The sequence below is a fragment of the Ascaphus truei genome, unplaced genomic scaffold (assembly GCF_040206685.1).
Source record: "Ascaphus truei isolate aAscTru1 unplaced genomic scaffold, aAscTru1.hap1 HAP1_SCAFFOLD_1317, whole genome shotgun sequence".
NCBI lineage: Eukaryota > Metazoa > Chordata > Amphibia > Anura > Ascaphidae > Ascaphus > Ascaphus truei.
Window position 1 is genome coordinate 2,297 of NW_027454193.1, and position 72,089 is coordinate 74,385.

Sequence of the window (72,089 nt, forward strand, 5' to 3'; positions counted from 1 at the left end):
ATACTACGGCGGTGTGACACCAGCCAGACGCAGCGTAAGGATCCCCCCCCCCCCATACTACGGCGGTGTGACACCAGCCAGACGCAGCGTAAGGATCCCCCCCCCCCCCATACTACTGCGGTGTGACACCAGCCAGACGCAGTGTAAGGATCTCCCCCCCCCCCATACTACGGCGGTGTGACACCAGCCAGACGCAGCGTAAGGATCCCCCCCCCCATACTACGGCGGTGTGACACCAGCCAGACGCAGCGTAAGGATCCCCCCCCCCCCCCATACTACGGCGGTGTGACACCAGCAGGCGCAGCGTAAGGATCCCCCCCCCATACTACGGCGGTGTGACACCAGCCAGGCGCAGCGTAAGGATCCCCCCCCCCCATACTACGGCGGTGTGACACCAGCCAGACGCAGCGTAAGGATCCCCCCCCCCCCCCATACTACGGCGGTGTGACACCAGCCAGACGCAGCGTAAGGATCCCCCCCCCCATACTACGGCGGTGTGACACCAGCCAGACGCAGCGTAAGGATCCCCCCCCCCATACTACGGCGGTGTGACACCAGGCCAGACGCAGCGTGAGGATCCCCCCACCCCCCATACTACGGCAGTGTGACACCAGCCCAGACGCAGTGTAAGGATCCCCCCCCCCCCATACTACGGCGGTGTGACACCAGCCAGACGCAGCGTAAGGATCCCCCCCCCCCCATACTACGGCGGTGTGACACCAGCCAGATGCAGCGTAAGGAATCCCCCCCCCCCCATACTACGGCGGTGTGACACCAGCCAGACGCAGCGTAAGGATCTCCCCCCCCCCCATACTACGGCGGTGTGACACCAGCCAGACGCAGCGTAAGGATCTCCCCCCCCCCCCCCCCATACTACGGCGGTGTGACACCAGCCAGGCGCAGCGTAAGGATCTCCCCCCCCCATACTACGGCGGTGTGACACCAGCCAGACGCAGCGTAAGGATCCCCCCCCCCCCCCATACTACGGCGGTGTGACACCAGCCAGGCGCAGCGTAAGGATCTCCCCCCCCCCCATACTACTGCGGTGTGACACCAGCCAGACGCAGCGTAAGGATCCCCCCCCCCCCCATACTACGGCGGTGTGACACCAGCCAGACGCAGCGTAAGGATCTCCCCCCCCATACTACGGCGGTGTGACACCAGCCAGACGCAGCGTAAGGATCCCCCCCCCCCCATACTACGGCGGTGTGACACCAGCCAGGCGCAGCGTAAGGATCCCCCCCCCCATACTACGGCGGTGTGACACCAGCCAGACGCAGCGTAAGGATCTCCCCCCCCCCCAATACTACGGCGGTGTGACACCAGCCAGGCGCAGCGTAAGGATCTCCCCCCCCCTCATACTACGGCAGTGTGACACAGCCAGACGCAGCGTAAGGATCTCCCCCCCCCCCATACTACGGCGGTGTGACACCAGCCAGACGCAGCGTAAGGATCCCCCCCCCCAATACTACGGCGGTGTGACACCAGCCAGGCGCAGCGTAAGGATCTCCCCCCCCCTCATACTACGGCGGTGTGACACCAGCCAGACGCAGCGTAAGGATCTCCCCCCCCCCCCCCATACTACGGCGGTGTGACACCAGCCAGACGCAGCGTAAGGATCTCCCCCCCCCATACTACGGCGGTGTGACACCAGCCAGACGCAGCGTAAGGATCTCCCCCCCATACTACGGCGGTGTGACACCAGCCAGACGCAGTGTAAGGATCCCCCCCCCATACTACGGCGGTGTGACACCAGCCAGGCGCAGCGTAAGGATCCCCCCCCCATACTACGGCGGTGTGACACCAGCCAGACGCAGTGTAAGGATCCCCCCCCCATACTACGGCGGTGTGACACCAGCCAGACGCAGCGTAAGGATCTCCCCCCCATACTACGGCGGTGTGACACCAGCCAGACGCAGTGTAAGGATCCCCCCCCCCATACTACGGCGGTGTGACACCAGCCAGACGCAGCGTAAGGATCTCCCCCCCCCCCCCATACTACGGCAGTGTGACACCAGCAGGCGCAGCGTAAGGATCTCCCCCCCCCCCATACTACGGCGGTGTGACACCAGCCAGACGCAGCGTAAGGATCTCCCCCCCCCATACTACGGCGGTGTGACACCAGCCAGACGCAGCGTAAGGATCCCCCCCCCCCCCATACTACGGCGGTGTGACACCAGCCAGACGCAGTGTAAGGATCCCCCCCCCCCATACTACGGCGGTGTGACACCAGCCAGACGCAGCGTAAGGATCCCCCCCCCCCATACTACGGCGGTGTGACACAGCCAGACGCAGCGTAAGGATCCCCCCCCCCATACTACGGCGGTGTGACACCAGCCAGGCGCAGTGTAAGATCTCCCCCCCCCCCATACTACGGCGGTGTGACACCAGCCAGGCGCAGCGTAAGGATCCCCCCCCCATACTACGGCGGTGTGACACCAGCCAGGCGCAGCGTAAGGATCCCCCCCCCCCATACTACGGCGGTGTGACACCAGCCAGACGTAGCGTAAGGATCCCCCCCCCCCATACTACGGCGGTGTGACACCAGCCAGGCGCAGCGTAAGGATCTCCCCCCCCCCCCCCCAATACTACGGCGGTGTGACACCAGCCAGACGCAGCGTAAGGATCCCCCCCCCCCCCCATATTACGGCGGTGTGACACCAGCCAGGCGCAGCGTAAGGATCCCCCCCCCCCCCCATATTACGGCGGTGTGACACCAGCCAGGCGCAGCGTAAGGATCTCCCCCCCCCCATACTACGGCGGTGTGACACCAGCCAGACGCAGCGTAAGGATCCCCCCCCCCCCCCATATTACGGCGGTGTGACACCAGCCAGACGCAGCGTAAGGATCTCCCCCCCCATACTACGGCGGTGTGACACCAGCCAGGCGCAGCGTAAGGATCTCCCCCCCCCCATACTACGGAGGTGCGACACCAGCCAGACGCAGCGTAAGGATCTCCCCCCCCCCATACTACGGCGGTGTGACACCAGCCAGACGCAGCGTAAGGATCCCCCCCCATACTACGGCGGTGTGACACCAGCCAGGCGCAGCGTAAGTATCTCCCCCCCCCCCATACTACGGCGGTGTGACACCAGCCAGACGCAGCGTAAGGATCTCCCCCCCCCCATACTACGGCGGTGTGACACCAGCCAGACGCAGCGTAAGGATCCCCCCCCCCATACTACGGCGGTGTGACACCAGCCAGGCGCAGCGTAAGGATCTCCCCCCCCCCCCATACTACGGCGGTGTGACACCAGCCAGACGCAGCGTAAGGATCCCCCCCCCCCATACTACGGCGCTGTGACACCAGCCAGACGCAGCGTAAGGATCTCCCCCCCCCCCCCCATACTACTGCGGTGTGACACCAGCCAGGCGCAGCGTAAGGATCTCCCCCCCCCCCCCCCCAATACTACGGCGGTGTGACACCAGCCAGGCGCAGCGTAAGGATCTCCCCCCCCCCCCATACTACGGCGGTGTGACACCAGCCAGGCGCAGCGTAAGGATCCCCCCCCCATACTACGGCGGTGTGACACCAGCCAGGCGCAGCGTAAGGATCTCCCCCCCCCCCCCATACTACTGCGGTGTGACACCAGCCAGGCGCAGCGTAAGGATCCCCCCCCCCATACTACGGCGGTGTGACACCAGCCAGACGCAGCGTAAGGATCCCCCCCCCATACTACGGCGGTGTGACACCAGCCAGACGCAGCGTAAGGATCCCCCCCCCCATACTACGGCGGTGTGACACCAGCCAGACGCAGCGTAAGGATCTCCCCCCCCCCCCCCATACTACTGCGGTGTGACACCAGCCAGACGCAGCGTAAGGATCCCCCCCCCCATACTACGGCGGTGTGACACCAGCCAGGCGCAGCGTAAGGATCCCCCCCCACATACTACGGCGGTGTGACACCAGCCAGCGCAGCGTAAGGATCCCCCCCCCCCCATACTACGGCGGTGTGACACCAGCCAGACGCAGCGTAAGGATCCCCCCCCCCCATACTACGGCGGTGTGACACCAGCCAGACGCAGCGTAAGGATCCCCCCCCCCCCATACTACTGCGGTGTGACACCAGCCAGACGCAGTGTAAGGATCCCCCCCCCATACTACGGCGGTGTGACACCAGCCAGGCGCAGCGTAAGGATCCCCCCCCATACTACGGCGGTGTGACACCAGCCAGGCGCAGCGTAAGGATCCCCCCCCCCCCCCCTACTACGGCGGTGTGACACCAGCCAGACGCAGCGTAAGGATCTCCCCCCCCCCATACTACTGCGGTGTGACACCAGCCAGGCGCAGCGTAAGGTTCTCCCCCCCCCATACTACGGCGGTGTGACACCAGCCAGACGCAGTGTAAGGATCCCCCCCCCCATACTACGGCGGTGTGACACCAGCCAGGCGCAGCGTAAGGATCCCCCCCCCCCCCATACTACGGCGGTGTGACACCAGCCAGACGCAGCGTAAGGATCTCCCCCCCCCCCATACTACGGCGGTGTGACACCAGCCAGACGCAGCGTAAGGATCCCCCCCCCCCCATACTACGGCGGTGTGACACCAGCCAGACGCAGCGTAAGGATCCCCCCCATACTACGGCGGTGTGACACCAGCCAGACGCAGCGTAAGGATCCCCCCCATACTACGGCAGTGTGACACCAGCTAGGCGCAGCGTAAGGATCCCCCCCCCCCCCATACTACGGCAGTGTGACACCAGCCAGACGCAGTGTAAGGATCCCCCCCCCCCCCATACTACGGCAGTGTGACACCAGCCAGACGCAGTGTAAGGATCCCCCCCCCCCATACTACGGCGGTGTGACACCAGCCAGACGCAGTGTAAGGATCCCCCCCCCCATACTACGGCGGTGTGACACCAGCCAGACGCAGCGTAAGGATCTCTCCCCCCCCATACTACGGCGGTGTGACACCAGCCAGGCGCAGCGTAAGGATCCCCCCCCCCTCATACTACGGCAGTGTGACACCAGCCAGACGCAGCGTAAGGATCCCCCCCCCCCCATACTACGGCGGTGTGACACCAGCCAGACGCAGCGTAAGGATCTCCCCCCCATACTACAGAGGTGCGACACCAGCCAGACGCAGCGTAAGGATCTCCCCCCCCCATACTACGGCGGTGTGACACCAGCCAGACGCAGCGTAAGGATCTCCCCCCCCCCCCATACTACTGCGGTGTGACACCAGCCAGACGCAGCGTAAGGATCCCCCCCCACATACTACGGCGGTGTGACACCAGCCAGGCGCAGCGTAAGGATCTCCCCCCCCCATACTACGGCGGTGTGACACCAGCCAGGCGCAGCGTAAGGATCCCCCCCCCCCATACTACGGCGGTGTGACACCAGCCAGGCGCAGCGTAAGGATCCCCCCCCCCCCATACTACGGCGGTGTGACACCAGCCAGACGCAGCGTAAGGATCCCCCCCCCCCCATACTACGGCGGTGTGACACCAGCCAGACGCAGCGTAAGGATCCCCCCCCCCCCATACTACTGCGGTGTGACACCAGCCAGGCGCAGCGTAAGGATCCCCCCCCCCCATACTACGGCGGTGTGACACCAGCCAGACGCAAGTGTAAGGATCCCCCCCCTCCATACTACGGCGGTGTGACACCAGCCAGATGCAGCGTAAGGATCCCCCCCCCCATACTACGGCGGTGTGACACCAGCCAGGCGCAGCGTAAGGATCCCCCCCCATACTACGGCGGTGTGACACCAGCCAGGCGCAGCGTAAGGATCCCCCCCCCCCCATACTACGGCGGTGTGACACCAGCCAGACGCAGCGTAAGGATCTCCCCCCCCCCCATACTACGGCGGTGTGACACCAGCCAGACGCAGCGTAAGGATCCCCCCCCCCCCATACTACGGCGGTGTGACACCAGCCAGACGCAGCGTAAGGATCCCCCCCCCCCATACTACTGCGGTGTGACACCAGCCAGACGCAGTGTAAGGATCCCCCCCTCCATACTACGGCGGTGTGACACCAGCCAGGCGCAGCGTAAGGATCCCCCCCCCATACTACGGCGGTGTGACACCAGCCAGGCGCAGCGTAAGGATCCCCCCCCCCCCCATACTACGGGCGGTGTGACACCAGCCAGGCGCAGCGTAAGGATCCCCCCCCCCCCCCATACTACGGCGGTGTGACACCAGCCAGACGCAGCGTAAGGATCCCCCCCATACTACGGCGGTGTGACACCAGCCAGGCGCAGCGTAAGGATCCCCCCCCCCCCATACTACGGCAGTGTGACACCAGCCAGACGCAGTGTAAGGATCCCCCCCCCCCCCATACTACGGCGGTGTGACACCAGCCAGACGCAGTGTAAGGATCTCCCCCCCCCCCATACTACGGCGGTGTGACACCAGCCAGGCGCAGCGTAAGGATCCCCCCCCCCCCATACTACGGCGGTGTGACACCAGCCAGACGCAGTGTAAGGATCTCCCCCCCCCCATACTATTTGCAGGTGGCACGGCGCCGCCTGCGTACAGTACACGGAGTAACGGGGCTGGCAGACGGTTTCATTTCCAACGTTGGTAAAGAAATAAAGCTGCGACATTATCTTTCACTGCCTCAAAGCTGTGTGCTCCCCATGTGTAGGTGGGCACATTAAGCCTGTATCCCTACACCCACCAGGAAGCAAAGAGCTTCCTTCATAGAAGCAGCAGCACTACAACCTCTAGGACTTGTACCGCGGGGATCTCACTTCCCCATCGGATTCACGGGCACTCGTTATTTTACCTCTGTATTGCACAATTCTTATTCTGGATTGTATACGCATTTGTTGATAGTCATTTCTTATCTGTATCTTCACTATATCGGTTATATTTATGCCATATATTGCCTTCTCTTATTGTACTGGAACATATTTGTGAGTTCCTGTAACAGGGGACTTATCCCTGTTCAGTAATGTGCCTTTAATCTAGCAGTGTGGTAGTTAATTACTAACCACCACCTGCCTGATTAGATTGTTTACAAAAAGCCTGCCTTTGAGACAGGAAGTGACTCCTTAGCTCTGACTGAGAGCTGACCAGTCTTGAGCTCTGCACGCAGAGCTGATTTCAAGACACAGGGAAAACTACTACACCTGAAGCTGAACCAGGAAGTGAGAAGATTTTCCCTCCAAGAAACAGATAAGACTTTTATTCTTAAGAGACTGCTTATATCTGCTTATTTTCATGCAATGTGTTTTGGGGCTGTGAGACATGCTTAACTAATGGAGATGTGAACTAATTGCATAGGATTTCACTAGAAATACTCCAAGTGAATGGAAGCTTTGTTTCCCCCCCCCCCCCTGTGTTTGGATAATTTCCTGATGAAAAGGAACAGGCACAATAAAGCCTATTATAATTTCACATTATAAAGCCTCCTAATTGTGTACCTCTGTGAACGTCCGTCTACAGTTTGCTCATTATGCAAATATAATATGGCCTACGTGAAATACCTCACTAGGACACACATACGGACACACACACACGGACGGACACACACGGACACACGCGCACACGGACACACACACGGACGGACGGACGGACGGACACACACGGACGGACGGACACACACGGACGGACGGACGGACACACACACGGACGGACGGACGGACACACACACGGACATGGACCCCCATCTGTTTTCATAGCCCTTGTTGTATATTCTCTATATCAGGTACCATATACATATATAGATGGAGATACAGAACAAATACAATATCATTACAACGGTATATACGCACAAACACACACCATCAGAGATATATATACACACACACAGTATACGTGCCGTCAAGTATGCCATCAACCTCAGTGCTGCAGGTTCCGAGCACCGTCCAATAGGATTAACCCATCTGTTACCTGATGATCTCACAGGGCAGCTTCCGGCTCCAGGTAAACACACTGTCTGCCGCTCCTCGGGGGCCGGGCTCCGGCTTCAGCAGAGACACGCCCCCGACAGGCTCCGCCCCCTGGTGATCCTTACTGTACGGAGAATAGAACAGGGTTCATGATCCAGCCCTAGAGGTGCTAGGCTCTGTATACTTCCCATGAGCCAGCCCTAGAGGTGCCAAGCTCTGTATATCCCCCTGTGCAAGCCCTATACATGCCAGGCTCTGTACATCCCACCCTATGCCAGCCCTAGAGTGCCAGGCTCTGTATATCCCCTGTGCCAGCTCTATACGTGCCAGCCTCTGTATATCCCCCTGTGCAAGCCCTATACATGCCAGGCTCTGTACATCCCACCCTATGCCAGCCCTAGAGGTGCCAGGCTCTGTATACCCCCGTGCCAGAAGTAGAGGTGCCAGGCTCTGTGTACCTGCTGGTTTCATCCCATCGGAAATCAACTGGCCAACTGCGAAAGTCAAAGTTATAACTGGAGAGTTTCTTCTGTGGGACAGAGAGAGACAATATCGTACAGCGGCAGTGCCAGGATCCCTCTCTCACACATTACTACACCATGTATACACAGCACAGGTACAGCGCGGGCAGTGCCAGCCTCCCCCTCACACACTACTACACCATGACATGTACACACAGCACAGGTACAGTGCGGGCAGCGGCAGCCCCCCCCTCACACACACTACTACACCATGTATACACAGCACAGGTACAGCGCGGGCAGCGGCAGTGCCAGCCTCCCCCTCACACACACTACTACACCATGTATACACAGCACAGGTACAGCACAGGCAGCGGCAGTGCCAGCCTCCCTCTCACACACACTACTACACCATGTATACACAGCACAGGGACAGCGCAGGCAGCGGCAGTGCCAGCCTCCCCCTCACACACACTACTACACCATGTATACACAGCACAGGTACAGCGCGGGCAGCGGCAGTGCCAGCCTTCCCCTCACACACACTACTACACCATGTATACACAGCACATGTACAGCACGGGCAGCGTCAGTGCCAGCCTCCCCCTCACACACACTACTACACCATGTATACACAGCACAGGTACAGCGCAGGCAGCGGCAGTGCCAGCCTTCCCCTCACACACACTGCTACACCATGTATACACAGCGGCAGTGCCAGGATCCCTCTCTCACACTACTACACCATGTATACACAGCGGCAGTGCCAGCCTCCCCTCACACACTACTACACCATGTATACACAGCGGCAGTGCCAGGCTCCCCTCACAAACACACACTACTACACCATGACATGTATACACAGCAGCAATGCCAGCCTCTCTTACCTTGTTTTCTGCATTGTTCTCTTTCTTGGCTCTCTCTAAAATGCTAATAAATTGAATATACTGAGGGTTGCTCCATCTGCCCAACCCTGTAGAGAGAGAGATAATTTGTGTCACTCTGCGGGGGAAGGGACAGACTCATAGCTCCCTTCTGTCTGTGTCAGTGTGTCACCCTGCAGGGGAGGGACAGACTCATAGCTCCCTTCTGTCTGTGTCACTGTGTCACCCTGTGGGGGAGGGACAGACTCATAGCTCCCTTCTGTCTGTGTCACTGTGTCACCCTGCGGGGGGAGGGACAGGCTCATTGCTACCTTCTGTCTGTGTCACTGTGTCACCCTGCGGGGGGGAGGGACAGACTCATAGCTCCCTTCTGTCTGTGTCACTGTGTCACCCTGCGGGGGGAGGGACAGTCACATAGCTCCCTTCTTTTTGTGTCACTGTGTCACCCTGCGGGGGGAGGGACAGACTCATAGCTCCCTTCTGTCTGTGTCACCCTGCGGGGGGAGGGACAGACTCATCGCTCCCTTCTGTCTGTATTACGATGACGCTGGTTTAGCATGTAGTTTTCCTCACCTCTGAGACATGCTACACCCGCTAGCAGAAAGATCAGCGTCACCCCGTACTGTCCTAAAGGTACCAGCCTGGACATGTTCAGGTATCCTACAAAAACACAAAGAGCAGGGTCACTAGCGCACGCCTAAACCCCACAACACGCCTAGATATGCCCACCCTACAAGATACAGATGAGCTTGCATGTATATATCTGTAATGAGACAAGCTCGGGGGGAGAAGAAGAGAGACAGGCAGAGTAAAGCAGAGTATAAAAGTTGCAGTGTGAACACTCTACTGAAGGATTTGAGGCCTAGTTAAAATTTCACCGGCAGTCATTTTTTATTTTATTTTTTAAAACCTCCATTTTGCCGCATGAGGACCGTACCGGCATCTAGATCTCTCTCCTCACTTCATAGGAGCCCACGTGCTCTCCTCTCTGCAGCTGGAGGTTTTAAAATCGTGAGCCATGCTCAGACGGCGTTATAAGTGGATTTGCGTTGTAGCGGATCGCGCTATAACGGGGTTGAGCTGTATTATTATATTGTTTTAAATAACTAGATCTACAGAGCGAAACATTGTAGTCCAGCAACAGTCCCACAAATAAAACCCTTTCATGTTTCCGGTAAGAACGGTGTGTTCAATGCATCAAGAAAGGTCTGAATGCCCCCAAATTAATCCTAATATATCAGGAGTGGCCAACTCCAATCCTCAGGGGTCACCAACAGGACAGATGTTCAGGATATCACTGCTTCAGCACGGGTGGCTCAATCATTGACCGAGCCACCAGTGCTGAATCACAGGGATATTCTGACAACGTGGCCCGTTGGTGGCCCTTGAGTTGGGCACCCCTGGATTAAATGATCCCGTATAACAGACGTCATGGTTTCCCGCGGTGCCGCCGTGGTCCGTGTTCTGCGTCTCCCGGCTGTCCCCTCCTGTGATGTCATTTAGGAACACTGGTGACAGCCGGGGGTGTTATCCCAGAGACAGGTTATTTAAAAGTGACGTACAGTATCTCCAGTGTCAGATGAAGATCCACTGCCAGATACTGTAACGTCATTACATTGTATAAATAGTGTTATATACACACACACTGAGCTTAAAGTTATATATTAATATCTGTAGTAACTGCAACTTCTGGTGCTGTCTCATCACGCAGTCGCAACTTCCTGTACCCTACGTGAAATCGCATGGAAAATTCCTGTACCCTAAGTGAAATTGCATGGAAAATTCCTGTACCCTACGTGAAATCGCATGGAAAATTCCTGTACCCTAAGTGAAATTGCATAGAAACTTCCTGTACCCTACGTGAAATCACATGGAAACTTCCTGTACCCTACGTGAAATCGCATGGAAACTTTCTGTACCCTACGTGAAATCACATGGAAACTTCCTGCACCCTACGTGAAATCACATAGAAACTTTCTGTACCCTACGTGAAATCACATGGAAACTTCCTGCATCCTACGTGAAATCACATGGAAACTTCCTGCATCCTACGTGAAATCACATAGAAACTTCCTGTACCCTACGTGAAATCGCATGGAAACTTCCTGTACCCTACGTGAAATTGCATAGAAACTTCCTGTATCCTACGTGAAATCACATGGAAACTTCCTGTACCCTACGTGAAATCGCATGGAAACTTCCTGTACCCTACGTGAAATCGCATGGAAACTTCCTGTACCCTACGTGAAATCGCATGGAAACTTCCTGTACCCTACGTGAAATCGCATGGAAACTTCCTGTACCCTACGTGAAATCGCATGGAAACTTCCTGTACCCTACGTGAAATCGCTTTGGAAACTTCCTGTATTACACTTTTATAAAGCCGAGTGCCAGAGGAGCCGCAGCACTGACCCCTCCAACCACGTGTCTCCTTCTCCGAAGCAATCATGGGATCTTTCCGTCACCGATGGGGGAACGGGAGGAACGGAGACATCCTCCTTCTGTTCCATTTCCAATCGCAGGATCTCTCCGTCACCGATGGGGGAACGGGAGGAAAGGAGTCGTCCTTCTGTTCCATTTCCAATCGCAGGATCTCTCCGTCACCGATGGGAGAACGGGAGGAAAGGAGTCGTCCTTCTGTTCCATTTCCAATCGCAGGATCTCTCCGTCACCGAAGGGAGAACGGGAGGAAAGGAGTCGTCCTTCTGTTCCACTTCCAATCACAGGATCTCTCCGTCACCGATGGGGGAACGGGAGGAAAGGAGTCGTCCTTCTGTTCCATTTCCAATCGCAGGATCTCTCAGTCACCGAAGGGAGAACGGGAGGAAAGGAGTCGTCCTTCTGTTCCATTTCCAATCGCAGGATCTCTCTGTCACCGATGGGAGAACGGGAGGAAAGGTGTCGTCCTTCTGTTCCACTTCCAATCGCAGGATCTCTCCGTCACCGATGGGAGAACGGGAGGAAAGGAGTCGTCCTTCTGTTCCATTTCCAATCGCAGGATCTCTCCGTCACCGATGGGAGAACGGGAGGAAAGGAGTCGTCCTTCTGTTCCACTTCCAATCGCAGGATCTCTCCGTCACCGATGGGAGAACGGGAGGAAAGGAGTCGTCCTTCTGTTCCATTTCCAATCGCAGGATCTCTCCGTCACCGATGGGAGAACGGGAGGAAAGGAGTCGTCCTTCTGTTCCATTTCCAATCGCAGGATCTCTCCGTCACCGATGGGAGAACGGGAGGAAAGGAGTCGTCCTTCTGTTCCACTTCCAATCGCAGGATCTCTCCGTCACCGATGGGAGAACGGGAGGAAAGGAGTCGTCCTTCTGTTCCATTTCCAATCGCAGGATCTCTCCGTCACCGATGGGAGAACGGGAGGAAAGGTGTCGTCCTTCTGTTCCATTTCCAATCGCAGGATCTCTCCGTCACCGATGGGAGAACGGGAGGAAAGGTGTCGTCCTTCTGTTCCATTTCCAATCGCAGGATCTCTCCGTCACCGATGGGAGAACGGGAGGAAAGGAGTCGTCCTTCTGTTCCACTTCCAATCGCAGGATCTCTCCATCACCGATGGGAGAACGGGAGGAAAGGAGTCGTCCTCCTGTTCCATTTCCAATCGCAGGATCTCTCCGTCACCGATGGGAGAACGGGAGGAAAGGAGTCGTCCTTCTGTTCCATTTCCAATCGCAGGATCTCTCTGTCACCGATGGGAGAACGGGAGGAAAGGTGTCGTCCTTCTGTTCCACTTCCAATCGCAGGATCTCTCCGTCACCGATGGGAGAACGGGAGGAAAGGTGTCGTCCTTCTGTTCCATTTCCAATCGCAGGATCTCTCCGTCACCGATGGGAGAACGGGAGGAAAGGAGTCGTCCTTCTGTTCCATTTCCAATCGCAGGATCTCTCCGTCACCGATGGGAGAACGGGAGGAAAGGAGTCGTCCTTCTGTTCCATTTCCAATCGCAGGATCTCTCTGTCACCGATGGGAGAACGGGAGGAAAGGAGTCGTCCTTCTGTTCCACTTCCAATCGCAGGATCTCTCCGTCACCGATGGGAGAACGGGAGTAAAGGAGTCGTCCTTCTGTTCCACTTCCAATCACAGGATCTCTCCGTCACCGATGGGAGAACGGGAGGAAAGGAGTCGTCCTTCTGTTCCATTTCCAATCGCAGGATCTCTCTGTCACCGATGGGAGAACGGGAGGAAAGGAGTCGTCCTTCTGTTCCACTTCCAATCACAGGATCTCTCCATCACCGATGGGAGAACGGGAGTAAAGGAGTCGTCCTTCTGTTCCACTTCCAATCACAGGATCTGTCCGTCACCGATGGGGGAACGGGAGGAAAGGAGTCGTCCTTCTGTTCCATTTCCAATCGCAGGATCTCTCCGTCACCGATGGGAGAACGGGAGGAAAGGAGTCGTCCTTCTGTTCCACTTCCAATCACAGGATCTGTCCGTCACCGATGGGGGAACGGGAGGAAAGGAGTCGTCCTTCTGTTCCACTTCCAATCGCAGGATCTCTCTGTCACCGAAGGGGGAACGGGAGGAAAGGAGTCGTCCTTCTGTTCCACTTCCAATCACAGGATCTGTCCGTCACCGATGGGAGAACGGGAGGAAAGGAGTCGTCCTTCTGTTCCACTTCCAATCACAGGATCTGTCCGTCACCGATGGGGGAACGGGAGGAAAGGAGTCGTCCTTCTGTTCCACTTCCAATCACAGGATCTGTCCGTCACCGATGGGAGAACGGGAGTAAAGGAGTCGTCCTTCTGTTCCACTTCCAATCACAGGATCTGTCCGTCACCGATGGGGGAACGGGAGGAAAGGAGTCGTCCTTCTGTTCCATTTCCAATCGCAGGATCTCTCCGTCACCGATGGGGGAACGGGAGTAAAGGAGTCGTCCTTCTGTTCCATTTCCAATCACAGGATCTCTCAGTCACCGATGGGGGAACGGGAGTAAAGGAGTCGTCCTTCTGTTCCACTTCCAATCGCAGGATCTCTCCGTCACCGATGGGAGAACGGGAGGAAAGGAGTCGTCCTTCTGTTCCACTTCCAATCGCAGGATCTCTCCGTCACCGAAGGGGGAACGGGAGGAAAGGAGTCGTCCTTCTGTTCCATTTCCAATCGCAGGATCTCTCAGTCACCGAAGGGAGAACGGGAGGAAAGGAGTCGTCCTTCTGTTCCATTTCCAATCGCAGGATCTCTCTGTCACCGATGGGAGAACGGGAGGAAAGGTGTCGTCCTTCTGTTCCACTTCCAATCGCAGGATCTCTCCGTCACCGATGGGAGAACGGGAGGAAAGGAGTCGTCCTTCTGTTCCATTTCCAATCGCAGGATCTCTCCGTCACCGATGGGAGAACGGGAGGAAAGGAGTCGTCCTTCTGTTCCACTTCCAATCGCAGGATCTCTCCGTCACCGATGGGAGAACGGGAGGAAAGGAGTCGTCCTTCTGTTCCATTTCCAATCGCAGGATCTCTCCGTCACCGATGGGAGAACGGGAGGAAAGGAGTCGTCCTTCTGTTCCATTTCCAATCGCAGGATCTCTCCGTCACCGATGGGAGAACGGGAGGAAAGGAGTCGTCCTTCTGTTCCACTTCCAATCGCAGGATCTCTCCGTCACCGATGGGAGAACGGGAGGAAAGGAGTCGTCCTTCTGTTCCATTTCCAATCGCAGGATCTCTCCGTCACCGATGGGAGAACGGGAGGAAAGGTGTCGTCCTTCTGTTCCATTTCCAATCGCAGGATCTCTCCGTCACCGATGGGAGAACGGGAGGAAAGGTGTCGTCCTTCTGTTCCATTTCCAATCGCAGGATCTCTCCGTCACCGATGGGAGAACGGGAGGAAAGGAGTCGTCCTTCTGTTCCACTTCCAATCGCAGGATCTCTCCATCACCGATGGGAGAACGGGAGGAAAGGAGTCGTCCTCCTGTTCCATTTCCAATCGCAGGATCTCTCCGTCACCGATGGGAGAACGGGAGGAAAGGAGTCGTCCTTCTGTTCCATTTCCAATCGCAGGATCTCTCTGTCACCGATGGGAGAACGGGAGGAAAGGTGTCGTCCTTCTGTTCCACTTCCAATCGCAGGATCTCTCCGTCACCGATGGGAGAACGGGAGGAAAGGTGTCGTCCTTCTGTTCCATTTCCAATCGCAGGATCTCTCCGTCACCGATGGGAGAACGGGAGGAAAGGAGTCGTCCTTCTGTTCCATTTCCAATCGCAGGATCTCTCCGTCACCGATGGGAGAACGGGAGGAAAGGAGTCGTCCTTCTGTTCCATTTCCAATCGCAGGATCTCTCTGTCACCGATGGGAGAACGGGAGGAAAGGAGTCGTCCTTCTGTTCCACTTCCAATCGCAGGATCTCTCCGTCACCGATGGGAGAACGGGAGTAAAGGAGTCGTCCTTCTGTTCCACTTCCAATCACAGGATCTCTCCGTCACCGATGGGAGAACGGGAGGAAAGGAGTCGTCCTTCTGTTCCATTTCCAATCGCAGGATCTCTCTGTCACCGATGGGAGAACGGGAGGAAAGGAGTCGTCCTTCTGTTCCACTTCCAATCACAGGATCTCTCCATCACCGATGGGAGAACGGGAGTAAAGGAGTCGTCCTTCTGTTCCACTTCCAATCACAGGATCTGTCCGTCACCGATGGGGGAACGGGAGGAAAGGAGTCGTCCTTCTGTTCCATTTCCAATCGCAGGATCTCTCCGTCACCGATGGGAGAACGGGAGGAAAGGAGTCGTCCTTCTGTTCCACTTCCAATCACAGGATCTGTCCGTCACCGATGGGGGAACGGGAGGAAAGGAGTCGTCCTTCTGTTCCACTTCCAATCACAGGATCTGTCCGTCACCGATGGGAGAACGGGAGGAAAGGAGTCGTCCTTCTGTTCCACTTCCAATCGCAGGATCTCTCCGTCACCGATGGGAGAACGGGAGGAAAGGAGTCGTCCTTCTGTTCCATTTCCAATCGCAGGATCTCTCCGTCACCGAAGGGGGAACGGGAGGAAAGGAGTCGTCCTTCTGTTCCATTTCCAATCGCAGGATCTCTCAGTCACCGAAGGGAGAACGGGAGGAAAGGAGTCGTCCTTCTGTTCCATTTCCAATCGCAGGATCTCTCTGTCACCGATGGGAGAACGGGAGGAAAGGTGTCGTCCTTCTGTTCCACTTCCAATCGCAGGATCTCTCCGTCACCGATGGGAGAACGGGAGGAAAGGAGTCGTCCTTCTGTTCCATTTCCAATCGCAGGATCTCTCCGTCACCGATGGGAGAACGGGAGGAAAGGAGTCGTCCTTCTGTTCCACTTCCAATCGCAGGATCTCTCCGTCACCGATGGGAGAACGGGAGGAAAGGAGTCGTCCTTCTGTTCCATTTCCAATCGCAGGATCTCTCCGTCACCGATGGGAGAACGGGAGGAAAGGAGTCGTCCTTCTGTTCCATTTCCAATCGCAGGATCTCTCCGTCACCGATGGGAGAACGGGAGGAAAGGAGTCGTCCTTCTGTTCCACTTCCAATCGCAGGATCTCTCCGTCACCGATGGGAGAACGGGAGGAAAGGAGTCGTCCTTCTGTTCCATTTCCAATCGCAGGATCTCTCCGTCACCGATGGGAGAACGGGAGGAAAGGTGTCGTCCTTCTGTTCCATTTCCAATCGCAGGATCTCTCCGTCACCGATGGGAGAACGGGAGGAAAGGTGTCGTCCTTCTGTTCCATTTCCAATCGCAGGATCTCTCCGTCACCGATGGGAGAACGGGAGGAAAGGAGTCGTCCTTCTGTTCCACTTCCAATCGCAGGATCTCTCCATCACCGATGGGAGAACGGGAGGAAAGGAGTCGTCCTCCTGTTCCATTTCCAATCGCAGGATCTCTCCGTCACCGATGGGAGAACGGGAGGAAAGGAGTCGTCCTTCTGTTCCATTTCCAATCGCAGGATCTCTCTGTCACCGATGGGAGAACGGGAGGAAAGGTGTCGTCCTTCTGTTCCACTTCCAATCGCAGGATCTCTCCGTCACCGATGGGAGAACGGGAGGAAAGGTGTCGTCCTTCTGTTCCATTTCCAATCGCAGGATCTCTCCGTCACCGATGGGAGAACGGGAGGAAAGGAGTCGTCCTTCTGTTCCATTTCCAATCGCAGGATCTCTCCGTCACCGATGGGAGAACGGGAGGAAAGGAGTCGTCCTTCTGTTCCATTTCCAATCGCAGGATCTCTCTGTCACCGATGGGAGAACGGGAGGAAAGGAGTCGTCCTTCTGTTCCACTTCCAATCGCAGGATCTCTCCGTCACCGATGGGAGAACGGGAGTAAAGGAGTCGTCCTTCTGTTCCACTTCCAATCACAGGATCTCTCCGTCACCGATGGGGGAATGGGAAGAAAGGAGTCGTCCTTCTGTTCCATTTCCAATCGCAGGATCTCTCCGTCACCGATGGGGGAACGGGAGGAAAGGAGTCGTCCTTCTGTTCCATTTCCAATCGCAGGATCTCTCTGTCACCGATGGGAGAACGGGAGGAAAGGAGTCGTCCTTCTGTTCCACTTCCAATCACAGGATCTCTCCATCACCGATGGGAGAACGGGAGTAAAGGAGTCGTCCTTCTGTTCCACTTCCAATCACAGGATCTGTCCGTCACCGATGGGGGAACGGGAGGAAAGGAGTCGTCCTTCTGTTCCATTTCCAATCGCAGGATCTGTCCGTCACCGATGGGAGAACGGGAGGAAAGGAGTCGTCCTTCTGTTCCACTTCCAATCGCAGGATCTCTCTGTCACCGATGGGAGAACGGGAGGAAAGGAGTCGTCCTTCTGTTCCACTTCCAATCGCAGGATCTCTCCGTCACCGATGGGGGAACGGGAGGAAAGGAGTCGTCCTTCTGTTCCATTTCCAATCGCAGGATCTCTCCGTCACCGATGGGAGAACGGGAGGAAAGGAGTCGTCCTTCTGTTCCACTTCCAATCACAGGATCTGTCCGTCACCGATGGGGGAACGGGAGGAAAGGAGTCGTCCTTCTGTTCCACTTCCAATCGCAGGATCTCTCCGTCACCGATGGGGGAACGGGAGGAAAGGAGTCGTCCTTCTGTTCCATTTCCAATCGCAGGATCTCTCCGTCACCGATGGGGGAACGGGAGTAAAGGAGTCGTCCTTCTGTTCCATTTCCAATCACAGGATCTCTCTGTCACCGATGGGAGAACGGGAGGAAAGGAGTCGTCCTTCTGTTCCACTTCCAATCGCAGGATCTCTCCGTCACCGATGGGGGAACGGGAGGAAAGGAGTCGTCCTTCTGTTCCATTTCCAATCGCAGGATCTCTCCGTCACCGATGGGAGAACGGGAGGAAAGGAGTCGTCCTTCTGTTCCATTTCCAATCGCAGGATCTCTCTGTCACCGATGGGAGAACGGGAGGAAAGGAGTCGTCCTTCTGTTCCACTTCCAATCGCAGGATCTCTCCGTCACCGATGGGAGAACGGGAGTAAAGGAGTCGTCCTTCTGTTCCACTTCCAATCACAGGATCTCTCTGTCACCGATGGGAGAACGGGAGTAAAGGAGTCGTCCTTCTGTTCCATTTCCAATCGCAGGATCTCTCTGTCACCGATGGGAGAACGGGAGGAAAGGAGTCGTCCTTCTGTTCCACTTCCAATCACAGGATCTCTCCATCACCGATGGGAGAACGGGAGTAAAGGAGTCGTCCTTCTGTTCCACTTCCAATCACAGGATCTGTCCGTCACCGATGGGGGAACGGGAGGAAAGGAGTCGTCCTTCTGTTCCATTTCCAATCGCAGGATCTGTCCGTCACCGATGGGAGAACGGGAGGAAAGGAGTCGTCCTTCTGTTCCACTTCCAATCGCAGGATCTCTCTGTCACCGATGGGAGAACGGGAGGAAAGGAGTCGTCCTTCTGTTCCACTTCCAATCGCAGGATCTCTCCGTCACCGATGGGGGAACGGGAGGAAAGGAGTCGTCCTTCTGTTCCATTTCCAATCGCAGGATCTCTCCGTCACCGATGGGAGAACGGGAGGAAAGGAGTCGTCCTTCTGTTCCACTTCCAATCACAGGATCTGTCCGTCACCGATGGGGGAACGGGAGGAAAGGAGTCGTCCTTCTGTTCCACTTCCAATCGCAGGATCTCTCCGTCACCGATGGGAGAACGGGAGTAAAGGAGTCGTCCTTCTGTTCCACTTCCAATCGCAGCATCTCTCAGTCACCGAAGGGGGAACGGGAGGAAAGGAGTCTTCGTCCTCCTGCTTCCGTGCCACTTCCTCATTGATCACGAACACAATCGCACATAGAAAACCGATGAGATGACATATGGAATGCCAGACCCCATGACGTAGTACTTACGTCTATAGGGCACCCAAAGGGTTAAACATTCACAGCGCCAAAGTATTCATTAATAAAATAAAAAAAGGATATGTATAAAAGATATATATATATACTTCCCTCAAATCCTTATCTCATTGGTTCAAAGTGGAATCGGGTACTCAGGAAGATGTACAGAAGCGCTTGGGCTGCAGGGTTTAACCACACTAGGAAAGCATGTAGAACAAAAGGTGTACAAACAGCGCTTATACAATCAACAAATGATAAACCTTAGATAAATTGTCCGAATGGTAGTCCTGGAGCTGCCTGTTGAGATTGTTCTGGTATCTTGCACCCAGACTTGAATTTGTGGACAAAAGCAACCTCCTCTGGCGCTGAGGTGGGGACTTGAATTTTCTTCGTATAGACTGTGACCTCAGGAAAAAACAAAAGACAAAACATGCAGGAAGCCTGCAATGGTGTATTACCCAAGGGATACAAAACATATATATAGGAGCAATTTATTGATTGATTATCTATAAAATATACATAAAAATATACATGAAAATATACATAAAAATTAATAAAATATTTGAACCAGTGCTTGGCACTAACTGGTGATGTGAACAAGCTGCTTGCACACTATCACAGTGGGAGGCTTGAAATTGTGTCCAAGACTTCTGATCTTTGCTCCGCCTGGTAAAAATTGAAAACCTACTCACCAGATGTGAATAGGTCAAATGCACTGGTTAATGGTCTTTAAGGCCGGGATACACCGTCTGCCTGGCGGTGTTTACGTCTCCTCAGACCTATTCACATCACCAGTTAGTGCCAAGCACTGGTTCAAATATTTTATTAATTTTTATGTATATTTTCATGTATATTTTTATGTATATTTTATAGATAATCAATCAATAAATTGCTCCTATATATATGTTTTGTATCCCTTGGGTAATACACCATTGCAGGCTTCCTGCATGTTTTGTCTTTTGTTTTTTCCTGAGGTCACAGTCTATACGAAGAAAATTCAAGTCCCCACCTCAGCGCCAGAGGAGGTTGCTTTTGTCCACACTAGGAAAGCATGAACGATATACGCAGCTGAAGGTGAAAAGGTACGTGCCAACATGCAAATGGGGCCAGCATGGCAAGTAACGCCTCAACCACAAAACATGGAACACGCCGAAGAGCGACGGCCCCCATTCTCAGGGGGCTGGAGGTCACTGGGCTTGAGAGCGTTCAGGAAGAAGGCATAGGGGCTGCTAAGAGACCCCGATGGGATAAAGAAAAGCGGCCATTCAAATCTACATCTGGCTACCTACAGCTGCTGGACTCTAGTGACGCAGCACTGGAAGACCAACTTGAAATGATCAAATGGGATTGACCAGACTTTCCAGGATCGCTTGACACCGGGCACGAGTTAAATAAACTGAGATTTACTGTGTCCGGAGCCAAGACTCAGAGCCAGCACAATACAGAAACACGGCAATAAGTCCTAGAAGAGGGAGTTACAGGGGACTCCCAGCTCGCTAGGTGTAGGGCGCTGCAAAAGTTGGCTTACCCTGGATGCCGCCTCGATCAGTCCGCTCCAGGACTATTCCAGTAACAAGGGATGACCGCCCCATGGCTCCAGTAGATAGACACCTCGCTGCCAGAACAATGTTACACTGTTGGAGTATGTCCTCGCCCTTCCCTACCTCACCAATGTCCCCAAGTCCTGGCCCCACACAAAGCCTAGCCTTCAGACTCCATGTAAGCCAGCCACTTAGTCTTTATTACTAACCCAAGCATATAATGCCTCACAGACACCACACAAATACATAACACAGTGTTTCACAGATAGCCAACTCGGGGTTAAACATTAGCAAGGCTGGCAGCCATTTTGCAGAACGGAGATGGCCAGTTAACCCTATAAACTGGGTCGTTATCTTGACTGGTAGGGGCAACAAGGGGGTTTACGCTTTAATATACTGTGCCACGTTGCTTCTACCGTCAATAGGATATCGTTGGCCTTGGTGAAGTTAGAAGAGAAGACGAAGGCCTTATTGAACTAAAAAGCAGACACGTTTTATTACAGAGGTACAGATAATGGAAGAATCAGTGCAGAAGGCTTCATCGTTAACAAAAGACAGATAACAAAAAAAAAAAACATATGAAAGTTCATCAGAAAGAGAAGTAACAATCGTCGTTAAGTTTAGGAGATACACGTTTTAAATAGGCCTCCATCTGCATTGCAGCAAGAACCACAAACGTGTCACGTCTGCCAAGATGGAAATAAATGGAATAGAACTGGAAGACGTTGAAGACCATGTCTACCTTGGCCGGCGGAGAACAACGGGTGGGAACGTTATGGATGAAATTAATAGGAGAATGTAGACATGACGACGGCATTTGGAAGAAACAAGAGACAATCTTACAAGGGAATCTTCCCCTCACGGCGCCCCAAGAGGACACTTTCCCACCAGTGTATCCTGCCCGGTGCTCATGTACGCGTGTCAGACTAATATTTCCGAAGCTTCATATAACGAGAAGAACAACGGGGAGATGCATGCTGGGTATTACCAGAAGAGATGGGAAAAAGAATGAATGGGTTCAAAACCAAACTAAAAGTCTGTGACATCATCACACGGGGGAAGACATTAAAATGGCGGTGAGCCGGATGCACGGCAGGAAGAAATGACCATCGTTGGACAAAGATGGAACTCGACTGGATTCCAAGAGAGATGAAAAGACCAAGACGCCGACCAGAAGTAAGATGGGAATGTGTCGTTCTATTATTTAGGTTTTGTAAAGGGATTTACATGTTCAGGGTATCTACAATGTCAAAAGCCGATAAAATAAAGAGAGATTAAAATCTAAATACCTGCCAAATTTTTATTTTTAACCATTGGGGAAAAAAAAAACAACAACAACACTTAACCCAAACAGTAAGTTCTTATTTTTATCTCTGGGGGATATTACCAGCAATACATACAGCGATGCCTACTGCCCCAACCCACGGGTGCAGAACTCCCCCCCACCCCATAATGCAATGCTTATCCCAATACTTCCGCACCCGGCAGCACCTGTGCGTGTGAAGTACCTTTTCTGTACAGGTAGAAGGTAGCGAGAGGGGAGCAGTAATATGATATGGTCCATAAGACTGAAACCTGTGGGAGAAGAGAGCACAAGTTAGTATGGTCACTGAGGGCGTGATGTCGGGGCGAGAAATGTGGATTTCTTTCATAGCTCCCTTCTGTCTGTGTCACTGTGTCACCCTGCGGGGGGAGGGACAGTCTCATAGCTCCCTTCTGTCTGTGTCACTGTGTCACCCTGCGGGGGGAGGGACAGTCTCATAGCTCCCTTCTGTCTGTGTCACCTTGTCACCCTGCGGGGGGAGGGACAGACTCATGGCTCCCTTCTGTCTGTGTCACTGTGTCACCCTGCGGGGGAGGGACAGACTCATAGCTCCCTTCTGTCTGTGTCACCGTGTCACCCTGCGGGGGGAGGGACAGACTCATAGCTCCCTTCTGTCTGTGTCACTGTGTCACCCTGCGGGGGGAGGGACAGGCTCATAGCTCCCTTCTGTCTGTGTCACCTTGTCACCCTGCGGGGGGAGGGACAGACTCATGGCTCCCTTCTGTCTGTGTCACTGTGTCACCCTGCGGGGGAGGGACAGACTCATAGCTCCCTTCTGTCTGTGTCACCGTGTCACCCTGCGGGGGGAGGGACAGACTCATAGCTCCCTTCTGTCTGTGTCACTGTGTCACCCTGCGGGGGAGGGACAGGCTCATAGCTCCCTTCTGTCTGTGTCACTGTATCACCCTGCGGGGGGAGGGACAGACTCATAGCTCCCTTCTGTCTGTGTCACTGTGTCACCCTGCGGGGGGAGGGACAGACTCATAGCTCCCTTCTGTCTGTGTCACTGTGTCACCCTGCGGGGGAGGGACAGACTCATAGCTCCCTTCTGTCTGTGTCACTGTGTCACCCTGCGGGGGGAGGGACAGACTCATAGCTCCCTTCTGTCTGTGTCACTGTGTCACCCTGCGGGGGAGGGACAGACTCATAGCTCCCTTCTGTCTGTGTCACCCTGCGGGGGGAGGGACAGACTCATAGCTCCCTTCTGTCTGTGTCACTGTGTCACCCTGCGGGGGGGGGGACAGACTCATAGCTCCCTTCTGTCTGTGTCACTGTGTCACCCTGCGGGGGAGGGACAGACTCATAGCTCCCTTCTGTCTGTGTCACCCTGCGGGGGGAGGGACAGACTCATAGCTCCCTTCTGTCTGTGTCACTGTTTCCCCCGTGCGGGGGGAGGGACAGACTCATAGCTCCCTTCTGTCTGTGTCACTGTGTCACCCTGCGGGGGAGGGACACACTCATAGCTCCCTTCTGTCTGTGTCACTGTGTCACCCTGCGGGGGAGGGACAGACTCATAGCTCCCTTCTGTCTGTGTCACACTGTCACCCTGCGGGGGGAGGGACAGACTCATAGCTCCCTTCTGTCTGTGTCACACTGTCACCCTGCGGGGGGAGGGACAGACTCATAGCTCCCTTCTGTCTGTGTCACACTGTCACCCTGCGGGGGAGGGACAGACTCATAGCTCCCTTCTGTCTGTGTCACTGTGTCACCCTGCGGGGGGAGGGACAGACTCATAGCTCCCTTCTGTCTGTGTCACTGTGTCACCCTGCGGGGGGAGGGACAGACTCATAGCTCCCTTGTCTGTCACTGTGTCACCATGCGGGGGGAGGGACAGACTCATAGCTCCCTTCTGTCTGTGTCACTGTGTCACCCTGCGGGGGGAGGGACAGACTCATAGCTCCCTTCTGTCTGTGTCACTGTGTCACCCTGCGGGGGAGGGCCAGACTCATAGCTCCCTTCTGTCTGTGTCACCCTGCGGGGGAGGGACAGACTCATAGCTCCCTTCTGTCTGTGTCACTGTGTCACCCTGCGGGGGAGGGCCAGACTCATAGCTCCCTTCTGTCTGTGTCACCCTGCGGGGGAGGGACAGACTCATAGCTCCCTTCTGTCGGTGTCACTGTGTCACCCTGCGGGGGGAGGGACAGACTCATAGCTCCCTTCTGTCTGTGTCACCCTGCGGAGGAGGGACAGACTCATAGCTCCCTTCTGTCTGTGTCACTGTGTCACCCTGCGGGGGGAGGGACAGACTCATAGCTCCCTTCTGTCTGTGTCACTGTGTCACCCTGCGGGGGGGAGGGACAGACTCATAGCTCCCTTCTGTCTGTGTCACCCTGCGGGGGAGGGACAGGCTCATAGCTCCCTTCTGTCTGTGTCACTGTGTCACCCTGCAGGGGAGGGACAGTCTCATAGCTCCCTTCTGTCTGTGTCACTGTGTCACTCTGCGGGGGGAGGGACAGACTCATAGCTTCCTTCTGTCTGTGTCACTGTGTCACCCTGCAGGGGAGGGACAGACTCATAGCTCCCTTCTGTCTGTGTCACAGTGTCACCCTGCGGGGGGAGGGACAGACTCATACTCCCTTCTGTCTGTGTCACCCTGCGGGGGAGGGACAGACTCATAGCTCCCTTCTGTCTGTGTCACTGTGTCACCCTGCGGGGGAGGGACAGGCTCATAGCTCCCTTCTGTCTGTGTCACTGTATCACCCTGCGGGGGGAGGGACAGACTCATAGCTCCCTTCTGTCTGTGTCACTGTGTCACCCTGCGGGGGGAGGGACAGACTCATAGCTCCCTTCTGTCTGTGTCACTGTGTCACCCTGCGGGGGAGGGACAGACTCATAGCTCCCTTCTGTCTGTGTCACTGTGTCACCCTGCGGGGGGAGGGACAGACTCATAGCTCCCTTCTGTCTGTGTCACTGTGTCACCCTGCGGGGGGGGGGACAGACTCATAGCTCCCTTCTGTCTGTGTCACTGTGTCACCCTGCGGGGGAGGGACAGACTCATAGCTCCCTTCTGTCTGTGTCACCCTGCGGGGGGAGGGACAGACTCATAGCTCCCTTCTGTCTGTGTCACTGTTTCCCCCGTGCGGGGGGAGGGACAGACTCATAGCTCCCTTCTGTCTGTGTCACTGTGTCACCCTGCGGGGGAGGGACACACTCATAGCTCCCTTCTGTCTGTGTCACTGTGTCACCCTGCGGGGGAGGGACAGACTCATAGCTCCCTTCTGTCTGTGTCACACTGTCACCCTGCGGGGGGAGGGACAGACTCATAGCTCCCTTCAGTCTGTGTCACACTGTCACCCTGCGGGGGGAGGGACAGACTCATAGCTCCCTTCTGTCTGTGTCACACTGTCACCCTGCGGGGGAGGGACAGACTCATAGCTCCCTTCTGTCTGTGTCACTGTGTCACCCTGCGGGGGGAGGGACAGACTCATAGCTCCCTTCTGTCTGTGTCACTGTGTCACCCTGCGGGGGGAGGGACAGACTCATAGCTCCCTTGTCTGTCACTGTGTCACCCTGCGGGGGGAGGGACAGACTCATAGCTCCCTTCTGTCTGTGTCACTGTGTCACCCTGCGGGGGGAGGGACAGACTCATAGCTCCCTTCTGTCTGTGTCACTGTGTCACCCTGCGGGGGAGGGCCAGACTCATAGCTCCCTTCTGTCTGTGTCACCCTGCGGGGGAGGGACAGACTCATAGCTCCCTTCTGTCTGTGTCACTGTGTCACCCTGCGGGGGAGGGCCAGACTCATAGCTCCCTTCTGTCTGTGTCACCCTGCGGGGGAGGGACAGACTCATAGCTCCCTTCTGTCGGTGTCACTGTGTCACCCTGCGGGGGGAGGGACAGACTCATAGCTCCCTTCTGTCTGTGTCACCCTGCGGGGGAGGGACAGACTCATAGCTCCCTTCTGTCTGTGTCACTGTGTCACCCTGCGGGGGGAGGGACAGACTCATAGCTCCCTTCTGTCTGTGTCACTGTGTCACCCTGCGGGGGGGAGGGACAGACTCATAGCTCCCTTCTGTCTGTGTCACCCTGCGGGGGAGGGACAGGCTCATAGCTCCCTTCTGTCTGTGTCACTGTGTCACCCTGCAGGGGAGGGACAGTCTCATAGCTCCCTTCTGTCTGTGTCACTGTGTCACTCTGCGGGGGGAGGGACAGACTCATAGCTTCCTTCTGTCTGTGTCACTGTGTCACCCTGCAGGGGAGGGACAGACTCATAGCTCCCTTCTGTCTGTGTCACAGTGTCACCTTGCGGGGGGAGGGACAGACTCATACTCCCTTCTGTCTGTGTCACTGTGTCACCCTGCAGGGGAGGGACAGACTCATAGCTCCCTTCTGTCTGTGTCACAGTGTCACCCTGCAGGGGAGGGACAGACTCATAGCTCCCTTCTGTCTGTGTCACTGTGTCACCCTGCAGGGGAGGGACAGACTCATAGCTCCCTTCTGTCTGTGTCACAGTGTCACCCTGCAGGGGAGGGACAGACTCATACTCCCTTCTGTCTGTGTCACCCTGCGGGGGGGAGGGACAGACTCATAGCTCCCTTCTGTCTGTGTCACTGTGTCACCCTGCTGGGGAGGGACAGACTCATAGCTCCCTTCTGTCTGTGTCACTGTGTCACCCTGCGGGGGGAGGGACAGACTCATAGCTCCCTTCTGTCTGTGTCACCCTGCGGGGGAGGGACAGACTCATAGCTCCCTTCTGTCTGTGTCACTGTGTCACCCTGCAGGGGAGGGATAGACTCATAGCTCCCTTCTGTCTGTGTCACAGTGTCACCCTGCGGGGGGGGGGACAGACTCATAGCTCCCTTCTGTCTGTGTCACTGTGTCACCCTGCGGGGGGAGGGACAGACTCATAGCTCACTTCTGTCTGTGTCACTGTGTCACCCTGCGGGGGAGGGACAGGCTCATAGCTCCCTTCTGTCTGTGTCACTGTGTCACCCTGCGGGGGGAGGGACAGACACATAGCTCCCTTCTGTCTGTGTCACTGTATCACCCTGCGGGGGGAGGGACAGACTCATAGCTCCCTTCTGTCTGTGTCACTGTGTCACCCTGCGGGGGGAGGGACAGACTCATAGCTCCCTTCTGTCTGTGTCACTGTGTCACCCTGCGGGGGGAGGGACAGACTCATAGCTCCCTTCTGTCTGTGTCACTGTGTCACCCTGCGGGGGAGGGCCAGACTCATAGCTCCCTTCTGTCTGTGTCACCCTGCGGGGGAGGGACAGTCTCATAGCTCCCTTCTGTCTGTGTCACTGTGTCACCCTGCGGGGGGAGGGACAGACTCATAGCTCCCTTCTGTCTGTGTCACCCTGCGGGGGAGGGACAGACTCATAGCTCCCTTCTGTCTGTGTCACTGTGTCACCCTGCGGGGGGAGGGATAGACTCATAGCTCCCTTCTGTCTGTGTCACTGTGTCATCCTGCGGGGGGAGGGACAGACTCATAGCTCCCTTCTGTCTGTGTCGCTGTGTCACCATGCGGGGGGAGGGACAGACTCATAGCTCCCTTCTGTCTGTGTCACTGTGTCACCCTGCAGGGGAGGGACAGACTCATAGCTCCCTTCTGTCTGTGTCACTGTGTCACCCTGCGGGGGAGGGACAGTCTCATAGCTCCCTTCTGTCTGTGTCACTGTGACACCCTGCGGGGGAGGGACAGTCTCATAGCTCCCTTCTGTCTGTGTCACTGTGTCACCCTGCGGGGGGAGGGACAGACTCATAGCTCCCTTCTGTCTGTGTCACTGTGTCACCCTGCGGGGGGAGGGACAGACTCATAGCTCCCTTCTGTCTGTGTCACTGTGTCACCCTGCGGGGGAGGGACAGACTCATAGCTCCCTTCTGTCTGTGTCGCTGTGTCACCATGCGGGGGGAGGGACAGACTCATAGCTCCCTTCTGTCTGTGTCACTGTGTCACCCTGCAGGGGAGGGACAGACTCATAGCTCCCTTCTGTCTGTGTCACTGTGTCACCCTGCGGGGGGAGGGACAGACTCATAGCTCCCTTCTGTCTGTGTCACTGCGTCACCCTGCGGGGGAGGGACAGACTCATAGCTCCCTTCTGTCTGTGTCACTGTGTCACCCTGCGGGGGGAGGGACAGACTCATAGCTCCCTTCTGTCTGTGTCACTGTGACACCCTGCGGGGGGAGGGACAGACTCATAGCTCCCTTCTGTCTGTGTCACTGTGTCACCCTGCTGGGGAGGGACAGACTCATAGCTCCCTTCTGTCTGTGTCACTGTGTCACCCTGCGGGGGGAGGGACAGACTCATAGCTCCCTTCTGTCTGTGTCACTGTGTCACCCTGCGGGGGGAGGGACAGACTCATAGCTCCCTTCTGTCTGTGTCACTGTGTCACTCTGCGGGGGGAGGGACAGACTCATAGCTCCCTTCTGTCTGTGTCACTGTGTCACCCTGCAGGGGAGGGACAGACTCATAGCTCCCTTCTGTCTGTGTCACAGTGTCACCCTGCGGGGGGAGGGACAGGCTCATAGCTCCCTTCTGTCTGTGTCACAGTGTCACCCTGCGGGGGGAGGGACAGACTCATAGCTCCCTTCTGTCTGTCACTGTGTCACCCTGCGGGGGAGGGACAGACTCATAGCTCCCTTCTGTCTGTGTCACCCTGCGGGGGGAGGGACAGACTCATAGCTCCCTTCTGTCTGTGTCACTGTGTCACCCTGCGGGGGGAGGGACAGACTCATAGCTCCCTTCTGTCTGTGTCACTGTGTCACCCTGCAGGGGAGGGACAGACTCATAGCTCCCTTCTGTCTGTCACTGTGTCACCCTGCGGGGGAGGGACAGACTCATAGCTCCCTTCTGTCTGTGTCACTGTGTCACCCTGCGGGGGGAGGGACAGACTCATAGCTCCCTTCTGTCTGTGTCACTGTGTCACCCTGCGGGGGGAGGGACAGACTCATAGCTCCCTTCTGTCTGTGTCACTGTGTCACCCTGCGGGGGGAGGGACAGACTCATAGCTCCCTTCTGTCTGTGTCACTGTGTCACCCTGCGGGGGGAGGGACAGACTCATAGCTCCCTTCTGTCTGTGTCACTGTGTCACCCTGCGGGGGGAGGGACAGACTCATAGCTCCCTTCTGTCTGTCACTGTGTCACCCTGCGGGGGAGGGACAGACTCATAGCTCCCTTCTGTCTGTGTCACTGTGTCACCCTGCGGGGGGAGGGACAGACTCATAGCTCCCTTCTGTCTGTGTCACTGTGTCACCCTGCAGGGGAGGGACAGACTCATAGCTCCCTTCTGTCTGTGTCACAGTGTCACCCTGCGGGGGGAGGGACAGACTCATAGCTCCCTTCTGTCTGTCACTGTGTCACCCTGCGGGGGAGGGACAGACTCATAGCTCCCTTCTGTCTGTCACTGTGTCACCCTGCGGGGGAGGGACAGTCTCATAGCTCCCTTCTGTCTGTGTCACTGTGTCACCCTGCGGGGGAGGGACAGACTCATAGCTCCCTTCTGTCTGTGTCTCTGTGTCACCCTGTGGGGGAGGGACAGACTCATAGCTCCCTTCTGTTTGTGTCACTGTGTCACCCTGCGGGGGGAGGGACAGACTCATAGCTCCCTTCTGTCTGTGTCACTGTGTCACCCTGCGGGGGGAGGGACAGACTCATAGCTCCCTTCTGTTTGTGTCACTGTGTCACCCTGCGGGGGGAGGGACAGACTCATAGCTCCCTTCTGTCTGTGTCACTATGTCACCCTGCAGGGGAGGGACAGACTCATAGCTCCCTTCTGTCTGTGTCACTGTGTCACCCTGCGGGGGAGGGACAGACTCATAGCTCCCTTCTGTCTGTGTCACTGTGTCACCCTGCGGGGGGAGGGACAGACTCATAGCTCCCTTCTGTCTGTGTCACTGTGTCACCCTGCAGGGGAGGGACAGACTCATAGCTCCCTTCTGTCTGTGTCACAGTGTCACCCTGCGGGGGGAGGGACAGACTCATAGCTCCCTTCTGTCTGTCACTGTGTCACCCTGCGGGGGAGGGACAGACTCATAGCTCCCTTCTGTCTGTCACTGTGTCACCCTGCGGGGGAGGGACAGTCTCATAGCTCCCTTCTGTCTGTGTCACTGTGTCACCCTGCGGGGGAGGGACAGACTCATAGCTCCCTTCTGTCTGTGTCACTGTGTCACCCTGCGGGGGGAGGGACAGACTCATAGCTCCCTTCTGTCTGTGTCACAGTGTCACCCTGCGGGGGGGGGGGGACAGACTCATAGCTCCCTTCTGTCTGTGTCACTGTGTCACCCTGCGGGGGGAGGGACAGACTCATAGCTCCCTTCTGTCTGTGTCACTGTGTCACCCTGCGGGGGAGGGCCAGACTCATAGCTCCCTTCTGTCTGTGTCACCCTGCGGGGGAGGGACAGACTCATAGCTCCCTTCTGTCGGTGTCACTGTGTCACCCTGCGGGGGGAGGGACAGACTCATAGCTCCCTTCTGTCTGTGTCACCCTGCGGGGGAGGGACAGACTCATAGCTCCCTTCTGTCTGTGTCACTGTGTCACCCTGCTGGGGAGGGACAGACTCATAGCTCCCTTCTGTCTGTGTCACAGTGTCACCCTGCGGGGGGAGGGACAGACTCATAGCTCCCTTCTGTCTGTGTCACTGTGTCACCCTGCGGGGGGAGGGACAGGCTCATAGCTCCCTTCTGTCTGTGTCACTGTGTCACCCTGCGGGGGGAGGGACAGACTCATAGCTCCCTTCTGTCTGTGTCACCCTGCGGGGGAGGGACAGACTCATAGCTCCCTTCTGTCTATGTCACTGTGTCACCCTGCGGGGGGAGGGACATACTCATAGCTCCCTTCTGTCTGTGTCACTGTGTCACCCTGCGGGGGGAGGGACAGACTCACAGCTCCCTTCTGTCTGTGTCACTGTGTCACACTGCGGGGGAGGGACAGACTCATAGCTCCCTTCTGTCTGTGTCACTGTGTCACCCTGCAGGGGAGGGACAGTCTCATAGCTCCCTTCTGTCTGTGTCACTCTGCGGGGGGAGGGACAGGCTCATAGCTCCCTTCTGTCTGTGTCACTGTGTCTCCCTGCGGGGGAGGGACAGACTCATAGCTCCCTTCTGTCTGTGTCACTGTGTCACCCTGCAGGGGAGGGACAGTCTCATAGCTCCCTTCTGTCTGTGTCACAGTGTCACCCTGCGGGGGGAGGGACAGACTCATAGCTCCCTTCTGTCTGTGTCACTGTGTCACCCTGCAGGGGAGGGACAGACTCATAGCTCCCTTCTGTCTGTGTCACAGTGTCACCCTGCGGGGGGAGGGACAGGCTCATAGCTCCCTTCTGTCTGTGTCACAGTGTCACCCTGCGGGGGGAGGGACAGACTCATAGCTCCCTTCTGTCTGTCACTGTGTCACCCTGCGGGGGAGGGACAGACTCATAGCTCCCTTCTGTCTGTGTCACTGTGTCACCCTGCGGGGGGGAGGGACAGGCTCATAGCTCCCTTCTGTCTGTGTCACTGTGTCACCCTGCGGGGGGAGGGACAGACTCATAGCTCCCTTCTGTCTGTGTCACTGTGTCACCCTGCGGAGGGAGGGACAGACTCATAGCTCCCTTCTGTCTGTCACTGTGTCACCCTGCGGGGGGAGGGACAGACACATAGCTCCCTTCTGTCTGTGTCACTGTGTCACCCTGCGGGGGAGGGACAGACTCATAGCTCCCTTCTGTCTGTGTCACTGTGTCACCCTGCGGGGGGAGGGACAGGCTCATAGCTCCCTTCTGTCTGTGTCACAGTGTCACCCTGCGGGGGGAGGGACAGACTCATAGCTCCCTTCTGTCTGTCACTGTGTCACCCTGCGGGGGGGGGGGACAGACTCATAGCTCCCTTCTGTCTGTGTCACTGTGTCACCCTGCGGGGGAGGGACAGACTCATAGCTCCCTTCTGTCTGTGTCACTGTGTCACCCTGCGGGGGGAGGGACAGACTCATAGCTCCCTTCTGTCTGTGTCACTGTGTCACCCTGCGGGGGGAGGGACAGACTCATAGCTCCCTTCTGTCTGTGTCACTGTGTCACCCTGCGGGGGGAGGGACAGACTCATAGCTCCCTTCTGTCTGTGTCACTCTGTTACCCTGCGGGGGAGGGACAGTCTCATAGCTCCCTTCTGTCTGTGTTGCTGTGTCACCCTGCGGGGGGAGGGACAGACTCATAGCTCCCTTCTGTCTGTGTCACTGTGTCACCCTGCGGGGGAGGGACAGACTCATAGCTCCCTTCTGTCTGTGTCACTGTGTCACCCTGCGGGGGAGGGACAGACTCATAGCTCCCTTCTGTCTGTGTCACTGTGTCACGCTGCGGGGGAGGGACAGACTCATAGCTCCCTTCTGTCTGTGTCACTGTGTCACCCTGCGTGGGAGGGATAGGCTCATAGCTCCCTTCTGTCTGTGTCACTGTGTCACCCTGCGGGGGGAGGGGCAGACTCATAGCTCCCTCCTGTATGTGTCACTGTATCACCCTGCAGGGGGAGGGATAGACTCATAGCTCCCTTCTGTCTGTGTCACTGTGTCACCCTGCGGGGGAGGGACAGACTCATAGCTCCCTTCTGTCTGTGTCACTGTGTCACCCTGCGGGGGGAGGGACAGACTCATAGCTCCCTTCTGTCTGTGTCACTGTGTCACCCTGCGGGGGGAGGGACAGACTCATAGCTCCCTTCTGTCTGTGTCACTGTGTCACCCTGCGGGGGAGGGACAGACTCATAGCTCCCTTCTGTCTGTGTCACTGTGTCACCCTGCGGGGGGAGGGACAGACTCATAGCTCCCTTCTGTCTGTGTCACTGTGTCACCCTGCGGGGGGAGGGACAGACTCATAGCTCCCTTCTGTCTGTGTCACTGTGTCACCCTGCGGGGGGAGGGACAGACTCATAGCTCCCTTCTGTCTGTGTCACTCTGCGGGGGGAGGGACAGGCTCATTGCTCCCTTCTGTCTGTGTCTCTGTGTCACCCTGCGGGGGGAGGGACAGTCTCATAGCTCCCTTCTGTCTGTGTCACTGTGTCACCCTGCGGGGGAGGGACAGACTCATAGCTCCCTTCTGTCTGTGTCACTGTGTCACCCTGTGGGGGGAGGGACAGACTCATACCCCCCTTCTGTCTGTGTCACTGTGTCACCCTGCGGGGGGAGGGACAGACTCATAGCTCCCTTCTGTCTGTGTCACTGTGTCACCCTGCGGGGGGAGGGACAGACTCATAGCTCCCTTCTGTCTGTGTCACTGTGTCACCCTGCGGGGGGAGGGACAGACTCATAGCTCCCTTCTGTCTGTGTCACTGTGTCACCCTGCGGGGGGGGGACAGACTCATAGCTCCCTTCTGTCTGTGTCACTGTGTCACCCTGCGGGGGGAGGGACAGACACATAGCTCCCTTCTGTCTGTGTCACTGTGTCACCCTGCGGGGGGAGGGACAGACACATAGCTCCCTTCTGTCTGTGTCACTGTGTCACCCTGCGGGGGAGGGACAGTCTCATAGCTCCCTTCTGTCTGTGTCACTGTGTCACTCTGCGGGGGAGGGACAGACTCATAGCTCCCTTCTGTCTGTGTCACTGTGTCACCCTGCGGGGGGAGGGACAGACTCATAGCTCCCTTCTGTCTGTGTCACTGTGTCACCCTGCGGGGGAGGGACAGACTCATAGCTCCCTTCTGTCTGTGTCACTGTGTCACTCTGCGGGGGGAGGGACAGACACATAGCTCCCTTCTGTCTGTGTCACTGTGTCACCCTGCGGGGGAGGGACAGACTCATAGCTCCCTTCTGTCTGTGTCACTGTGTCACCCTGTGGGGGGAGGGACAGACTCATAGCTCCCTTCTGTCTGTGTCACTGTGTCACCCTGCGGGGGGAGGGACAGACTCATAGCTCCCTTCTGTCTGTGTCACTGTGTCACCCTGCGGGGGGAGGGACAGACTCATAGCTCCCTTCTGTCTGTGTCACTGTGTCACCCTGCGGGGGAGGGACAGACTCATACAGTAGCTCCCTTCTGTCTGTGTCACTGTGTCACCCTGCGGGGGAGGGACAGACTCATAGCTCCCTTCTGTCTGTGTCACTGTGTCACCCTGTGGGGGGAGGGACAGACTCATAGCTCCCTTCTGTCTGTGTCACTGTGTCACCCTGCGGGGGAGGGACAGACTCATAGCTCCCTTCTGTCTGTGTCACTGTGTCACCCTGCGGGGGGAGGGACAGACTCATAGCTCCCTTCTGTCTGTGTCACTGTGTCACCCTGCGGGGGGAAGGACAGACTCATAGCTCCCTTCTGTCTGTGTCACTGTGTCACCCTGCGGGGGGAGGGACAGACTCATAGCTCCCTTCTGTCTGTGTCACTGTGTCACCCTGCGGGGGAGGGACAGACTCATAGCTCCCTTCTGTCTGTGTCACTGTGTCACCCTGCGGGGGGAGGGACAGACTCATAGCTCCCTTCTGTCTGTGTCACTGTGTCACCCTGCGGGGGGAGGGACAGACTCATAGCTCCCTTCTGTCTGTGTCACTGTGTCACCCTGCGGGGGGAGGGACAGGCTCATAGCTCCCTTCTGTCTGTGTCACTGTGTCACCCTGCGGGGGGAGGGACAGACTCATAGCTCCCTTCTGTCTGTGTCACTGTGTCACCCTGCGGGGGAGGGACAGACTCATAGCTCCCTTCTGTCTGTGTCACTGTGTCACCCTGCGGGGGGAGGGACAGTCTCATAGCTCCCTTCTGTCTGTGTCACTGTGTCACCCTGCGGGGGGGGGGGGACAGACTCATAGCTCCCTTCTGTCTGTGTCACTGTGTCACCCTGCGGGGGGAGGGACAGGCTCATAGCTCCCTTCTGTATGTGTCACTGTGTCACCCTGCGGGGGGAGGGACAGACTCATAGCTCCCTTCTGTCTGTGTCACCCTGCGGGGGGAGGGACAGACTCATAGCTCCCTTCTGTCTGTGTCACTGTGTCACCCTGCGGGGGGAGGGACAGACTCATAGCTCCCTTCTGTCTGTGTCACTGTGTCACCCTGCGGGGGGAGGGACAGACTCACAGCTCCCTTCTGTCTGTGTCACTGTGTCACCCTGCGGGGGAGGGACAGACTCATAGCCCCCTTCTGTCTGTGTCACTGTGACACCCTGCGGTGGGAGGGACAGACTCATAGCTCCCTTCTGTCTGTGTCACTGTGTCACCCTGCGGGGGAGGGACAGACTCATAGCTCCCTTCTATCTGTGTCACTGTGTCACCCTGCGGGGGGAGGGACAGGCTCATAGCTCCCTTCTGTCTGTGTCACTGGGTCACCCTGCGGGGGGAGGGACAGACTCATAGCTCCCTTCTGTCTGTGTCACTGTGTCACCCTGCGGGGGAGGGACAGACTCATAGCTCCCTTCTGTCTGTGTCACTGTGTCACCCTGCGGGGGAGGGACAGACTCATAGCTCCCTTCTGTCTGTGTCACTGTGTCACCCTGCGGGGGGAAGGACAGACTCATAGCTCCCTTCTGTCTGTGTCACTGGGTCACCCTGCGGGGGGAGGGACAGACTCATAGCTCCCTTCTGTCTGTGTCACTGTGTCACCCTGCGGGGGAGGGACAGACTCATAGCTCCCTTCTGTCTGTGTCACTGTGTCACCCTGCGGGGGAGGGACAGACTCATAGCTCCCTTCTGTCTGTGTCACTGTGTCACCCTGCGGGGGAGGGACAGACTCATAGCTCCCTTCTGTCTGTGTCACTGTGTCACCCTGCGGGGGGAGGGACAGACTCATAGCTCCCTTCTGTCTGTGTCACTGTGTCACCCTGCGGGGGGAGGGACAGACACATAGCTCCCTTCTGTCTGTGTCACTGTGTCACCCTGCGGGGGGGAGGGACAGGCTCATAGCTCCCTTCTGTCTGTGTCACTGTGTCACCCTGCGGGGGGAGGGACAGGCTCATAGCTCCCTTCTGTATGTGTCACTGTGTCACCCTGCGGGGGGAGGGACAGACTCATAGCTCCCTTCTGTCTGTGTCACCCTGCGGGGGAGGGACAGACTCATAGCTCCCTTCTGTCTGTGTCACTGTGTCACCCTGCGGGGGGAGGGACAGACTCACAGCTCCCTTCTGTCTGTGTCACTGTGTCACCCTGCGGGGGAGGGACAGACTCATAGCCCCCTTCTGTCTGTGTCACTGTGACACCCTGCGGTGGGAGGGACAGACTCATAGCTCCCTTCTGTCTGTGTCACTGTGTCACCCTGCGGGGGGAGGGACAGACTCATAGCTCCCTTCTGTCTGTGTCACTGTGTCACCCTGCGGGGGAGGGACAGACTCATAGCTCCCTTCTGTCTGTGTCACTGTGTCACCCTGCGGGGGGAAGGACAGACTCATAGCTCCCTTCTGTCTGTGTCACTGTGTCACCCTGCGGGGGGAGGGACAGACACATAGCTCCCTTCTGTCTGTGTCACTGTGTCACCCTGTGGGGGAGGGACAGACTCATAGCTCCCTTCTGTCTGTGTCACTGTGTCACCCTGCGGGGGGAGGGACAGACTCATAGCTCCCTTCTGTCTGTGTCACTGTGTCACCCTGTGGGGGGAGGGACAGACTCATAGCTCCCTTCTGTCTGTGTCACTGTGTCACCCTGCGGGGGGGAGGGACAGACTCATAGCTCCCTTCTGTCTGTGTCACTGTGTCACCCTGCGGGGGGAGGGACAGACACATAGCTCCCTTCTGTCTGTGTCACTGTGTCACCCTGCGGGGGGGAGGGACAGGCTCATAGCTCCCTTCTGTCTGTGTCACTGTGTCACCCTGCGGGGGGAGGGACAGACTCATAGCTCCCTTCTGTCTGTGTCACTGTGGGGTCTGAATGTAAACATGTCACTAGTATATTAATTGGTCGGAGCGCAGGATCTGTTCTCTGTATCCCATACATGTACGGCCAATCCTTTTACCAGCCGCATCCTTTTTCCTCCTTCTAAAGGGAGGAGCGCAGGTAATATGTACAGTCTTATATTGCTGCCGGCAGCACTCGCTCAGTATCACACGCACGCGGCCTGGGGGTCACACGTGACTCCTCCCTCACATTCACAATGTAGCTAAAACCTGTCGCTTTTTCCTCCGCAATATCACAAAGATACGCCCTTTCCTCTGTTGCTCGACTGCTAAAACTGTGACTCAGGCCCTCATTCTCTCCCGTCTTGATTACTGTAACCTCCTGCTGTCCGGCCTTCCTGCCTCTCACCTGTCTCCCCTACAATCTATCCTTAACGCTGCTGCCAGAATCACTCTACTCTTTCCTAGATCTGTCTCAGCGTCTCCCCTCATGAAATCCCTCTCCTGGCTTCCTATCGCATCTCACAATCTCTAATGATATAAGGTGGCAGTGCCGGGCACGCGACTCTCGGCCCCCCCGGGGGTGGGGGGAGGGACACATACCCACGCCAGGACGCTGTCTGTGTGCTTCTCCAGCCCCCGCGGCTGGTAGAACGATTCCTGCGGAGAAAGGATCACATTTAGGACGTCCTATACCATATGGCCCTGCTCCCATATACGGTGTGTGTGTGTGTGTGTGTGTGTGTGTCCCTCTCCTGTGTGAGAAGCCCCAGATGAGTACTATCCTGTTGAGATAATGCATTTCTAAGGCTACGATTATACACAAAAGCGCCCGTGTGGTCGCCCGTAGCGTCACCGCGCGGCGCAAAAACAAGTGTAACAACAACGTGAAAACGGCATATACCAAACGCGACCGTCTCCCCGCTCGCTACTGCAATGCGGGCGACAGCTGAAGCGTCTTCAAAACGTGTTTTCTGGTTGCGACTGCCGTGTGACGCGGCCGTCCAATCGAGAGACAGGTTTCCGACTGCAGCCGCGCGCAGTAGTGTGCGCTTGTGCACTCGGCGCTCTGCGACGTCACAGATATGCGCGCGCCCTGCAGTCCGGCTGTATATTCGCAGCCTTAGGGCTGGGACCCGCTGCGCCCGGCGGCGCGGGCGGCCGTGTGAGCGCTACTCGCCATTACATTGTAGCCTCACGATCCGGTCCCTCCTCACTGCCAACTGACTACGTACTGTGACGCGTCAGCCAGCAGGGGATACCGGAGAATTGTGTTCCCGTGCGGCGACGCGTCACATGGTACGCGAGTCAGCCAATGGGTAGGAGGGGAGGGAACTAGCTAGATGGGAGGCGCCATGGGCGGGGAGCAGGGAAGGAGCTGCGGGTTATTAAAGTGCGTGAGTATGTATGTGTGTGTATATGTGTGTGTGTGTGTATGTGTGTGTGTGTGTGTGTGTGTGTGTGTGTGTGTGTGTGTGTGTGTGTGTGTGTGTGTGTGTGTGTGTGTGTGTGTGTGTGTGTGTGTGTGTGTGTGTGTGTGTGTGTGTGTGTGTGTGTGTGTGTGTGTGTGTGTGTGTGTGTGTGTGTGTGTGTGTGTGTGTGTGTGTGTGTGTGTGTGTGTGTGTGTGTGTGTGTGTGTGTACGGCACCACGACCAGATCCCGCCCCCCTCCCTCCCCCTCCCGCTCCCTACAGACCGCATATCGCGGACTGTGTCTGTCAGCGCGCCGCCTGTCTGCAGTGCGGGTGCGCTGACTGAGGGAGTCTCCCCCCACCTCCGATCGCGGACGCTGGCTCGCCTGTATGGGCATGAAATCGGCCAGCTTCTGCAGGCGAGCCTCAGCGTCCGCGCGGTGCAGCACGGCTCCCCCCCTCTATGGCCCGGGCCTAAGGCACATTTTCAAGCTACACCTGTGCGTGCGCCATTTCAGACTTTTGATGTCACACAGATTTCTGCTGCGTGGCACGTGGCGCGCGCCTCTCCCCCCCCCCCCCCCCAATAGATGTCTCATCCGCCCAGAAGCTGCGGATCCGTCACTGCACCGTATATCCTTATTTTCCCCCCGTATATGGACTTTATGGGCATTTTAATAATCATCACTGTATTCAGTTATTAATATTTGAATTGCTAATATATATGAGATAAATAAACAGTCAGCACACTGATGTAGGGCAAAAGGCAGTTGCTAATCCCATAGAAATCCACACAGCAAATGAACCAGCCCAAAGACCAGTAAGTATTAAAACAGTTTATTTTGGATTACTCCTTACTGGTCTTTGGGCTGGTTCATTTGCTATAGAGATAGATATATATATATATATATATATATGCAAATATAGCTGTATGCTCATTCGCATGTCTTAGGCAGGTCTGCAACCCCGCCTTTCCCCATTATCACCCAGCATACAGCACTTCCACTGCAGCAAGGGATTCTGGGAAATGACATGCAAATGAGCACACAGTGTCACTTTTTGCCTCATATATATATATACATACACAGTGGTCGACAAATCATCAAAAAATCTACTCGCCACCTAGTACCACACGTGTGCTGGAAGGAGCTCGCCACGATGTTAAATTCACTCGCACCGGGGCGTGCAAATGTATAGGTTTGTCTAACAATATATATACAGTATGCACATACACTTTTGTTTATGGTTCACGGTGCCATGTTTCTGACACACTTGTGTGATTTCTACACTAAGGGCGGGTCCGTACAGCCGCAGACCGCGCAGACCGCAATCACATTGCCTAAGGCAGAGATCGCGCCCGTAGACCAATGAGGGCGAACCAGCTCCGTGACGCTCTCCCCCCCCCCATGCTGTGTCTACCATGGACGGAGAACCCAGCCGCACTCGCGGGGGACGTCACTGCCTGCGCCCGGGCAAAGGCTGCACGGCCGCAGTCTCACACCGCACGCGGATTGTAATCAGATCACTTTAGGGTATTTTGTTGAAATACATCAACAAGCGCTGACGTTATATATATATATATATATATACACACACACACACACACACACACACCTCACCCATATACTGTATGTATGTACACAGTGAGTGTGTGTGAGTGTAGTGTGTATAGTGTATAGTGGTGTGTATAGTGTATAGTGGTGTGTATAGTGGTGTGTATAGTGTATAGTGTATAGTGGTGTGTATAGTGGTGTGTATAGTGTATAGTGTAGTGTGAGTATAGTGGTGTGTATAGTGTATAGTGTTGTGTATAGTGGTGTGTATAGTGTATAGTGGTGTGTATAGTGTAGTGTGAGTATAGTGGTGTGTATAGTGGTGTGTATAGTGTATAGTGTAGTGTGAGTATAGTGGTGTGTATAGTGTATAGTGTTGTGTATAGTGGTGTGTATAGTGTATAGTGGTGTGTATAGTGTAGTGTGAGTATAGTGTTGTGTATAGTGGTGTGTATAGTGTATAGTGGTGTGTATAGTGTAGTGTGAGTATAGTGGTGTGTATAGTGTATAGTGGTGTGTATAGTGTAGTGTGAGTATAGTGGTGTGTATAGTGTATAGTGGTGTGTATAGTGGTGTGTATAGTGTATAGTGTAGTGTGAGTATAGTGGTGTGTATAGTGTATAGTGGTGTGTATAGTGGTGTGTATAGTGTAGTGTGAGTATAGTGGTGTGTATAATAGTGTATATTGTATAGTGTAGTCTGTATAATAGTGGTATGTATTGTATAGTGTGTATAGTATATATATTGTGTATAGTATAGTGTGTGTGTGTATAGTATATAGTGTGTGTGTCTGTGTGTGTGTCTGTGTGTGTGTGTGTGTGTGTGTCTGTGTGTGTGTCTGGTCATATCTCCATCTCTCACCCATGACGCCGCAGGCTCCCCCCCTTCGCCGCCGCCTCCTCCTCCTCCGCCTCCTGCCCCCCCTCGGCCTCTCCTGAGCGTTTCCCGGCCGTTTTCCCGGTACACGCGGTATAAGCGGGGTCCCCGGACACAGCGGTACAGCAGCCTCAGCCCCAGGGCCCACCTCCGGGCCGCGCCTCCCTCCCCGGGCCCGCCAGCGGCCGCCATTCCCGCGCGCAAACGCTCGCGGGCGTGTGAGGGGCGTCGGGTTCGGACCGTTGTGACCGTTCGGACCGTTATTCCGCGCGCACGCGCGCCCTCCTGTCCTCTCTCGCGCGGAACGGGCCTTGCTGGAAACCGGTCGCGAGGACCATGCCAGAACGCGCGCGCGCAAGACGAGGCTTGGCCAATCAGACAAGAGCGGCGAGGGCGGGGCAGGCGGTGACAGGGGGGCGGGGCCTGGGCCGGAGAGGGGGGGGGAATGACAAGGAATTGTTGTTTTCCTTTCGGCGTTGCCTAGCGACGGGCGGGATACGGAAGCAATAATCTGATTGGGCAGCAGAGTTCCTGCTGCGTTACCACGGCAACCGCCGCAGCGGGAGCCTCACAACATGTCACGTGCCCGGAAATGGAGAGCTGGGCGGCCATCTTTAGTGCATGACAAAACCAATACAAATAGTACAAATGAATTGGTGCGCTGCTAGTAATACATAAAGTGAACCATTGCCAATAGGACTTAATAAATCATTTATTCTTTATTCTTTTTTTTCAACTTTGAGTTTATTGAAATAGTTTTCAGTACATATAGTATCACATTTCATATAACAAAGATCTCAAATATAACATTCCAATGTGACACCTAAGCACTCTCATGAGTACCTGTGTAATCTGAACATGGTTGTAACTCCGGTTTTACATTATGTGGTACATTTAGAATATGGCGCTTATGGGTAAAATAAAATAAGGATAGGGGAGGGGGGGAGATAGGGGGGGTAATGACCCCGAGGGCACGGGCCTCTCTAGACTTTGTAATCGGATTAGTGTTCAGATCGCGATTTGCATCATCCCTCAGCTCTTGTCGGTTTAGCTCTAGAGCCTCTTATGTCCTATTGCTTCCCCGTGTGTGGCCAGGTAGCCCACTGCTATGTTCTCGTCCTTTGAGTGAACATGCATTTTGAGCTATCATTGCCAAATTGTGGTGACCTCTACCCCTGGGATATCTGTCTGTTCCAACCAAGGCGACCAGACTTTTAGATATTTGGCACCAGTGTCATTAACCAAGCTCGTTAATTTTTCCATCTGGCATATGTACCACATTCATTTATTCTTTATTCTTTTGATTACTCTACCCAGAGTGTGGCTGCCATTTTTTCTGCTACATATATATATATTTAAATACCCCCTCAATAACGTCAGTCTACAGGTCACACGCGCACAGCGCACACGTAACAAGAATGTGATACCCTATACATAGGGTGACCAGACGTAATGTCCTGGGATGGATGGGAGCAGACAGAGGAGCAGGGGGTCTGGGCAGCGCAATGACTTCTCTGTCTGTTAGGTGGCGCTGCGCTGCTCACGCGGCTCGACTCTCCCTGGCGGCAGTAACCGATGAGGCTGGGGCGCTGGTACCGCAGACTGTCCGGGGGCGTCCGCACGCTGAGCAAACAGACTGCCTTAGTGTTCGCGTCCACTCGGCCCTGCCCTTGGGTTCCGTTAGAGGGTCAAAAGGGTGCCTCTGGATTTCCCCGATCTCCAAGTGCATGGAGAGAGCAGGGCTGTTTCCTCTAACCTGATTGGCTGCATTACCCAGCATCAGCAGCCAATCAGGAGGAGGTGTCATGTTCCTGTGGGGCGTGGCGGTGAGGGTGTGCTAGTGTGTTTTCTGGGACTCCCTCCCCCTTTCTGACTCCCTGACTCCCTCTTAGGACCAGATCAGACAGGATGCTATGCGACGTGCACGCGCTTACATGCGCGCACACGACCGTCACTCTTTGAGGCTAGTGGATGACAGTTGTCACACTAGAAAGTGCTTGTGTCGGCAAACGACAGCGTTGACGCTGCAACATTTTTTCCGCCACAACCCAAATTGTAATTTTGGGGCTGCAGTCGCGTCACGTGAGCTGGTTCAGCCAATAAAGGGCGAACCAGCTCCGTGACGTTTTCGGCACGTCCCCTGCCACGCCCCCAAATGCCGTGACCTAACTCTTGCGGTTTGAGCACGGATCGCTAGGCTGCCGGAGCGCGCGGCCGTAGCAGCCAGTCTGAGCTCGGTCTTAGGCTGCGGCCCCGCTGGAGCTGACCGTGCTAATGCTCGGAGAGCGGTGACGTCACCAGCTCCCCAAGCATGAGCGCTGGGTGTCCTGGCTATTTTGCAAGCGCGTGTGGGGGCATTGGGGGCTTGTTAAGCGCGCGTCAAACTCACTTTTGTTTTGTCTCCTGGAGCGCCAAGCTGGGGAGAGCATGCGTGCGTGGTGCGTGCGCGGGGACAATCTGAATTGCCGCTAAACTCGGCAAGCGCCGCGTGCTGAGCACGCTCTGCGCTAGCTTGGCCGCAGCCTTACTCCCGTGACTCCCCTGCCCGCTCTGACTGCCTGTCTCTGTCTCCTGTGACTGTGTTTTCTGTGACCCTTTGTAGGGGTGCCTCAGTAACCGAGCACTGTGGTGAGAGGGGCCCCCAGAGAAGCCGCTGGTTTAGTATTTAGCAACATTAATATGGCACTGGCGCTAGGTACATTAGGTGGGGCTGAGTTTGTTGCATGTCTGCATGTGCCGGAAACGCTGTGTGATGCAGTCTCCTTTTTCCGACTTTCAGCTTTCGTGATAGCGGTCTGCACGAAGCCGTCACGGTCCAGATCGATCGTTTTCTGCAGGTCACTTTCTCGCAGGCTTTCACCGGTATTGGTCCTTGTCAGGCAGGTGATATATGTCTAGGACAACATTTGGTACCCAGTACGGTCAGACCTTAATTGAAATATAGCCTGAGGAGCTACTTTTCCTGGTAGCCAGCATTCACAACTTTAAGCATTTCAAGTCCTGTTTTGTCTCTCTAATTTGGCACGGTGTACGTCAATGTCGGATTCATATTTTTCCTCGGCCTTCTGTGTAAGTGTTACTGACCACTTAGGCCTTAGACTCTCTGCCGTCTGTTGCGGTTGTGCAGAGGTCTCAGCGTCTGAGTTGACACTCTCATGCGTGGTGTCTGGAGGCCTTTGCCAATGTGTGTGGCATGCGGTCTGTTACCCGAGGAAGCCGTGAAATTAGTGAAACGCGTTGGGAACTGAGACTTTGAGGCCACCGTACCCCAAAGCCAATCCAGCAGCCGTCCCAGAGCTCCGCAGTTCGAATGCGGAAGTGTAAGGCCAGGGAAGCCGTGCGCCCGGAGTCTGAAGCTGAGGACGTAACTGGAGTTGGGTGGGAGTGCACAACGAATCACTCACTGTGTGTTACCAGTAGGGAAAGTGTGAGTTTTGCCCTTTTCCCTCTGCGTTGTGTGTCTTTTAAGTAAACTTTATTACACTATTGTGTTCTTACTTTTTCTGCGCATGAAGTTTTGGTATGTAGAAGATCACACAGGGGGGAATCTGAGTGGCTTCTACCTCACTGTGGCCTGTATAGAGCTGCAGAGGGCCTGCTGACTCTGGATCTGTCTGTGTTGCAGCTGCTGTGTGTCCCAGCCTGTCTCCAGTAGAGCTGTTATTTACTATTCTGACTCATGCACACTGTGGCTAGTGAGTAGAGGCAGACAGCTCAACTCAATTCCTATTCTATACAAACAATGGTCTCTTATTCTCTGAACACTAGGGGATGGGAACATGTAATAGAAATACGGATAGGTACATAACAAAGCTTCTCACAGGGAAACAGTGGGAGAACTGTGCAGCAGAGAGGCAAGCTCTGAAAAGGAAGGAAATACCCAGAAAGAGCAGGAAATAGGGGGTAGGACTGCACCAAGAGACAAGGGAAGGAGGGGCATCCCAAGTCTGAGAGGAGAGAAGGGGGGCAGGGGGTTTGCCAGGGCAACAGAAGGAACCAGGAAGAGGCCTGGAGCAGAAGACAGAACAGAGAGGCTATATGGGGTAATAAGAGGAGTTATAGGTAGGGTGACCAGATTTGTCCCGGCAAAAACCGAGACAAATGTCACGCATGCGCAGTTGGCATGTTGCAGTTGGCACTTGCCGACTGCGCATGTGCGAAGATCGCTTGCTGATCGTGCTTGCACAGTCAGCAAATGCAGATTGCGCATGCGCACAATCAATCAGCAAATGCCGATCATGCATGCGCAGACAATAGGCTAAAAACCGCACCCCATAAAGTCAGGCCAGATCCCTAAAGTTTTTCCCAGCTAGACCGGGATATCTGGTCACCCTTGTTATATGGAGGGGTTATATGGGAAATAGGCAGAGTTATAGGGAGCGGTTATATCGGGTAATAGGAGGAGTTATAGGGAGCAGTTATATGGGGTAGTAGGTGGAGTTATAGGGAGGGCTTATATGGGATAATCGGAGGCGTTATAGAAAGGCTATATGCGGTAATAGGAGGACTTATAGGGAGTGGTTATATGGGGTAATAGGAGGAGTTATATGGATGGTTTATGTGGGGTAATAGGAGTTATAGGGAGGGTTTATGTGGGGTAATAGGAGGACTTATAGAGAGAGGTTATATGGGGTAATAGGAGGAGTTATAGGGAGGGTTTATGTGGGGTAATAGGAGGAGTTATAGGGAGGGTTTATGTGGGGTAATAGGAGGAGTTATAGGGAGGGTTTATGTGGGGTAATAGGAGGACTTATAGAGAGAGGTTATATGGGGTAATAGGAGGAGTTATAGGGAGGGTTTATGTGGGGTAATAGGAGGACTTATAGAGAGGTTATATGGGGTAATAGGAGGAGTTATAGGGAGGGTTTATGTGGGGTAATAGGAGGAGTTATAGAGAGGTTATATGGGGTAATAGGAGGAGTTATAGGGAGGGTTTATGTGGGGTAATAGGAGGAGTTATAGAGAGAGGTTATATGGGGTAATAGGAGGAACTCTTTTAATTGAATTTTTTTCCCCAACATTACATTCCATAGAAAAACATTTCAAACAAAAAAAAAAACTGCTCATTATGTACAAACTTATATTATATCAATATTAACTCAGCATGTGTGCCACCTTACTCCTCAACAGCAACTTCACATTCCCTTTATACACATTTTAATTTAAACTAAATAAAAGCCTTAACTATGATATTATTAGCTGCTACCTTTAAAGGATTAATGAACAAACATTAAGCCCCCCCCCCCAAAAAAACAAAAAAAGCTGTGTGTGCTGTGCACGCGCATAGTAAGTGAAACTTCTTTGACTTTTGTCACAGAAATTGACTTATAACGCGCGTGCTCGGCACACATGTGTCAGTCAGTGTATGTGTCAGTCAGTGAGTATGTATGTGTGTCGGTCAGAGAGTATGTATGTGTTTTTGTTTGTGTGTGTGTGTCGGTCAGTGTGTGCATGTGTGTCGGTCAGTGTGTGCATGTGTGTCAGTCAGTGTGTGCATGTGTATCAGTCAGTGTGTGCATGTGTGTCAGTCAGTGTGTGCATGTGTGTCAGTCAGTGTGTGCACGTGTGTCAGTCAGTGTGTGCATGTGTGTCGGTCAGTGTGTGCATGTGTGTCAGTCAGTGTGTGCATGTGTGTCAGTCAGTGTGTGCATGTGTATCAGTCAGTGTGTGCAATTGTGTCAGTCAGTGTGTGCATGTGTGTCAGTCAGTGTGTGCATGTGTGTCAGTCAGTGTGTGCATGTGTGTCAGTCAGTGTGTGCATGTGTGTCAGTCAGTGTGTGCATGTGTGTCAGTCAGTGTGTGCATGTGTGTCAGTCAGTGTGTGCATGTGTCAGTCAGTGTGTGCATGTGTGTCAGTCAGTGTGTGCATGTGTGTCAGTCAGTGTGTGCATGTGTGTCAGTCAGTGTGTGAGTGTGTGTGTGTGTGTGTGAGTGTGTCAGTCAATGTGTGTGTGTGTGTCAGTCAATGTATGTGTGTATGTGTGTGTGTCAGTCAATGTGTGTGTGTGTCAGTCAATGTGTGTTTGTGTGTGTCAGTGTATGTCTCTCTCTCTCTGTGTCGGTCAGTGAGTGTATGTGTGTCAGTCAGTGTGTGTGTATGTGTGTCAGTCAGTGTGCGTGTGTATGTGTGTCAGTCAGTGTGCGTGTGTATGTGTGTCAGTCAGTGTGCGTGTGTATGTGTGTCAGTCAGTGTGCGTGTGTATGTGTGTCAGTCAGTGTGCGTGTGTATGTGTGTCAGTCAGTGTGCGTGTGTATGTGTGTCAGTCAGTGTGCGTGTGTATGTGTGTCAGTCAGTGTGTGTGTGTATGTGTGTCAGTCAGTGTGTGTGTGTGTGTGTGTCAGTCAGTGTGTGTGTGTGTGTGTGTGTGTCAATGTGTGTGTGTGTATCAGTCAGTGTGTGTGTGTGTCAGTCAGTGTGTGTGTGTGTGTGTGTGTGTCAGTCAGTGTGTGTGTGTCAGTCAGTGTGTGTGTGTCAGTCAGTCAGTGTGTGTGTGTGTCAGTCAGTGTGTATGTGTGTGTCAGTCAGTGTGTGTATGTGTGTCAGTCAGTGTGTGTATGTGTGGCAGTGTATCTGTGTCTCTCTTTCTGTGTCCTGCCCCCTCCCTCCTGACTCCCCCCACCCCAGACAGAGCTGCGGACCCGCGGCGGCTCTGTCTGAGACTCTCCTCCCCCCCCCAAAAACGCACGCAGAGCTGCAGACCCGCAGCAGCTCTGTCTGAGTCTCTCCTCCCCCGCACCCACCCCCATGGAGACGCGGCCGCACCGGGTCCGGCGTATGTGAGGGGCAGATACCCTGATTGAGAGCCCCCCCTCGACAGTGCTGCGTTGGAAGCGACGCACTCAAACCCCCGCTTGCCGCGTTACCGGAGCAGTGAGAGGCGAGCACCCCCCCCGTGCTGTGCTGTCCTCGTTCAATCACGTGGATCGGGGAGGGATGGGGACAGCTGCATCTCCACTCGGCGCCGCTTCCGCTTCAGCCTCCGACGCTGCTACGAGGGGTGGGCGACTCTGCGCATGCGCTGCCTCGCATCAACGGATGCAGATAGCTTCCTGGCCTGCGGGACCCGGCGGTCAAATCTGCGCATGCGCCTCAACCTCCCATGTCTGTGTGGACGTGTGGGGGGAATGGCGGCTCTCCTCCTCCGGCCCCGGCGGCGCTCAGTCAGCGGCACACATGGAAGGGGAAGCGTAGTTAGGGAGGAGAGAGGCTGAACAGCCGGAGGACTTGCGGGGCTTCCGCCATCTAACTACACCCACACCCGCAGCACCGGAAGCTCTGCGCCAGCCATATTTGTACACCCATGGCAGCGGACGTGTGGGGTTAACGGCGGCTGTTAGGAGCGGCGGCGATAGCCGCCGGCGCCGCATGTCACAGCGGGTGCGTGGGGGGAACGGTGGCCAATAGAAGCGGCGCCGCCGCCGCCGCATGTCACAGCAGGCATGTGGGGGGGAGGGATGGGGGAGCCGTGACGTCACTTCCGTTTCACATTTGTCCCCCATCTCTCCCGTTTTACCCCATCAGAATAGGTGCCACTAAAGAAGTTTCACTTCAAAAAACCACACGGTATTACTTTTTCTTTTTCCCCACATTATCCCCCAATGACCCAAACCTCTTGACGGTCACTGAAGGTGGGATCATGTCCGAGTCTGTCTCTCTGGAAACATCCATAGTATGTTCTTCTTCGGATAAGGAAAGTTCCTCTACATCGTCGGAGTCCTCAGCTCTTGACCCCCAATCCTTTCTGAGAGCAGAAAAACGGTTTTTCATAGCTAACTGAGGAACTTTACCAGCGGGACTTGCAGGACGTCGAAGAGTCCCTCCAAGTTTTTTCACCATGCTCTTCTTCCTTTTCTTTTTCCCCTGTGCCCAAAGCTGCTTACTTTCTTTTTCTTTATTATTATTTTCCCTCACTTGGGTTTCCATCAAAGTAGGATCATCTGATTCCCCAGATTGTTCCCCTGCTGGGAGTAGATTTGAGGAGATTCCTTCTAAGGGGTCTTCTGACATTTCCTGGGCTTTGTTTACACTCACAATAATTGTTTTTTCTGTAAGAGTATCTGGGCAAACTGCATCCACAGGTGGTCCAGGACAAGCTCCGTCCCCAGGAGGATCTAAGCAAGCGCCATCCCTAGGCTGAACCAGACCAACCCCATCTGCAGGCGGATCCAGATATATTCTGTCTGCAACTTTCAGGACCCGGTCGTAAAGTGCTTCATTGTCTTCGAAGTCCACTTCCTGCTCCCATACTTTTGAAATATTATGCCAGGCTTCTGCGCAATTCGTGTATGAATGTCCAAATTTATCGCATAAATTACATCTGATGTTTGTACAACTTGCCCTCTCGTGGCCCAAGGAGTGGCACAAGTTGCATTTTAGCACATCACAAGACATGCTTAAATGTCTGGCTGAACCACATCTATGGCACAAGGTTGGCTGCCCATAGTAAAAACAATTTCCATTTTCTCTTCCTATGAAGAAGGAGTTGGGCAAATGCTTTGTGACATTGCCATGTCGCCAAAGTCTGACTTGCACCTTCCAACCTCCAACCCAAATTTCTTCCGAGTCCATAATCCTTGTAGGTGGAGCCAGTACTTCGCATTGTCTGCCAAGCCATATCAGAATATCTGATATTGGGACTGATTCGTGTCTGAAGAGAATTGTTACCGACTTTGTTTCTGGTTTTGACACAGGAATAGCAGCAAAGGACTTCCATAATTCTGAATTTTTAAGACTCTCATATTTTGTCCAGAAATAGTCCAGAGCCTGAGGTCTCTTAAAGCTGACATCGTATTCGCATGAACCTGGAACATGGATAAGGGCATAAATGTCATCTGCACTGAAGCCCAAAGATTCTTTCAATAGATGTTTTCCTACAAAAATCCTGTCAGGCTTCATCTCCTCTGCACCCTTATATCTCAATTTTACCACGTTCCTCCTTTTTAAAGGTTGTGCATTTCTGGTCACAGCGCTCACAAAGGATCTCCCACTCCAGGCTGAAGGGGGTGCTGTGTGAACTGGGGTTACCTTGATGCCATTACTTTGCTTTACCCCATCTTCTGATTGGGCCACTCTATCAGGAACTGTTTGGATAGAAGCAGCACTTTCAGTCTCTACAACCTTAACTTCACTCCCAGGCACTACAGGGTTAATGCAGTCTCCATTGCTGCTAATTACCACCTGCTGTTCTCTCTCAGAGTTCTGAATCCCAGGACCAGCTAATAAGCATGGGTGTGGTTCTGTAAGTCCAGGTGAGCATGGGTTCTCTGGCTCACTGCTCTCAGGCACCGACTCCATTTCCAGCTGATCTCTCAGAGTTTCTAGGTTCTTGCTTTGCTGCTCTCCAGATTTCTTTGTAATTTCTTTAACTTTTCCCAGCGTGGGAGTCTGAGATAACCCAACATCACAGGTGCCTGCTGCTTTCTTTGCATGCAATGGTCTTTTAATCAGATCTTCTGCCGCTTCTGCTATTAACCCCTGGGATGCTGGAAGCTCTGGAACAGATCCTTGCTCACAGTCTGATACACCCTGAGGTGAGTCCCCTTCCCTGAAGTCTTTGGACCCTATTACAGGGCTGTTACCGTCTCCTGTGGAAACCTTTAGCTTCCGGTCCTTTGCTTTCTTTCTTTTTTGCAACTTTACCCTTTGGGGTTTTCTTAGCAGTTGGTGGAATTAAACTGTCAGGATCTGAATCAGAATTTTCCTGGGATAAGTTCTCTGTTTTATCTTTAGACTTTGCAGACTTGTTCTGGGATTTAGTTTCTCTCCTACTTCTTATAGGCGTCACCAAACTTATCTTTTCTTGTGAGCATTTAATGGGGTTTTGGCTTCCGTTTCCACAATATGAATCTGCGCCTTGTTCTGCACTTTGCTCTGCACCCTGCTCAGCATTTTGCTCTGCGCCCCGCTTGGCACTTTGCTCTGCACCCTGTTCAGCACTGTGGGTTAGCATTTCAATAGTTTTTAAAAGGGAACGTTTCTGTCTGACTGGAACCCCTGTTATTTTAGCAATCTCAACCTCCAACCGGGTTAATTCAACATGCAGATGATTTATTTGCTTCTTGCGCGTGTCTACCTCACGACCACGACATCTCTTTAATTTAATATTTTCTATTTCCAATTCTTCTACCTTCCTGTTATACTTCTTCAATAAAGCTCGTTTCTCTTCTTTTTTAAGCAGACTCTGTTCTGCCCCTTCCTTTCTCTCCAAACTCTCCTGTACCTTGCATTCAGCCTCACCAAGGCCTACACCCCTGCTGCAGCCTGCGGCCTCTCCTACTTCCATCTCCAACTCACAGCCACCAACCCCTGGGTCTAATGCCATCCTGGCTCCCCTGCAGGAGCTCACCTGCAGCCCATCCTGGAGGAGTTATAGGGAGGGGGTATATGGCATAATAGGAGGAGTTATAGGGAGGGGATATATGGGTTAATAGGAGGAGTTATAGGGAGGGGTTATATGGGTTAATAGGAGGAGTTATAGGAAGCGGTTATATGGGGTAATAGGAGGAGTTATAGGGAGAGGGGTTATATGGGGCAATAGGAGGATTTATAGAGAGAGGGTATATGGGGCAATAGGAGGAGTTATAGAGAGGTTATATGGGTTAATAGGAGGAGTTATAGGAAGCGGTTATATGGGGTAATAGGAGAAGTTATAGGGAGAGGGGTTATATGGGGCAATAGGAGGAGTTATAGAGAGAGGGTATATGGGGCAATAGGAGAAGGTATAAGGAGAGAGGCTATATGTTCTTATGCATTTTGTTCTTCAATAAATCACAGACAATGCATTTTTGAATTGTGTGTAAACATTTAATTTGGGTACACCACTTTTCAGCGGTTATATGAAGAAATGGGATTTAAAATGCTTCATATGACGCATGTATATTATAAATTAATTAGAGTATTCCTGATCCTTTATTTGCAAATATAGGTTTAATCACTAATAATCACCATACAATCAGTTACTTTCCCAGTTCACTACAATCAGGTAATTATGTACAATCAGTTAATTAAGTCATGAAAATATAATTAGCATTCTATGTGCTGTCAATTCAATTAGTTAAAACATGCTGCAGTAATAATCTAATTTGCATATTACAATTGAGGCATTATTCACATAAGTTCCATCCATTAATTAATAAAATGGTTATTCAAATATAAGTTGCATTGTATAATGAAATGAGTGATTACAATGATCGTGTAGTCTCACTCACTCATAAGAAGGCATTCTCACTCACTACAAACCATTCTCACTCACTACAAACCATTCTCACTCACTACAAACCATTCTCAATCAATACAAACCATTCTCAATCAATACAAACCATTCTCAATCAATACAAACCATTCTCAATCAATACAAACCATTCTCCATCACTACAAACCATTCTCACTCACTACAAACCATTATCACGCACTACAAACCATTCTCACTCACTACAAACCATTCTCACTCACTACAAACCTTTCTCCATCACTACAAACCATTCTCACTCACTACAAACCTTTCTCCATCACTACAAACCATTCTCCATCACTACAAACCATTCTCCATCACTACAAACCATTCTCACTCACTACAAACCATTCTCCATCACTACAAACCATTCTCACTCACTACAAACCTTTCTCCATCACTACAAACCATTCTCACTCACTACAAACCTTTCTCCATCACTACAAACCATTCTCCATCACTACAAACCATTCTCCATCACTACAAACCATTCTCACTCACTACAAAACATTCTCACTCATTACAAACCATTCTCACTCATTACAAACCATTCTCACTCACTACAAACCATTCTCACTCATTACAAACCATTCTCACTCACTACAAACCATTCTCAAGTACTACAAACTATTCTCACTCACTAGAAAGCATTCTCACATACTACAAACCATTCTCACTCACTACAAACCATTCTCACTCACCACAAACCATTCTCACTCACTACAAACCATTCTCACGCACTACAAACCATTCTCACTCACTACAAACCATTCTCACGCACTACAAACCATTCTCACGCACTACAAACCATTCTCACGCACTACAAAGCATTTCCACGCACTACAAACCATTCTCACTCACTACAAACCATTCTCACTCACTACAAACCATTCTCACTCGCTACAAACCATTCTCACTCACTACAAACCATTCTCCATCACTACAAACCATTCTCACTCACTACAAACCATTCTCACTCACTACAAACCATTCTCACTCACTACAAACCATTCTCACTCACTACAAACCATTCTCACTCACTACAAACTATTCTCACTCACTACAAACAATTCTCACGCACTACAAACTATTCTCACTCACTACAAACCATTCTCACTAATAGATATATATATATATACACACTAATCTATTACATTTTATTATTTTATATAGCAATACGTACATACACATTGTATACCAATCCATCAATCAATTTATATTTGTATATTTATGCGTATACAGTATATATATATTTATTTTTTTAAATGAATCATATATATTCTTTTCATATCTATGATATACATTTATGGGTATTTATGTGTGTGTGTGTGTGTGTGTGTGTGTGTGTGTAAATATATATATATAAAAAAAAAGAAATATACATATACATTTATATACTGTAGCTATAGTTTATATATATATATATATATATATATATATATATATATATATATATATATATATGCGTTTATGGGTTATTTATGTGTGTGTGTGTGTGTGTGTGTGTGTGTGTGTGTGTGTGTGTAAATATATATATATATAAAAAAAAGAAATATACATATACATTTATATACTGTAGCTATAGTTTATATATATATATATATATATATATATATATATATATATATGCGTTTATGGGTTATTTATGTGTGTGTGTGTGTGTGTGTGTGTGTGTGTGTGTGTGTGTGTGTGTGTGAATATATATATATATAAAAAAAAGAAATATACATATACATTTATATACTGTAGCTATAGTTTATATATATATATATATATATATATATATATATATATATATATATATATATATATATATATATATATATATATATATATATATATGCGTTTATGGGTTATTTATGTGTGTATATATATATATGTAGCAGGCACTATTGCCCCCTCTGGTGCTGGGTGAAGTATTTCTATATAAAGAAGTGTGTGTGTGTATATATATATATGTGTATATCAATCTCTCTCCATATATAATGTCTCGGACGTGCTATACTGGGACGCCCGTTACGAGCTGGATCGGTTTATCCGCGCCCTCAGGATATAACGTACAGCGCTACGGTGCCGACTGCCCCCAAGATGAGGAGGGGAGGGGCGCGGGCGCTGAAGCCCCCGTTACAGAAGTTGGTCTCGCAGCAGGTGGAGTTGTAGCTCAGCGGCCGGAGAACCGCGGAGAGCGGGACCTGCGTCTTATTGCAATTCTCCGGGGGAAAGCAGCCATATTTGGAGAAGAAAAGAGAAGTGCCTATCATTGGAGAGAGAAGACAGAGAGGTTTTAATAGGATCCCCCTCTTACACACGTAAGCGGCCCCCATACACTTTAATAGGATCCCCCTCTTACACACGTAAGCGGCCCCCATACACTTTAATAGGATCCCCCTCTTACACACATCAGCTGCCCCCATACACATTAATAGGATCCCCCTCTTACACACATCAGCTGTCCCCATACACTTTAATAGGATCCCCCTCTTACACACATCAGCTGCCCCCATACACTTTAATAGGGTCCCCCTCGTACACACATCAGCTGCCCCCATACACTTTAATAGGGTCCCCTCTTACTCACATCAGCTGTCCCCATACACTTTAATAGGATCCCCCTCTTACACACATCAGCTGTCCCCATACACTTTAATAGGGTCCCCCTCGTACACACATCAGCTGCCCCCATACACTTTAATAGGATCCCCCTCTTACACACATCAGCTGTCCCCATACACTTTAATAGGATCCCCCTCTTACACACATCAGCTGTCCCCATACACTTTAATAGGATCCCCTCTTACACACATCAGCTGTCCCCATAGACTTTAATAGGATCCCCCTCTTACACACATCAGCTGCCCCCATACACTTTAATAGGATCCCCTCTTACACACATCAGCTGCCCCCATACACTTTAATAGGATCCCCCTCTTACACACATCAGCTGTCCCCATACACTTTAATAGGATCCCCCTCTTACACACATCAGCTGTCCCCATACACTTTAATAGGATCCCCTCTTACACACATCAGCTGTCCCCATACACTTTAATAGGATCCCCCTCTTACACACATCAGCTGTCCCCATACACTTTAATAGGGTCCCCTCTTACACACATCAGCTGTCCCCATACACTTTAATAGGATCCCCCACTTACACACATCAGCTGCCCCCATACACTTTAATAGGATCCCCACTTACACACATCAGCTGTCCCCATACACTTTAATAGGATCCCCCTCTTACACACATCAGCTGTCCCCATACACTTTAATAGGATCCCCCTCTTACACACATCAGCTGCTCCCATACACTTTAATAGGATCCCCTCTTACACACATCAGCTGCCCCCATACACTTTAATAGGATCCCCCTCTTACACACATCAGCTGTCCCCATACACTTTAATAGGATCCCTCTTACTCACATCAGCTGTCCCCATACACTTTAATAGGATCCGCCTCTTACACACATCAGCTGTCCCCATACACTTTAATAGGATCCCCTCTTACACACATCAGCTGTCCCCATAGACTTTAATAGGATCCCCCTCTTACACACATCAGCTGTCCCCATACACTTTAATAGGATCCCCCTCTTACACACTTCAGCTGCCCCCATACACTTTAATAGGATCCCCTCTTACACACATCAGCTGTCCCCATAGACTTTAATAGGATCCCCCTCTTACACACATCAGCTGCCCCCATACACTTTAATAGGATCTGCCTCTTACACACATCAGCTGTCCCCATACACTTTAATAGGATCCCCCTCTTACACACATCAGCTGTCCCCATACACTTTAATAGGATCCCCCACTTACACACATCAGCTGCCCCCATACACTTTAATAGGGTCCCCTCTTACACACATCAGCTGCCCCCATACACTTTAATAGGATCCCCCTCTTACACACATCAGCTGTCCCCATACACTTTAATAGGATCCCCCTCTTACACACATCAGCTGTCCCCATACACTTTAATAGGATCCCCTCTTACACACATCAGCTGTCCCCATACACTTTAATAGGATCCCCCTCTTACACACATCAGCTGCCCCCATACACTTTAATAGGATCCCCTCTTACACACATCAGCTGCCCCCATACACTTTAATAGGATCCCCCTCTTACACACATCAGCTGTCCCCATACACTTTAATAGGATCCCCCTCTTACACACATCAGCTGTCCCCATACACTTTAATAGGGTCCCCTCTTACACACATCAGCTGTCCCCATACACTTTAATAGGATCCCCCACTTACACACATCAGCTGCCCCCATACACTTTAATAGGATCCCCACTTACACACATCAGCTGTCCCCATACACTTTAATAGGATCCCCTCTTATACACATCAGCTGTCCCCATACACTTTAATAGGATCCCCTCTTACACACATCAGTTACCCCCATACACTTTAATAGGATCCCCCTCTTTTACACACATCAGCTGCCCCCATACACTTTAATAGGATCCCCACTTACACACATCAGCTGTCCCCATACACTTTAATAGGGTCCCCTCTTACACACATCAGCTGTCCCCATACACTTTAATAGGATCCCCCACTTACACACATCAGTTACCCCCATACACTTTAATAGGATCCCCTCTTATACACATCAGCTGCCCCCATACACTTTAATAGGATCCGCCTCTTACACACATCAGCTGCCCCCATACACTTTAATAGGATCCCCCTCTTACACACATCAGCTGCCCCCATACACTTTAATAGGATCACCCTCTTACACACATCAGCTGTCCCCATACACTTTAATAGGATCACCCTCTTACACACATCAGCTGCCCCCATACACTTTAATTGGATCCGCCTCCTACACACGTCAGCTGTCCCCATACACTTTAATAGGATCCCCCTCTTACACACATCAGCTGTCCCCATACACTTTAATAGGATCCCCCTCTTACACACATCAGCTGCCCCCATACACTTTAATAGGATCCCTCTTACTCACATCAGCTGTCCCCATACACTTTAATAGGATCCCCCACTTACACACATCAGCTGCCCCCATACACTTTAATAGGATCCCCACTTACACACATCAGCTGTCCCCATACACTTTAATAGGATCCCCTCTTATACACATCAGCTGTCCCCATACACTTTAATAGGATCCCCCTCTTACACACGTAAGCGGCCCCCATACACTTTAATAGGATCCCTCTTACTCACATCAGCTGTCCCCATACACTTTAATAGGATCCGCCTCTTACACACATCAGCTGTCCCCATACACTTTAATAGGATCCGCCTCTTACACACATCAGCTGCCCCCATACACTTTAATAGGATCCCCTCTTACACACATCAGCTGTCCCCCATACACTTTAATAGGATCCCCCTCTTACACACATCAGCTGCCCCCATACACTTTAATAGGATCACCCTCTTACACACATCAGCTGCCCCCATACACTTTAATTGGATCCGCCTCCTACACACGTCAGCTGTCCCCATACACTTTAATAGGATCCCCCTCTTACACACATCAGCTGTCCCCATACACTTTAATAGGATCCCCCTCTTACACACATCAGCTGCCCCCATACACTTTAATAGGATCCCTCTTACTCACATCAGCTGTCCCCATACACTTTAATAGGATCCCCCTCTTACACACATCAGCTGCCCCCATACACTTTAATAGGATCCCTCTTACTCACATCAGCTGTCCCCATACACTTTAATAGGATCCGCCTCTTACACACATCAGCTGTCCCCATACACTTTAATAGGATCCCCTCTTACACACATCAGCTGTCCCCATAGACTTTAATAGGATCCCCCTCTTACACACATCAGCTGTCCCCATACACTTTAATAGGATCCCCCACTTACACACATCAGCTGTCCCCATACACTTTAATAGGATCCCCTCTTACACACATCAGCTGTCCCCATACACTTTAATAGGATCCCCCACTTACACACATCAGCTGCCCCCATACACTTTAATAGGATCCCCACTTACACACATCAGCTGTCCCCATACACTTTAATAGGATCCCCTCTTATACACATCAGCTGTCCCCATACACTTTAATAGGATCCCCCTCTTACACACGTAAGCGGCCCCCATACACTTTAATAAGATCACCCTCTTACACACATCAGCTGCCCCCATACACTTTAATAGGATCACCCTCTTACACACATCAGCTGCCCCCATACACTTTAATAGAATCACCCTCTTACACACATCAGCTGCCCCCATACACTTTAATAGGATCACCCTCTTACACACATCAGCTGCCCCCATACACTTTAATAGGATCACCCTCTTACACACATCAGCTGCCCCCATACACTTTAATAGGATCACCCTCTTACACACGTAAGCTGCCCCCCTACACTTTAATAGGATCCCCCTCTTACACACATCAGCTACCCCCATACACTTTAATAGGATCCCCCTCTTACACACATCAGCTGTCCCCATACACTTTAATAGGATCCGCCTCTTACACACATCAGCTGCCCCATACACTTTAATAGGATTCCCCTCTTACACACATCAGCTGTACCCATACACTTTAATAGGATCACCCTCTTACACACATCAGCGGCCCCCATACACTTTAATAGGGTCCCCCTCTTACACACATCAGCTGTCCCCATACACTTTAATAGGATCCGCCTCTTACACACATCAGCTACCCCCATACACTTTAATAGGATCCCCTCTTACACACATCAGCTGTCCCCATACACTTTAATAGGATCCGCCTCTTACACACATCAGCTGCCCCCATACACTTTAATAGGATCACCCTCTGACACACATCAGCTGTCCCCATACACTTTAATACGATCCCCCTCTTACACACATCAGCTGCCCCATACATTTTAATAGGATCACCCTCTTACACACATCAGCTGTCCCCATACACTTTAATAGGATCCCCCTCTTACACACATCAGCTGCCCCCATACACGTTAATAGGATCCCCCTCTTACACACATCAGCGGCCCCCATACACTTTAATAGGATCCCCCTCTTACTCACATCAGCGGCCCCCATACACTTTAATAGGATCCCCCTCTTACACACATCAGCTGTCCCCATACACTTTAATAGGATCCCCCTCTTACACACATCAGCTGTCCCCATACACTTTAATAGGATCCCCCTCTTACACACATCAGCTGTCCCCATACACTTTAATAGGATCCCCCACTTACACACATCAGCTGCCCCCATACACTTTAATAGGATCCCCCTCTTACACACGTAAGCGGCCCCCATACACTTTAATAGGATCACACTCTTACACACATCAGCTGCCCCCATACACTTTAATAGGATCACCCTCTTACACACATCAGCTGCCCCCATACACTTTAATAGGATCACCCTCTTGCACACATCAGCTGCCCCCATACACTTTAATAGGATCACCCTCTTACACACGTAAGCTGCCCCCATACACTTTAATAGGATCCCCCTCTTACACACGTAAGCGGCCCCCATACACTTTAATAGGATCCCCCTCTTACACACATCAGCTACCCCCATACACTTTAATAGGATCCCCCTCTTACACACATCAGCTGCTCCCATACACTTTAATAGGATCCCCCTCTTACACACATCAGCTGCCCCATACACTTTAATAGGATCCCCCTCTTACACACATCAGCTGTCCCCATACACTTTAATAGGATCCCCCTCTTACACACATCAGCTACCCCCATACACTTTAATAGGATCCCCCTCTTACACACATCAGCTGCCCTATACACTTTAATAGGATCCCCCTCTTACACACATCAGCTGCCCCCATACACTTTAATAGGATCCCCCTCTTACACACATCAGCTGCCCCCATACACTTTAATAGGATCACCCTCTGACACACATCAGCTGCCCCCATACACTTTAATAGGGTCCCCCTCTTACACACATCAGCTGCCCCATACACTTTAATAGGATCCCCCTCTTACACACATCAGCTGCCCCATACATTTTAATAGGATCCCCTCTTACACACATCAGCTGCCCCCATACACTTTAATAGGATCCCCTCTTACACACATCAGCTGTCCCATACACTTTAATAGGATCCCCCTCTTACACACATCAGCAGCCCCCATACACGTTAATAGGATCCGCCTCTTACACACACCAGCTGTCCCCATACACTTTAATAGGATCCGCCTCTTACACACACCAGCTGTCCCCATACACTTTAATAGGATCCCCCTCTTACACACATCAGCTGCCCCCATACACTTTAATAGGATCCGCCTCTTACACACACCAGCTGTCCCCATACACTTTAATAGGATCCGCCTCTTACACACACCAGCTGCCCCCATACACTTTAAAAGGATCACCCTCTTACACACATCAGCTGCCCCCATACACTTTAATAGGATCCACCTCTTACACACACCAGCTGCCCCCATACACTTTAATAGGATCCCCTCTTACACACATCAGCTGTCCCCATACACTTTAATATGATCCCCCTCTTACACACATCAGCTGCCCCCATACACTTTAATAGGATCCGCCTCCTGCACACATCAGCTGTCCCCATACACTTTAATAGGATCCCCCTCTTACACACATCAGCTGTCCCCATACACTTTAATAGGATCCCTCTCTTACACACATCAGCTGTCCCCATACACTTTAATAAGATCCCCCTCTTACTCACATCAGCGGCCCCCATACACTTTAATAGGATCCCCTCTTACACACATCAGCTGTCCCCATACACTTTAATAGGATCCCCCTCTTACACACATCAGCTGTCCCCATACACTTTAATAGGGTCACCCTCTTACACACATCAGCTGTCCCCATACACTTTAATATGATCCCTCTCTTACACACATCGGCTGCCCCCATACACTTTAATAGGATCCCCCTCTTACACACATCAGCTGTCCCCATACACTTTAATAGGATCCCCCTCTTACACACATCAGCTGTCCCCATACACTTTAATAGGATCCCCCTCTTACACACATCAGCTGCCCCCATACACTTTAATTGGATCCGCCTCCTACACACATCAGCTGCCCCCATACACTTTAATAGGATCCCCCTCTTACACACGTAAGCGGCCCCCATACACTTTAATAGGATCCCCTCTTACACACATCAGCTGTCCCCATACACTTTAATAGTGTCACCCTCTTACACACATCAGCTGTCCCCATACACTTTAATAGTGTCACCCTCTTACACACATCAGCAGTCCCCATACACTTTAATAGGACCACCCTCTTACACACATCAGCTGTCCCCATACACTTTAATATGATCCCCCTCTTACACACATCAGCTGCCCCCATACACTTTAATAGGATCCCCTCTTACACACATCAGCTGTCCCCATACACTTTAATAGGATCCGCCTCTTACACACATCAGCTGCCCCCATACACTTTAATAGGATCTGCCTCTTACACACATCAGCTGCCCCCATACACTTTAATAGGATCCGCCTCAACCACACATCAGCTGCCCCCATACACTTTAATAGGATCCGCCTCTTACACACATCAGCTGCCCTCATACACTTTAATATGATCCCCCTCTTACACACATCAGCTGCCCCCATACACTTTAATAGGATCCGCCTCTTACACACATCAGCTGCCCCCATACACTTTAATAGGATCTGCCTCTTACACACATCAGCTGCCCCCATACACTTTAATAGGATCCGCCTCTTACACACATCAGCTGTCCCCATACACTTTAATAGGATCCGCCTCTTACACACATCAGCTGTCCCCATACACTTTAATAGGATCCCTCTCTTACACACATCAGCTGCCCCCATACACTTTAATAAGATCCCCCTCTTACACACATCAGCTGTCCCCGTACACTTTAATAGGATCCCTCTCTTACACACATCAGCTGCCCCCATACACTTTAATAGGATCTGCCTCTTACACACATCAGCTGCCCCCATACACTTTAATAGGATCCCCCTCTTACACACATCAGCTGTCCCCATACACTTTAATAGGATCCCCCTCTTACACACATCAGCTGCCCCCATTCACTTTAATAGGATCCGCCTCCTACACACATCAGCTGCCCCCATACACTTTAATAGGATCCCCCTCTTACACACGTAAGCGGCCCCCATACACTTTAATAGGATCCCCTCTTACACACATCAGCTGTCCCCATACACTTTAATAGTGTCACCCTCTTACACACATCAGCTGTCCCCATACACTTTAATAGGACCACCCTCTTACACACATCAGCTGCCCCCATACACTTTAATAGGGTCCCCTCTTACACACATCAGCTGTCCCCATAACACTTTAATAGGGTCACCCTCTTACACACATCAGCTGTCCCCATACACTTTAATAGGACCACCCTCTTACACACATCAGCTGCCCCCATACACTTTAATAGGGTCACCCTCTTACACAAATCAGCTGTCCCCATACACTTTAATAGGATCCCCCTCTTACACACATCAGCTGTCCCCATACACTTTAATAGGATCCCCTCTTACACACATCAGCGGACCACATACACTTTAATAGGATCCCCCTCTTACACACATCAGCTGTCCCCATACACTTTAATAGGATACCCCTCTTACACACATCAGCTGTCCCCATACACTTTAATAGGGTCACCCTCTTACACACATCAGCTGCCCCCATACACTTTAATAGGATCCACCTCTTACACACATCAGCTGTCCCCATACACTTTAATAGGATCCCCCTCTTACACACATCAGCTGTCCCCATACACTTTAATAGGATCCCCCTCTTACACACATCAGCTGTCCCCATACACTTTAATAGGATCCGCCTCTTACACACATCAGCTGCCCCCATACACTTTAATAGGATCCCCACTTACACACATCAGCTGCCCCCATACACTTTAATAGGATCCCCTCTGACTCACATCAGCTGTCCCCATACACTTTAATAGGATCCCCCTCTTACACACATCAGCTGCCCCCATACAGTTTAATAGGATCCCCTCTTACTCACATCAGCTGCCCCCATAAACTTTAATAGGATCCCCTATTACTCACATCAGCTGACCCCATACACTTTAATAGGATCACCCTCTTACACACATCAGCTGCCCCATACACTTTAATAGGATCCCCTCTTACTCACATCAGCTGTCCCCATACACTTTAATAGGATCCCCCTCTTCCACACATCAGCTGCCTCCATACACTTTAATAGGATCCCCCTCTTACACACATCAGCTGCCCCCATACACTTTAATAGGATCCCCCTCTTACACACATCAGTTACCCCCATACACTTTAATAGGATCACCCTCTTACACACATCAGTTACCCCCATACAATTTAATAGGGTCACCCACTTACACACATCAGCTGCCCCCATACACTTTAATAGGGTCCCCCTCTTACACATGTAAGCGGCCCCCATACACTTTAATAGGATCCCCCTCTTATACACATCAGGTGCCCCCATACACTTTAATAGGATCCCCCTCTTACACACGTCAGCTGCCCCCATACACTTTAATAGGATCCCCCTCTTATACACATCAGCTGCCCCCATACACTTTAATAGGATCCCCTCTTACACACATCAGCTGTCCCCATACACTTTAATAGGATCCCTCTCTTACACACGTCAGCTGTCCCCATACACTTTAATAGGATCCCCCTCTTACACACATCAGCTGCGCCCATACACTTTAATAGGATCAATCTCTTACACACGTCAGCTGTCCCCATACACTTTAATAGGATCCCTCTCTTACACACGTCAGCTGCCCCCATACACTTTAATAGGATCCCCCTCTTACACACATCAGTTACCCCCATACACTTTAATAGGATCACCCACTTACACACATCAGCTGCCCCCATACACTTTAATAGGGTCCCCCTCTTACACATGTAAGCGGCCCCCATACACTTTAATAGGATCCCCCTCTTATACACATCAGGTGCCCCCATACACTTTAATAGGATCCCCCTCTTACACACGTCAGCTGCCCCCATACACTTTAATAGGATCCCCCTCTTATACACATCAGCTGCCCCCATACACTTTAATAGGATCCCCTCTTACACACATCAGCTGTCCCCATACACTTTAATAGGATCCCTCTCTTACACACGTCAGCTGTCCCCATACACTTTAATAGGATCAATCTCTTACACACGTCAGCTGTCCCCATACACTTTAATAGGATCCCTCTCTTACACACGTCAGCTGCCCCCATACACTTTAATAGGATCCCTCTCTTACACACGTCAGCTGTCCCCATACACTTTAATAGGATCCCCTCTTACTCACATCAGCTGACCCCCATACACTTAAATAGGATCCCCTCTTACACACATCAGCTGTCCCCATACACTTTAATAGGATCCCCCTCTTACACACATCAGCTGCCCCCATACACTTTAATAGGATCCCCTCTTACACACATCAGCTGCCCCCATACACTTTAATAGGATCCGGCTCTTACACACATCAGCTGCCCCCATACACTTTAATAGGATCCCCTCTTACACACATCAGCTGCCCCCATACACTTTAATAGGATCCGGCTCTTACACACATCAGCTGCCCCCATACACTTTAATAGGATCCCGCTCTTACACACATCAGCTGTCCCCATACACTTTAATAGGATCCCCCTCTTACACACATCAGCTGTCCCCATACACTTTAATAGGATCCCCCTCTTACACACATCAGCTGTCCCCATACACTTTAATAGGATCCCCCACTTACACACATCAGCTGTCCCCATACACTTTAATAGGATCCGCCTCTTACACACATCAGCTGTCCCCATACACTTTAATAGGATCCCCCTCTTACACACATCAGCTGTCCCCATACACTTTAATAGGGTCCCCCTCTTACACACATCAGCTGCCCCATACACTTTAATAGGATCCCCGTCTTACACACATCAGCTGTCCCCATACACTTTAATAGGATCCCTCTTACTCACATCAGCTGTCCCCATACACTTTAATAGGATCCCCCTCTTACACACGTAAGCGGCCCCCATACACTTTAATAGGATCCCCCTCTTACACACATCAGCTGTCCCCATACACTTTAATAGGATCCCTCTTACTCACATCAGCTGTCCCCATACACTTTAATAGGATCCCCCTCTTACACACATCAGCTGTCCCCATACACTTTAATAGGATCCCCCTCTTACACACATCAGCTGTCCCCATACACTTTAATAGGATCCCCCTCTTACACACATCAGCTGTCCCCATACACTTTAATAGGATCCCCCACTTACACACATCAGCTGTCCCCATACACTTTAATAGGATCCGCCTCTTACACACATCAGCTGCCCCAATACACTTTAATAGGATCCCCACTTACACACATCAGCTGCCCCCATACACTTTAATAGGATCCCCTCTTACTCACATCAGCTGTCCCCATACACTTTAATAGGATCCCCCTCTTACACACATCAGCTGCCCCCATACACTTTAATAGGATCCCCTATTACTCACATCAGCTGACCCCATACACTTTAATAGGATCCCCTCTTACACACATCTGCTGCCCCCATACACTTTAATAGGATCCCCTCTTACTCACATCAGCTGTCCCCATACACTTTAATAGGATCCCCCTCTTACACATCAGCTACCTCCATACACTTTAATAGGATCCCCCTCTTACACACATCAGTTACCCCCATACAATTTAATAGGGTCACCCACTTACACACATCAGCTGCCCCCATACACTTTAATAGGGTCACCCTATAAACATTATTTAGGATATACATTACCTGATATAATTTGAATTTTCCCGCACCTATAAGTATCATCAGCACAGATAACGCTGTCACTGTAGGTAAAGAGGCACTGAGAATACATCTTCACGTTGCAATTATGGCACTCCTTTGACTGAGATTGCCCTATAAGAAATAAGAAAAGAATACCCAATAAATAATAATGTTATTTATTCTGCCTGTGTCACCCTGCGGGGGGAGGGACAGACTCATAGCTCCCTTCTGTCTGTGTCACTGTGTCACCCTGCGGGGGGAGGGACAGACTCATAGCTCCCTTCTGTCTGTGTCACTGTGTCACCCTGCGGGGGGAGGGACAGACTCATAGCTCCCTTCTGTCTGTGCCACTGTGTCACCCTGCGGGGGGAGGGACAGACTCATAGCTCCCTTCTGTCTGTGTCACTGTGTCACCCTGCGGGGGAGGGACAGACTCATAGCTCCCTTCTGTCTGTGTCACTGTGTCACACCCTGCGGGGGAGGGACAGTCTCATAGCTCCCTTCTGTCTGTGTCACTGTGTCACCCTGCGGGGGGAGGGACAGACTCATAGCTCCCTTCTGTCTGTGTCACTGTGTCACCCTGCGGGGGAAGGACAGGCTCATAGCTCCCTTCTGTCTGTGTCACTGTGTCACCCTGCGGGGGAGGGACATACTCATAGCTCCCTTCTCTCTGTGTCACTGTGTCACACCCTGTGGGGGAGGGACAGTCTCATAGCTCCCTTCTGTCTGTGTCACTGTGTCACCCTGCGGGGGGAGGGACAGACTCATAGCTCCCTTCTGTCTGTGTCACTGTGTCACCCTGCGGGGGAAGGACAGGCTCATAGCTCCCTTATGTCTGTGTCACCCTGCGGGGGGAGGGACAGGCTCATAGCTCCCTTCTGTCTGTGTCACCCTACGGGGGGAGGGACAGGCTCGTAGCTCCCTTCTGTCTGTATCACTGTGTCACCCTGCGGGGGAGGGACAGGCTCGTAGCTCCCTTCTGTGTGTGTCACTGTGTCACCCTGCGGGGGGAGGGACAGACTCATAGCTCCCTTCTGTCTGTGTCACTGTGTCTCCCTGCGGGGGGAGGGACAGACTCATAGCTCCCTTCTGTCTGTGTCACTGTGTCACCCTGCGGGGGGAGGGACAGACTCATAGCTCCATTCTGTCTGTGTCACTGTGTCACCCTGCGGGGGGAGGGACAGACTCATAGCTCGCTTCTGTCTGTGTCACTGTGTCACCCTGCGGGGGGAGGGACAGACTCATAGCTCCATTCTGTCTGTGTCACTCTGTCACCCCGCGGGGGAGGGACAGGCTCATAGCTCCCTTCTGTCAGTGTCACCATGCGGGGGGAGGGACAAACTCATAGCTCCCTTCTGTCTGTGTCACTGTGTCACCCTGCGGGGGGAGGCACAGGCTCATAGCTCCCTTCTGTCTGTGTCACCCTACAGGGGGAGGGACAGTCTCATAGCTCCCTTCTGCCTGTGTCACAGTGTCACCCTGCGGGGGAGGGACAGTCTCATAGCTCCCTTCTGTCTGTGTCACCCAGCGGGGGGAGGGACAGACTCATAGCTCCCTTATGTCTGTGTCACCCTGCGGGGGGAGGGACAGGCTCATAGCTCCCTTCTGTGTGTGTCACCCTACGGGGGGAGGGACAGGCTCGTAGCTCCCTTCTGTCTGTATCACTGTGTCACCCTGCGGGGGAGGGACAGGCTCGTAGCTCTCTTCTGTGTGTGTCACTGTGTCACCCTGCGGGGGGAGGGACAGACTCATAGCTCCCTTCTGTCTGTGTCACTGTGTCTCCCTGCGGGGGGAGGGACAGACTCATAGCTTTCTTCTGTCTGTGTCACTGTGTCACCCTGCGGGGGGAGGGACAGACTCATAGCTCCCTTCTGTCTGTGTCACTGTGTCACCCTGCGGGGGGAGGGACAGACTCATAGCTCCCTTCTGTCTGTGTCACTGTGTCACCCTGCGGGGGGAGGGACAGACTCATAGCTCCCTTCTGTCTGTGTCACTGTGTCACCCTGCGGGGGGAGGGACAGACTCATAGCTCGCTTCTGTCTGTGTCACTGTGTCACCCTGCGGGGGGAGGGACAGACTCATAGCTCCCTTCTGTCTGTGTCACTGTGTCACCCTGCGGGGGGAGGGACAGACTCATAGCTCGCTTCTGTCTGTGTCACTGTGTCACCCTGCGGGGGAGGGACAGACTCATAGCTCCCTTCTGTCTGTGTCACTGTGTCACCCTGCGGGGGGAGGGACAGACTCATAGCTCCATTCTGTCTGTGTCACTGTGTCACCCTGCGGGGGGAGGGACAGACTCATAGCTCCATTCTGTCTGTGTCACTCTGTCACCCCGCGGGGGAGGGACAGGCTCATAGCTCCCTTCTGTCAGTGTCACCATGCGGGGGGAGGGACAGACTCATAGCTCCCTTCTGTCTGTGTCACTGTGTCACCCTGCGGGGGGAGGCACAGGATCATAGCTCCCTTCTGTCTGTGTCACCCTACAGGGGGAGGGACAGTCTCATAGCTCCCTTCTGCCTGTGTCACAGTGTCACCCTGCGGGGGAGGGACAGTCTCATAGCTCCCTTCTGTCTGTGTCACCCAGCGGGGGGAGGGACAGACTCATAGCTCCCTTCTGTCTGTGTCACTTTGTCACCCTGCGGGGGGAGGCACAGGCTCATAGCTCCCTTCTGTCTGTGTCACCCTACAGGGGGAGGGACAGTCTCATAGCTCCCTTCTGTCTGTGTCACTGTGTCACCCTGCAGGGGGGAGGGACAGTCTCATAGCTCCCTTCTGTCTGTGTCACTGTGTCACCCTGCGGGGGAGGGACAGGCTCATAGCTCCCTTCTGCCTCTGTCACAGTGTTACCCTGCGGGGGAGGGACAGTCTCATAGCTCCCTTCTGTCTGTGTCACTGTGTCACCCAGCGGGGGGAGGGACAGACTCATAGCTCCCTTCTGTCTGTGTCACTGTGTCACCCTGCGTGGGGAGGGACAGTTTCATAGCTCCCTTCTGTCTGTGTCACTTTGTCACCCTGCGGGGGGAGGGACAGACTCATAGTTCCCTTCTGTCTGTGTCACCGTGTCACTCCTGATGTCAAAGATTCAGTGACAGAACAGAAGGCTTATTTTGCTGGAAGATGCCTAATTATGTGGTTGATTGTGTCACTCCATGTCATTGTCACACAATGTTGGCCATTGATTAGACTGGATGGGCTGTCCCCACCCTGATGACACACCCAGCCTTTGATTACTCCATGTTAGAAAAATCCCACAACTACAACACTGACCCACGCAAAGATAACAACAATATGTATTGAACTCCTACTGTTTAAATGGGAAATATGGCTCCATTCTATAATCTGAGACACAGACCCTACAGTATAAAAATCCTGTAGTGTAAATGGCATACATGATAGAGGCTCCATCCTATAAACTGAGGCACAGACCCTATAAAAGTCCTATAGTGTAAATGGCATACATGATAGAGGCTCCATCCTATAAACTGAGACACAGACCCTATAAAAGTCCTATAGTGTAAATGGCATACATGATAGAGGCTCCATCCTATAAACTGAGGCACAGACCCTATAAAAGTCCTATAGTGTAAATGGCATACATGATAGAGGCTCCATCCTATAAACTGAGACACAGACTCTATAAAAGTCCTATAGTGTAAAAGGCATACATGATAGAGGCCCCATCCTATAAACTGAGACACAGACCCTATAAAAGTCCTATAGTGTAAATGGCATACATGATAGAGTCTCCATCCTATAAAGTGAGACACAGACCCTATAAAAGTCCTATAGTATAAATGGGAAATATGATGGAGACTTCGTCTTATGAACTGAAACACAGACCCTACAAAAATCCTATAATATAAATGGGATATATGAGGGAGGGTTCGCACTTTAAAATGAGATACAGACAAAAAGTCCTGTTACATAAATGTGAAATACAACAGAGACTCCTTCCTATAAACAGACCCAGACCTTATAAAAGTCCTATTGTATTAGGGATGGAGCTCCACCCTATAAACTTGACCCAGGCCCTTTAAATGTCTTATTGCATAAATAGGAATGTATCATGGAGGATCCATCCTACAAACTGAGACTCAGACCCTATAAAAGTCCTATAGTATTAATGGGAAATATGAAGGAGGCCCCGTCTTATAAACTGAGGCTCAGACCCTATAAAAGTCTTATAGTATACATGGGATATACAGTATGAAGGAGGCTCTCCCTTACAAACTGAGACTCAGACCCTATAAAAGTCCTATAGTATTAATGGGAAATATGATGGAGACTTCGTCTTATAAACGGAGACACAGACCCTATAACAATCCTATTGTGTAAATGGCATATATGACTGATGCTTCATCCTATAAACTGAGACACAGACCCTATAAAAGTCCCATTGTAATATATACATGGAGGCTCCATCCTACAAACAGAGACACAGACCCTATAAAAGTCAAATAGTATCAGAAGAATATACAATGGAGACTTTGTCTTATAAACTGAGATGCAGACCCTAAAACATTGCTATTATGATATATAATGGAGGATCCATCCTACAAACGGAGACTCAGACCCTATAAACGTCCTATAACATTAATGGGATATATGAGGGAGGCTCCATCTACAAACTGAGACTCAGACCCTATAAATGTCCTATAGCATTAATGGGATATATGAGGGAGGCTCCGTCCTACAAACGGAGACTCAGACCCTATAAACGTCCCATAGCATTAATGGAACCTATAATAGAGGCTCCATCCTACAAACAGGAACACAGACCCTATTATTTTTAATAGGGCCACCACTAGGGTTAAGCGATAGCTTAGCCTCTGCTCCCACCCACCCTAAATACACACACATATAAACATAAATACACATACCCATCCGGATGCCATAAAGGGCCAGAAGACACAGCACGTAGGTGAACATCCTACAATCAAAATCTTGACCCCAAAATCTCGACGCTGTAATAATGAGTGGTGCTGAGTATGAGCCTCGAGATCCTGCATGTGTCCCTTTTATACCCGGTTGTAGGATCCCTATGGGACAGGGGAGGGTTGTATGGCTGTGAGGTTTGTAGGGTGGGTAAGGTGGGGCTATGGTTTCAGTGGAACATTTAAGGGGGAACGTGAAAGAACAATAAGTCGTAGGTAGGGAGCGAGGTATCTGTGGTGAGGGATGGAAGGTGTGGTGTGTTATCTTTTATCCGCTTGTTGATAGAATGGTCAGACCTTGTAGGATGGAGCTCGGTAAACAGTTTGTATCCATAAATAGACAAGACACCTACATACAGTACATACACACATACATACGTATATAGATACACAGGTAGATATGCTGAACATACATACAGTACATACACACATACATACGTACATAGATATATAGATACACAGGTAGATATGCTGAACATACATACAGTACGTACACACATACATGCGTACATAGATATATAGATACACAGGTAGATATGCTGAACATACATACATACAGTACATACACACATACATACGGTACATAGATATATAGATACACAGGTAGATAGGCTGAACATACATATAGTACATACACACATACATACGGTACATAGATATATAGATACACAGGTAGATATGCTGAACATACATACAGTACGTACACACATACATACGGTACATAGATATATAAATACACAGGCATTTGCTGAACATACATACAGTACATACACACATACATGCGTACATAGATATATAGATACACAGGTAGATATGCTGAATAAACATACATACAGTACGTACACAGATACATACGGTACATAGATATATAGATACACAGGTAGATGCTGAACATACATACAGTACGTATATACACACATACTGTACATACGTACATAGATATATAGATACACAGGTAGATATGCTGAATAAACATACATACAGTACATACACACATACATACGGTACATAGATATATAGATACACAGGTAGATATGCTGAACATACATACATACATAGATACGGTATATAGTGTAGATACAAACTGGAGATAGACAGAGAGACAGGTAGATAGATAAAGTAGATTGATACACAGGCAGGTAGATAGATGATACCTGCAGATGGATAGACAAAAAGATAGATGGATAGATAGCCAAAAAGATAGATAGATAGATAGACAAAAAGATAGATAGACAGACAG

At 52.3% G+C, this 72,089-nt stretch overlaps 1 protein-coding gene across 1 annotated transcript; it reads right to left on the reverse strand.

Annotated features, from left to right (window-relative positions):
• Positions 1-7,809: 7,809 nt before the first annotated feature.
• Positions 7,810-41,251, reverse strand: ABHD16A (abhydrolase domain containing 16A, phospholipase). Its single transcript, XM_075581439.1, has 7 exons — positions 40,853-41,251; positions 37,630-37,686; positions 22,510-22,576; positions 9,758-9,844; positions 9,188-9,273; positions 8,298-8,368; positions 7,810-7,963 (listed from the first exon to the last, which is right to left on the reverse strand). Exons 1-7 carry the CDS (start codon positions 41,057-41,059, stop codon positions 7,837-7,839), a joined length of 702 nt encoding a protein of 233 aa, XP_075437554.1. The 5' UTR covers positions 41,060-41,251; the 3' UTR covers positions 7,810-7,836.
• Between the last annotated feature and the right edge of the window lie 30,838 nt (positions 41,252-72,089).

Excerpts from the sequence above, each read along its gene's own strand:
- ABHD16A (XM_075581439.1), bottom strand. The coding sequence starts at position 41,059 with ATGGCGGCCGCTGGCGGGCCCGGGGAGGGAGGCGCGGCCCGGAGGTGG. Across the intron at positions 37,687-40,852 it reads GGGAGCCTGCGGCGTCATGG|GAATCGTTCTACCAGCCGCG; the intron begins GTGAGAGATGGA and ends CTTTCTCCGCAG. Across the intron at positions 9,274-9,757 it reads GGGTGTAGCATGTCTCAGAG|GGTTGGGCAGATGGAGCAAC; the intron begins GTGAGGAAAACT and ends CTCTCTCTACAG.